Below are 72,089 nucleotides of genomic sequence, written 5' to 3' on the forward strand. Positions count from 1 at the left end.
TCTCATTTGACAACCAACAAACTACCATATCACCAAAGATGTGAGACAATCATTCTGGGAGTAGATTCTCCATTTTCAGGTGATGTTTGTTGAGCTGAGATGAACTGTTTCCATTGAGTTTTGTATGACTTACCAATTCAGAGGTGGGACAAGTTATTGTTGTTTTAGTTTTAAGACACAAGATCTTAAAGTGATTTATTACACAACAATAGGTCACTAGAAAAAAGAATAAATTGAAATTAAAAACAAAATCTTCGTGTCTGTTAAAGCTGCATTATTGATTGTGGCTCGGTTCTATGGTTATAAATTCCATAATCATACCATCCCTACAAGGTCTAGAGGTCAGAACAGCCCAAGAGAAAGTTTGGGCTAGCATAACAGATACACATATCTAGAATCACTAACTTCCAGGACTCCAGCCAAGTAGGAGAAAGCAGAGTAACTCTCTTTTTTTTTTTTTTTTTGAGATTTTATTTATTTATTTGACAGAGAAAGAGATCACAAGTAGGCAGAGAGGCAGGCAGAGAGAGAGGGAAGCAGGATCCCTGCTGAGCAGAGAGCCCAATGCAGGGCTCGATCCCAGGACCCTGAGATCATGACCTGAGCTGAAGGCAGAGGCTTAACCCACTGAGTCACCCAGGTGCCCTAGAGTAACTCTTGTTAGAGTCACTCCCAAGAAACTTGGTGACAGATGAAACATTCTCCCTCAGGAGCTCATGATTGGTAGAAGTTATGCTAATTAAACTAGAAAACAAAATGGCAAATAATAGAATCGCAGAGGAATATGTTTATTGTATCATAAGTAAACACTCAGCATTTTATTTCCATAGCCTTAGATACAGCCCACTAAAAAAGAGACGTAATCTTCCATCTACTTTACTTCTTTTTTATTACTTTGTTTAATCAAACATTACAAATACAGCCAATGGAGATTGGAAATAGAGAATCAGGATAGAGGGAAAAAAAAGAATGTGCGTTTGTGTGTATGTGTCTGTGTGTGTGTTTCATGTATGTATGGTAAAATATTTGAAGATTAGTCCTTTAAGAAGAACACAGGTTTGAAAGAAAACTTTAGTTATGGTTTTTTGTGGAGGTTTCTTCATTGGGCATTATCTATACTTCTTTAAGGACTTAAGCTAAAATTTATTTCTGCATAATGCTTCTTCAGTTAGCTCTATCTTCTAACATGTATAAATAAGTAGGCATATATATTTTTTCACTTGTATCTCCTATTTCCAGTGAGACTAATCTGTAGCTATGCCTACTCCCTTTGATTGCATAAAAGCAAGGTAGAAATGTTTTTATTTATTATTTGCATATTATTGTATAACAATATGCACTTTTGATATGCTTTACCTCCAAAAAGAGATTTATAAAAAATATTATTTCTTTCACCACAATTATGGTAAGATATATTCTTCAAGAGGCACATTAAAGTAGTCATATTTTAGCTGAGCCTGACACATCCTTCATAATTACCTTTGTTCTATTACAGCACCTTACAAATTGAATTAATTCACACTATTGTAAAACCAAAATATGGGATATAAAATCACTGAGCACCAGAGAATTTAAGCTGATATCAGTTTTGCTACCCAAATCAATCAAATAACACTCCTTTTTTTTCAAACAAGTGAACATCCTCTCTCATAGAAAACATAAAGTAAAATAGCACATGAGAAGACATTAGCTTACTCCAATGACCTCTTTTGACCCATTCACCTCTTTAAAACATAAATATGGCTTAGTAAATCATATCCAGCAAGAGCAACAATTTATCACTCATTAGAACTTGGATGATTTAAAGCAAAATAAATAAATTTAGGCCATGATTGGCAGTGTTGTATTTTTAGTGAAAAGCTATTAGGTTTACTTTTATTGTGGAATTCAGAAACAAATGCATTGAAAATTATTTCTTGTGTTTTTCATGGAAATTATCTGTGTCTGCCTATTTAAAGCTTATACACCATCTCAACTTGGGAGAAGTGGCTATGATGACTCCCTCTGAATACCTCTATTTATTTAACTATTGGACTATTAAATTTAATTTCTTTTTTATTTTGAAATTAACATATAAGCTTGTAGGCTTGATAATAGCTCTTTTATTGTTGGATTCATTTAATCCCACCTATACTTCTGTAACTAGCTTGAGTGTGACCTGACCACCACCGCCACTTTCTGACACCCTCACTGATACAGTGAATAGTACTAGAAGTTGCACTGAGAAACAAACACTTAAGTACATTTATGAGACACAGTTGCTCACATATTCAATGCCTTCCTTGCTGGGAGGAAAAAAAAAAAAAAAACAGACACAGATAAGAGTATCTAGAGGTAAAGTAGATACAGCCCTGAGTCAGTTGCACAGATCATAGTAAATGGGAGGATGGTAAGGTAAACTGGTTCCTTCTGTTGGCCTAAAAGTAATACAAAGGAAAAAATACCAAAATGATGACCTTGGAAGTCTAATTGAAATTATGAAGGCAGAGCCAGAAAATCTCTGTGAGGAAGATAACACTGAGGGTCAGGCCCAGAGGCTGACCTCATGGACTCTGGAAGTACAGTACCAATTAAATGCTTCTTCCCACCAGGTAAGGTAATGCCAGGTAGGGTAAGGGAAGTGATAGGGAACCCCAGAAACCCGGATATTGACTACGGGTCATTTGAAGCTGAAAAATGGAATTCTCAAATTATGTGGGATTTCTCTTTCTGGTCGAATCCTCTTATCTCCCTTCTGCCTGAAGGAGCTAGCTGTTTTTCTACTTGAAAAATCTTTAAATTACTCTATCTCTGGAAGCTGCCTTTTAAGGGGATTCTCTCCAGAACCCATCCAGACAACCCCTCATTTTCTTCCAACTTCACAAAAAGAATTATTTCCTAGCCCATTGTCAATATAAAAGGACAAAAACTGGCAGAAAAATAGTCTATATACTGACTATTAGTTATATTTTTAGTGAAAATATATTATAGTCTGTATAGAAAAAATAGTCTATATACATGACATTGTCCAATGTGGTCAACATGAACTTGACAATTCTAATGAGACTGTATGCTGAAGGTGTTAGAGAAGGTATGCATAACATGGTGCCCTATCAGCCTGGCCTTACTGACATAGATGAACTTACTCAAGCCTCTAGATTTGAAGTGTTAGCTTGAACCCTGGGTAAGGCACTTGTATTCTGGGAGAGGGACTAATTGCTTAACCTCATGTTAATGAAAAGGAAATATCACCAGTGCTCTATCATATTCTAAGGAAAGGGGGACACAGGCTAAAAGTGAGAATATTGAAATGGGTCTATTGTGTGCAAACTGCTCGCCTGGTCTTAAGCCTCACCTACTGGAATGGTTGAATCCAGCAAGGCATTATCTTCACAATAGAGCATACCTCAGTGACATGGGGAGAATACAGGGGTGGCTCCTCTCTAGGTTACATACGAAAATGGGGAATACCACAAACAGTTTGGGTTCTTGATCTAAATGAGAAGAGGGGGATCATAGTAGGTAGAGACCATCTTCTGGCTCTTAAAAACAGAGACAAAGTGGTCACTAGGATAAAGGGGTAGCAATTAGTAACAAGCATGGTTTTCAAAGTGTTCTCATTGGTGAGGTCTTTGTAGTAGCTAACAGATTCCAGAATTCCTAGGAATGAAATTATTAACCAGACTGCTAAGGTGTTTGACATATTTAACGGGACATCTGTTTCTGAATGTTGAAATGATATCTATCATGGTAGAGGAGAGAAAAAAGTGGGATACTGGAAATGTCTTCCACACTCACATCAATGTGCAATATAGGAAACCAAACAGCAAAATTTCCTCTTTGGGGAATGACAGAGATTAGAACACTGCCCCCCCCACCTACCCACCCAACCACCACCACACAGACACAAAGTGATGGAAAATATAGGGATGCTGATTTCTCTATGATCCTCACTAAATTGACTGGTTGATTGGCCCAAGACCAAAATAGATACTGAAAAGAAAGAAAAAAGACTAGTTTTAACTACCCTTCCAGACATCAATCAGCATAAAAATCACCTGGGATTGTTAAAATGCATATTCTAGAGGTGCCTGGGTGGCTCAGTCATTAAGCATCTGCCTTAGGCTCAGGTCATGATCCCAGGGTCCTGTGATCCAGGCCCACATCAGGCTCCAGGCTCAGCGGGGAAACCTACTTCTCCCTCTCCCATTCCCCCTGATTGTGTTCCCTCTCTTGCTGTGTCTCTCCCTGTCAAATAAATAAATAAAATCTTTATAAATAAATAAATATATACATTCTAATTGAAAAGGTCTAAGAAAAAGTGTAAGAGTCCACGTTTCTTTTCTTTCTTTCTCTCTCTTTTTTTTTAAGATTTTATTTATTTATTTGACAGAGAAGAGAGACAGAAGAGAGGGAACACAAGCAGAGCAAGGGGGAGAGGGAGAAGCAGGCTTGGGAGCCCAATGAGGGGCTTGATCCCAGGACCCTGGGATCATGACCTGAGCTGAAAGCAGATGCCTAATGACTGAGCCACCCAGGTGCCCCAAAGTCCACATTTCTAACTACAAATGCTGCTGGTTGATTATTACATCTTGAGGAGCAAGAGATTATGGCAAACAGTGTGGTATTGATGCCCGTGGTAGCTGTGGTTCTAAAAAGATTGTAGTTACTACAGAAAATCAGCATGACCAAAAATTATTGTTCCCGTTTATATTGCTAAATGAAAAGAGAATCAGTGGACCTCCCAAGCTTTGGTAATAAATTGATAACTGCTGTGGATTGCCTGTATGTGTTCCCCAAAAACTGATATATTAAAGCCCTAACCTCCAACTCAATGGTCCTTAGACTGTGGGTCTTTGTGAGGTAATTTAAAAGTTTAGATGAATGGGATGATGGAATTACTGCCCTTAAAGGAAGAGGAAGAGAGACCAGAGGTCACTCGTGGACACTCTCTCTCTCACCATGTGAAGATAGAGCAAAAGAGTGACCATTTGAAAACCAGAAATAGGTCTCTCACTAGATGCTGAATCTACCGGCATCTAGATCTTGAACTCCCAGCCTCAAAACATTGTGAACAAAAGGTGTTTGTTGTTTAAGTTACCTACTTTATGCTGTTCTATTTTAACAGCCCAAACTGAATTGTTATTTATACTTATTATTCTTAATAATCTTGTCCTAATTATGGTTGGTGAGCAAGAGATAGGCGACACCATAAATGACTTAACAAGACGTGTACATCCCAGAGCTGGGAGATAAGTCTTGTACATGGACCTAAAAGTTATTGTACTATTGCCAGAGTATAACAGGCAACATTGCTTCTGCACAGATCCATACTGTTCACACCAAAGGAAGGGAGGGGTGCCTTGAGCTCACCCTCTTATATTGCCTTTTCTCATGGTTTGTCACATAGAGATGACTATTTTTCTATAATGGTGAATTTGCTTCTTAAAGGATCAATTATAGGATCGTCTATAGGAGACGACCCTTTGCAAGGTTACCTCTTCCCCATAACCGAAGGGGGCAAAAGTGGGAATGGCATCTCTCACTATTACTCCCATAAATTACTGTAAACATGTTTCTATCCTTTCTATCCTTTTATCATTAAGACTTTCATTTATTTGAAGGTTCTAGTACCTAACGAGGGCAGAGTTTTGATAATAATGCAGTTCTGTTAAATGGGAAGTTGGGATCAGAACTTGGTAATGTTCATTTGACAGTCTTGGGGGGGAAAAAAGAAAAAAGGAAAGGAAAAAGAAAAAAAAGTCTCTCCACTGGTAGGAGTGTTCTATCTCAATCACTGAAGGGAAGCTGGGCTATGGTAAAACAGAAGGAAGAACTATATAGAACAAAGGATATTCACTAAGATAGGTCCTGGTCCTTTTCTGTCCAGTGGTCTTAATTATGGAAAAACACAGTAAGCCAGTCAAGACAGTACCAATAGATACTGAAGGAACGAAACTTGGGCTAGCCAATCAAGGAAAAAATCCAGTCCAGCCAAGTTAGTAGCAGAAGGTAAGGAAAAGATGGAAAAAAGAGAGGGACCAATAGCAGCTATGATTTCTTTTAGTTCTTTGTTCATTTTCCTTTCCTTTTCCCTCTTACCTTGTATGACGACTGTGGATAGTAACTGCGCTTAGTTGTCAGATCAGAGTGTGACCAAATGGACATTGTTCTGAAAATATGCAGTAGCTGATGAGAGTTAGTATGTTGACTGGTTGCGGAACATATTTTTTCTTCAGGGCAAATGACAAAAATGGCTTCTGATGGAGAAAAGTAATGATCCTTTTTGCTGCTCTGTTATACTCTGTGCTGTGCTGATCTGAACAGTGTCCCTGGGCTCACTCATACTTGGGATCAAGATGTGGAGGGCGTCCCCCCCACTAGGGGACACTAATCAGAAGAGGGAAGGAAAATGAGGTTGAGTATTTATTCCTCTGGTCTGTTCATTCCAGGACTGCTGTTGTCGCTGCTTTGCTTCACCAAATACCACGAGCACTGCTGAATGTCTCTCTCCTACAGATTCCGGTGAACACTTGTTCTACCTTCAGACAAGTTGCTAGTGGCTCTGCACCATGGCCTTCCTTTGCACATTTGACCAGATTTTTTTGGTTTCCTTTAACCTTGCCCTGCTATTGTAAACTGTCCCTTTACTGAAGTCACCTCCTATGTATTTTACTATTTTGGGTGCAACTGTAAATAGATTTGTTTTCTCAGTTTTTCCTCCTGCTGCTTCATTATTGGTGTAGAGAAATGCAACAGATTTCGGTACCTTGATTTTGTACACTGCGACGTTACTGAATTTGTTTGTTGGTTCTAGCGAGTTTTGTGGGGAGTCCTTTAGGTTTTCTATATGAAGCTTCACGTCATCTGCAAATAGTGAAAGTCTTAATTCCTCCTTACTGATTTGATGCCCTTTATTTCTTTTTGTTGTCTGACTGCGGAGACTAGGACTTCCAGTGCCATGTTGAATAAAAGTGGTGCGAGTAAACCTTCTTGTCTTGTTCCTGACCTTGATGGTAAAATCCCTTCATATATACCAATGGATTTTGTCCTGTGCTTCTTGCTGGGACTCTGACTGAAACAGTGTGAGAGCCAGCTTTGAACACGCAGACAACACAACACCTAAGGTGTCTACAAAGGAACAAGATAAAAGGAACCTGTGTCTGCTCTTGAATTTTCTACTAAGCAGAGCTGCCTGCCCTCCCAGGACCTTTGCTCACCAGACTGTTATGTGAAATAGAAATGTGTTGCCATCTGTTTGAGGCACAGCAGTTTTGTTTTTTTTGTTTTGTTTTGTTTTGTTTTTCCTATCTGTTCCAACAGCTCAGCTTGTGCCCTAATTCATAGACCTACTGTGTGTTCAACACCAATTAAATAATTTACACAGAATTTTTCATGTAATCCTCAAAAAAATCCCAAGAGTTTGCTATTCTTAATCACATTTTATAAATGAGAAAATTGAGCTTCACACACACTGAGTAATTTGTCCAAGTTCACATATGTAATAAGTGACCGAGTTGGGAATTGACCTAAAATCTATCTTTCTCCAAACTGTGTCATCTTTCTCCAACAGTGCACTCCCTCCTTAAGTGGGTTCGCATTGCTCCCTCCAGGTTCCCAACTCTGTAGCTTCTTCAGAACTTCGCTTAATTAACACTTTCTCCCGTCCTTTCCTAATCTGTGCAATGTTGTGTTCTGAGAGAATGTTCCACAAGCCTGAACACTAAGAAATGATAATTAAGCCTGCTCCCCACAATTAGTCAATCAATCTTTTGTGTAATACAGATTAAAAATAGAAAGAGATAAATACACTTTTTTTGCAGGATATCTAAGGTCTTTAGGAAATTTATTTGCTCCTCCATAAAGTAAAGTAGAGTCAATAATGATAAGAGGAGCTACAATTAGATAACGATGCTTATCAAGGATCTACATCTTTTGCAGGAGCCCATGGGAAAGAAAAAGATGAGATTCTGTTAACTTTGGCAGAAGCTTTTAAGCTGCCAACAGGACCCTAATCCTTGAAATGTTTGACAGGAAAAAAATGTATGCTGGCCAAAATTATTTGCTTTACATTTCAAGGACGACATTACAGCCTGCTTTTCAATTAGTACAAGCTTAGATCAAGGAAAATCTTCACAAATACAGCATTATAAAGCTTTGGTCCAACTTTTCAAGCTCTCTGTCCTAGTCTCAGTCCTCATCTTTGCCATATTCTGTTCTCAAGTGTAGTTCCAGAATATCTGCAAATACCGTACCTGTTACTAGGACGATGGAGAACACTGACACAGTGACACCTTCAGGACTGGGGGAGCCATCATGTCTAATCTGGGGAGCAGAGATGCAAACATGTATGCAGTTACTCTCTTAGGAATTATATGAAAAATACTAAAGCTAGAATTGAAATAATTAAGCCGATTCTATCCTTTATGCTTTGTACGGCCTCACACTGAACACTTTTAGAGATGTTTGGCCGCCAGACTATAGCTGGTAGAATGGGTGGCTCACGGCTCTCACAGATCCAGGCTATAAGTCTGCTGAACCTAAGACACTATTCTTACATCTAAACTTATATTTTATGTATTGGCATACTATGTTTTAGATACTCCAACTCTTTGTAGACTATGAGATTGAGAACTAGATTTTATTAGAAAGGCTGGATTCTGACCCAAACCTATTATACATAGATTTTGTGACCTCTATAAATATCATTTCCTTGGACTAGGATAGAGGTGGGAAACCTTCACAATATAAGTTCTTTTCCCAAATGGAAGGGTGTTTGACCCACTGCTTAAGGACATAGGTTTAGGGTCAGAACATGCAGGTTCCAATGCTGGATCTGACACTGACTCCAGGAAATTCTCATAGCCTTACTCTCTATCACTTTATCTTTACTTGAGCATGTCCCTCTGCTGTTACTGACAACATTGATACATAGAATCTTTCAAACAGAAAACAGGCCTCAGAAAGTGACTTTAGGATATTATCTTATTTTTATTCATTTAGATTTTCAACAAATACTCTGTGAGTTACTTTGTGACAGATCCTGAGATTGATACTGATCAAAACTCTATAAGCAATTAGAGTGAATGTCTAAAACCAAACCCTAGGAATTTCTTTCTATGCAAACATGGGCCATGTGGAAGTTCTTCCCAAGAGGATACAGTGTTTTGATGCACACTTCAGTAATGTAACACAAGATGCCTTGGCTGCTCTCATCACTTGGGAAATTCCAAGGGTATAGGAGTTTGTGCCAGAAATTAGATGAAGATCAAGTATGTATTTCCTGTTATAATTTATGATATCACACAACTGAGTTTCTTTAATAATTCTAGGATCATTTACTTTAAAAATTTTTTCTAGACATTGGTTTTGTAAGTTATTTTTTTTTTTAATTTTCTAATTTATTGGCCTACATTTTCTATTATTCTAATTAAATTTTAATGTGTTAGATATGCACATGTGCCTAATTTTTATTCCAAATATAAATTATTTATAGTTTATTTCCCCTTCTCTCTTAATCAATCCTATTAATTATTTGAAACTGCCTACACTTTTTATCATTTCAAAGGATCAACATTTGACTTCATTTTTGTAGTTTTTAATTCACATTTAGTTTTGCCTCTAATTTCTTAATTTTAGACATTTTGTTCATCATCAGCCTATTTTTCTCCTTTTAATATTTCGGGTTACATATTTTCTTCTAGGTGTTTTTTTTTTTTTTTAAACTGCTTTCCTCCCCTCTTAATGTGCAGTGTTTTCAAGATCATTTCATTTTCAAAAGCTAAGTTTCAAATTTTATCACTATTTCTTCTTTGACATGTATTATCTGGGATTATTTCTGTGATACCTAATTTTTATTTATGTTTAGTTACTGACATCAGATATAATTGATTTGTCTCAAAATATTGCATTTGCTCAAGCAATATTCCTTGTCTACTACTTGGCAGGGACTTATCTTCATGTGCACATATGCTAGTGAACAAACAAAAACTTTTCCTTCATGGAGCTTACATTCTGTTGATATTGATTATTTGCTGAAGCTTGATTTTATAGCCTAAAATATCTTTAGTTCTTATAAACGTTCCATATGTGCCTGAAAAGAGATCATATCACTAATTGTTGGCTTAGGGTTGTATAAGATTCTCATAACCCAAGCTTGCTATTGTGTTTTTCAAATCTTCTATTTGTGTAGCATTCTTTTTATGTTTGAAAGAGCTAAGTTGGAATCTTTAATATGTTAATAATGTATTTAAAATTTTTTTAAATTTTAAAATTTTAAAAATTTAAAAATTTTTCTCAATTTTAGTTTTATGTGTTTTTAGGCTATTTATTAGCTTTGTGTGTTTATTATTTTATGACTTTCTGGTTAATTGAAAATTGTATATAAATAATTCCAATTTCTAGCTATATTCCTTTGTATATCTTTTTCCTTTTCATTATTACAGTTTTATGTACATCTTTTGGGATTTATTTCTTATAAACAACCTATAAGTAATTTTTAAAAATTCATTCTGACAACTTATTTTCCTCAACTTAGATCAATTATATTTACTGTGTTTCATAATAAATTTGAAATTATGCTTTACTCTACATATTTTAAATTTTTCTTGTTGCCTTAAAATGGACTTTTTTTGCTTTTCTGTGGGTTATTTCATTGCTTTTTTCTTCTTCTTTACAGTTTGGAAGTTACACACACTTCTAATTTTTTAACAATATTTCTGCAATTCTTTTTCTCTTGAGCTAATGAGATTGTAAAGTTTGCATATTGTTAGGTCCGTTTTTTTTTTTTTTAATATTTTTTATTTATTTATTTGACAGAGAGAGATCACAAGTAGGCTGAGAGGCAGGCAGAGAGAGAGGGAGAAGCAGGCTCCCCGCTGAGCAGAGAGTCCGATATGGGGCTCAATCCGAAGACCCTGGGATCATGACCTGAGCCAAAGGCAGAGGCTTTAACCCACTGAGCCACCCAGGCGCCCCTGTTAGGTCCGTTATTAAAGGAAACAAGACTGAGACAAAGTGAAAGTTATTTAAAGCTTTATTTTATGACAAATATTAGAAGTTAGACTGATCGGCCAGGGGAATGAGACTGAGACAAAGTGAAAGTTATGCAAAGCTCTATTCTGTGCTAAGCATTAGAAGTCAGACTGACCAGCCAGGGCCTTCTCTGAAGAGAGCGACCCCGCCCAGCCTTACAGACTAACTTTTATAGAGCAAAAGCCTGACCACACATAGGTGGCCAATGAGACTGTAACATACACAGAAAGTTGCATAGTCATGATAGGCCCATGGCCAGTTGAATTATAATTTGTCCTATAGTAGCTGTTTGTATTAGCCTATCACTCTGGTCAGAATGGCGCCCAAGTTTGGCGCCCAAAAGGCAGAGTTTACATTCTTTGGTGGTTAAGGAGATAGTATGTGTGTTTTACTGATTGGATGTCTCCACCTAGCCTGACTCGTCCTTGTGTTCTGGGCTCTGTTATAAGGAACTGGCTGACCTGGCCTTGTATTCTGGGCTCTGTTATTAGGAACTGGCCTACCACATTCTGCTGGTTTCCCAGACTTGCTTTTAAGTAAGTTTCTCTTGGGGGTGGGGGGCCAGGGTCAGTTTAAGTTTACTGCACAAGCAACAAAATGGCTTTTTAACCAAGATGGAGTTGCTGTGGCTAAACAGGTCCTTATACATATTAATCAGATTCCTGAGCAATAAGTCCTTTACAATATGAGCTCAAGGCAGATTCTCACTGCTTTATATCCTATTGTCCTCCATCATTTTAAGTTTTACCTCCTTCTGAGGCCCTATTAATTACACATTATCTTTCTTATTTTGTAATAGTGATGTTTGTTTATATTTACATGTTTGCTTTTCGGTGTTTCTTTTTCTTAATTTTTCTTTTCCTTTCCTTTTCTTGGCCCTTTTGGAATTTCTTTTCCTTTCTGAAAGCCAAGTAATGCAATAAAAATATCATTTGATTCAGGATCTACTTGTATCAAGTCCTCCATACTATCATAAGTGGAAATTGAATGGTTTCTGTTATGGGATTTCAAAAGAAGTACAAGTTTGCCTGATTTATATACTGGCTACTAGGTGTTGTTAAAAGAAAAGGAAATAGTTATTGTTTAAAAATCACTGCAACAGGGGGTGCCTGGGTACCTCGTCATTTAAGCAACTGACTCTTGGTTGCATTTGGTTCAGGTCATGATCTCAGGGTTTTGTGATTGAGCCCTGTAGGGCTCTGCACTCAGTGGGGAATCCCTCTACCCCTGCCACTCCCCAACACTCACTTTCTTTCTTTCTAAAATAAATAAATCAATCTTTTTTTTTAAATTGGACTATTCTGCATATTGTCATGTGATTTGCAGTGGAAAGATGAAATAAAAGTGCATAGCTTCAAATGCAAGCTGTAAAGCTAAATTTTCTTATAAAAAGTAATTTGTGTTAAATTTCCATGTTACTTGTGGAGCATAAGGAATAACATGGAGAACATTAGGAGAAGGAAAGGAAAAGTGAATTGGGTGAAATTAGAGGGGGAGACAAACCATGAGAGACTGTGGACACTGAGAAACAAACTGAGGGTTTTTGAGGGGAGGGTGGTGAGGGGGTGGGTGAGCCTGGCAGTGGGTATTAAGGAGGGCAGTATTGCATGGAGCACTGGGTGTGGTGCATGAACAGTGAATCCAGGAGCACTGAACAAAAAAGTTTCCGTCTTTTGAGCTTCAGTTTTAGGTGTCCCTAATTAGCTTTGATTTTCTGAAATCAGGATGATCTCTTCTTTTTTTCAGTTTTGTTGAGGTATGATTGACAAACATTCTATTATTTACACTGTGCAACATGATTTTTTTAAATGTGTGCAATGTGATGATTTTATATATATATATATACACACATTGTGGAATGCTTACCACAGTTAATTAACACATCCCTCTTATAGCTACCATTTGTGTACATGTGTGATGAGAATCAACTTTAAAATACAAAACTGTTACCCTCACTTTGCTCCTGGTTTTCCTTTTCCTTTCCTCAGTTGCCAAGAACTGTGTGGACAGTGGGGTTTTGATAACTCTTTTTATTTATTTATTTTTATTTTTTTATTTTTTTAAAGATTTTATTTATTTATTTGACAGAGAGAGATCACAAGTAGACGGAGAGGCAGGCAGAGAGAGAGAGAGAGAGAGAGGGAAGCAGGCTCCCTGCTGAGCAGAGAGCCCGATGCGGGACTCGATCCCAGGACCCCGAGATCATGACCTGAGCCGAAGGCAGCAGCTTAACCCACTGAGCCACCCAGGCGCCCTCTTTTTATTTTTAATAGTTAATGATTTACTTCTACCACAATCAAGGAAGGGAGAAGATTATATTTTAAGTTTTTTTTTTTGTTTTTCAGGAAGTTTTATTCTTCCCTCAGGGTGTAGGGAGCAATCCTTTAAACTCCAGAAGTCTTGACTTCAGTGCAAGGATTAAAAGGAAGGATGGAATGTCAGAGGCTTCTCAAAATAAACAACGCTCTTCCAACTGTGAAGACAATCTTAATCCAGGATAAAAGGGCCATAGATGGAATAAATAACTTTATATTTATTAAAATTGTAGAGGTGTATTTGTTACTGACTGTGGCCGATAATACAACTTCTTTAAAGGTGAATCCGTATGCTTAGGTTTTGTTTTTTGTTTTTGCTTTTTTTTTTTTTTTTTTTAAGAGAGAAGAAGAGAGCTCAAGTGTGTGGGGGAAGCTGAGGGGGGAGGGAAGGAGAGAATCTTAAGCAAGCTCCATGCTCCCTGTGGAGCTCAATGGGGACCTTGATCTCATGACCCTGAGATCATGACCTGAGCCAAATCAAGAGTAGGATGCTTAAATTACGAGCCACCCAGGTCCTCCTTAAGTATTTTTTTATTTAGTGTTTTGGTAGCATTGCATGATATATACAAGGCCTATATTGAGACAAGAGCCTGTTCTTCCTGTTTTAAAATAAATCTGAAAAATTTTCAGCAATTTTAGCATATATGTTTTTATTCCCTAATTGAGTGCTTCAAAAAGATCAAACAGAAGAAAAAAAGGAAGAAGAAGAAGAAGAAGAAGAGCAATTAATAATCCAAGTTAGTTCTCTTAAGAGAGAAATTAAAAAAAATACAAAACCTGTATTCAAAAAGCGTTGTCCTGAGAATCAGCGGACTAGTTGTTGTTGTTTTATAAACTATCGTGAGAGAGTATTTATAGTAACTTAGAAAATAAACAAGTAACTTTTAAAAAAAATCTCCTACCACAGGCAATATTCTAGATCTTTATTAATTAGAAAATATAATCTAAAACCAGGTCTGGTTAAGAAAACCCATAGCAACTCATCTCACAATGCAAATATAAAATTCAATTGTTATGTTAGTATGAGGAAGAAAAACTTCCTCATAATGAATAAGTTTTTTCATTTTTAAAAAATTGAGAGACTTTATACATTTTGAATAAACATTTTTTTCATTTTTTCATTTTTAAAAAATTGAGAGACTTTATACATTTTGAATAAACAAAGACATGGATTAGGAATCATCTAACATTATATCAGTAAGTTAACAGCTACATATTATGTTTGAATATTAATATATCTCTAATATACTATTGCAGATTTTCTTCATATTTCTAAAATCCATCATGATCAATGTCTTAAAATGAAAAACTTTTAATAATTTTTGCCAAACTGGTTGAGATTCCTGTAGGTGTTGTTTTTGTTATCTGTATTTATATAACACATATTATCCCAAAACTTCATTGCTTAAAACAGCAGTAATTAGTACCACATAATTTCTGTGGGTGAGGAATCTATACACAGGTTAACAGGGTCCTTTGGGTCTCTTTCATGACTTAAGTCAAAACACTGGCTGGTGATGTAGTCAAGTCTTGACTGGGGAAAGATCTGCTTCCAAGTTCACTCATGGCGATGTTGACAGCATTCAGTTTCTTATATGCCATTGGGAACTCAGTTCCTTGCTGGTAATGGCTAGAGGTCATCCTCAGTCCATTATCATGTGGGCCTGCCTCTCCATGGGAACAGCTTGCTACATGGCAACTGGTTTCTTTTTCTTTTTTAAGTTTTTTTTTTTTAGAGAGAGGGAGAGAGAGACAGAGAAAGAGAGAGAACATGAGCAGGGAGGGAAAGGAGAAGCAGAGTTCCTGCTGAGTGGGGAGACTCATGCGGGGCTGGATCCCAGAGTCCTGGGATCATGACCTGAGCCAAAGGTAGAGACTTAATTGATTGAGCCACACAGGTGCCCTAAGCAGCTGGTTTCATTAAACCAAAAAAGGAGCAACAGAGAGCATGTGCAAGAGAGATGGAAGTCAAAATCTTTTGTAATGAAGCCTGGACGTGGCATCCCATCACTTTTGCCATATTCTGTTAGAACAAGTCACAAGGCCCAGGTCACATTGGAGGGGATTACACAAAGACGTGGGCACCAGGAAACTGGCGTCCCTGGCAGCCGACTCAGTAGCTGCTGATGATACAGAAATTATGATGCTTCCCCAGGCATTTCATAGGGCTGTAAATTTAAAATCACAACACGGTTTGGTCTAAATAACAACCACCATTTTGATAAAAATAAAAATAGTTCAATAATCCAGATGTTACTGAAATAGCTGACTCTTAGTCCTGTGAAAATTTTTAACAAATTGACTGTTTCTCCTTTTACTAGGGGGACAGCTGGCAATTACCTTCAAACATAGTGACGGGTTAACGTTCAGGTAGAGCAGGATCACCGAATTCCTGTTGGAAGTAAAAGCTGATCACAAATGCCTCCAGCTGGAGGGACTTGATTCAGAAAGACATTTACCCAGGATATGCCGGTACTCTGATAATGCTCACTTGATACATCTAGGGCAAGTCCATTTTTTTCCCCTTAGATTATAGATCAAAGGGATGATGATCATATTCGCTTCCTTTATGACAAAATAAAGGAAATTAAACTTCTCATTCAGTCCTAGGTAACAATTATTGCTATAATGGATTTAAACTGATCATTCAACTAAGATTTGCTTGTTCCTCTCTAATGGTTATGTACCACATAGGAAGGTATTCATTTTTATATATCATAAATACATATTATCTATCATACGTATGTAATAACCTATATATTTTGCTTGTCTCTTTTTGTTTTGTTTTGTTTCCTTTTTTAAATTAACATATAATGTATTATTTGTTCAGGGGTACAGGTCTGTGATTCATCAGTCTTATGCAATTCACAGAACTCACCATAGCACATACCCTCCTCAATGTCCATCACCCAACCACCCCATCCCTCCCACGCCTCTCCTCTCTAGCAACCCTCAGTTCATTTCCTGAGATTAAGAGTCTCTTATGGTTTGTCTTGTGGATGGAACTAGAGGGTAATATGCTAAGCAACATAAACCAATCAGAGAAAGATAATTATCATATGATCTCACTGATATGAGGAATTTGAGAAACAAGACAGAGGATCATAGGAGAAGGGAGTGAAAACTGAAACAAGATGAAACCAGAGAGGGAGACTAACCTATATATTTGTAGTCCATTTCCATCAATAATGTTTTTGTGGTAATTCATTTGTTTTCTTTTATGAAATTCACTTTTGGCCTATAAACAGAATTACTAACATATTAAATAGCAAATTCCGTTATTTATCCATCTTGATCCTCTATCTTTTGCTACTGGTTTCTTTTAAATGAATCCCAAATCCCTTTCATCCAAATGTGTTCATTGATTCATACATTAATGTTAAGTAAGTTTACTTTTCTTTCCTCCTAATCTCAGTTATTACTCTAATTAGTTTAAACAAATTCATTATAGAGAAGTCAGTAAGGCCAACATTAAATTTAGTTAATAAACTGTTAATAAACAAAAGGAAAAGCTTAGTTGGTGAATTGTGATTTAAGTTCTTGCTTCCTATTGTTCCCATCAGAATAGCCTGTGATAATCAGATGGCAACAAGCCCCTCATGAACCACGTGGTGACTCTAGTTCACAATACTGTATTGTGGACTTGAAATGCGCTAAGACAGTAGATCCTGTGTTCTCCCCACAAAAAATTAACAACTATTATTATGTGAGGTAAGGAATGTGTATTGTAAACCTTAAATATATACAACTTTTGTTTGTAGCTAGTGGGGGAAAAGAACACTCAACTGAACTTCTAAATAAATGGTTACATACATATGAATCAATAAACTTTTTATTATATTATTAGTTTATTTTGCTAATGCTCTGCCAAATAAAAGGAACTATATTTGCATCTTATTTTCCATTTTTCTTAGACCTTATACTTATTTTAAATGAAAGGATTTTTTACAAATATCTGTCATAAGGTTATAAATTCATTAAAATATTTCAGTCCAATAAAAAAGTAAAATCAAGATGTGACTATAATGAAACATTTCAGTAGAACTATAATTTCTTATTGAAAGAATATCCCTCCAACCATGACACATTTGTCAAGGATTCTTAGGTCCTGATTTTGTATTTACTGTTCAAGTATTATCTCTTCCCTTGTTGGCAAATAGCTAATGTACAGCAGCTTTGCTTTGGTTTTCAATAAACCAAGGATATTCCAATTGTAGTCAGAATGTATTAAGTTTCCCCTGGGGGAAAAAACACTTATATTGGGCAGTTTGTAATCTTATTCACAAAGTTAGAGGAAGTCTGGAATTCTGAGGTTGAATGATTGTATACTGAAAAGAAAATTAAGATACCATTCCATTGCATATATATACATAGTCACTTCTGTATATACATATGTATCTCAACTCTTTAAATATTCTTTAGATCCAAGTATAAGAACTTAGAACAAGAGCATAATGACTTATAGCAAAATGTGTAGTTAACAATTAATGGGAGCGAAATGAGAATGAAGTCTGAATAAACTCAGTAACAGTGACAGAAAGAAATGTTCACTTGAACTCTCTGCAGAAAACCATTATGAAAAATTGCTAAATATTACTTAAAGCATCAAGAGCAGAAATAAAAATGTAAAGTTTATTTAAGAAATACAACCATCGGAAAAGCTAAAGATCTGAACTTGGAGTTTTCTGACCTAAGTCCACCACTTACCATCCGGGCATTGGAGGTAAAACACCGGAGCAGAAACCTACAGCTTTGTGATTTGATTTGGAAAAGTAAAAACAAAACAAAACAAAACAAAAAATACCTGAGCTTAAGACTGATGGATCTGCTGAAATAGAAAGGGAAAAATCCTGGTAGCAAGAGGACTACAGAAGGAATAAGACTCAAAGAGTGTAAATATGAAATTCTTCCCATATCATTGGCTGAAGGGTAAGCTAAGTATGTGGGGGGAAGACAATGGGGGGTCTGGTGGAAAAGTAGGCAGAAACTGACATATAATCTGCTCTTGAAAAAGCAGCAAGATTTGTAAATTTTCTGCTTCACAGAGTGAAGCTTAGTAGACAGCTAAAGTCATATGTGCTCAAACTGTCTGAGGATTTAGTCCAAGGCTGGTAAAGCAGCGGGAGATTAATTGGACATTCCTAGAAGCAAAGAAACAGAGGGTGATCCCGTGTATCTGAGTGTAATCCCTGCTCCAAACCTTGGCTGACCACCAAGTTACACAAGGACCAGACTAAAAATACAATAGTAGGAAGACAGAAGAGAGAAAAGGTATTTAATCCTATGGGAGCGACAGTTTTCAGATAGCATGTAGGTGAGTTAATGGGTACTTGAATAAGAAAGCATCAATCATTAGAATAATTCAAGACAATTTAGACTCACAAAAAATTATTATCAACAATGTCCAGGGGCACCTGGGTGGCTCAGTCGGTTAGGGATCTGCCTTCAGCTCAGGTCATGATCCCAGGTGTCCTGGGATTGAGCCCTGCATCAGGCTTTCTGCTCAGTGGAGAGCCTCCTCTTCCTCTATCTCTCTTCTGTCAAATAAATAAATAAAAAGGAAGTCCTTAAAAAAATAATGTTCATTTTTTTTTCTCCAAAATTCCTTGACAGGAAGAGAGAAAAAAAGATGTAGAACCAGATTTGGGGTTGTTGAAATAAGTTGCCTAATTTATAAGGCCACCATCGTATGCTTTTATAGTCCCTGAGTGTGTACTAGAACTCTGAAAAGATGGATCCAGACTAGGTACTGGGTGATATTAATATAACATTCATGAACTGAAGAAACAAAAAGTACCACTAACAGATGATATCCAGCAAAAGTTGCTCTAGAGGATCCTCTTGCTCTGCAAAGGCAAGTCAGACTTGGTGGTTGTATTGAGAAGGCAGAAAAATTGGAAGTGAGAATGTGCTCCATGGCAGGTTAAAGGCTTAACTTGTCCATTGGGTTGAAACGAAACAAGAACAGTGATTGCAATGCTTAAAGATTCCAGCACATTAAGAATTTTATATAAATAGTATTTTATGTTGTCCTTGATATTATTTTGGAAAATTTTAGATTAATCAGTATGGTTAGGAACACAGGAGGATTTTAACTTTGTCCATACTACACGTGTTCCTTCTCCTGTAAAGTCATAAGATACATAAAGTTTCACGACTTTTGTCCTTGGGGCATGGAAGTAGTTAGTCCTTAGGTGCACACTGCTTATTCTTCAGTGATTTGATTAAGGAAAATAATGGTTGAGTGTCAAACATCTCTGCCTGAATTCTGATAAAGGATGGTAGACAGGTCAATATCCCCTCAGAAACAGTTACCAGATCCTGCCCACGGAACCCTTTGGCGGCTCTTCCCCAAACTGTGGGATTTCAGATGTGCAAACAATCAAAACAACAGAGCAAACTTCACCAACAGGAAAATCTGAAATCAATGCAGGCAACTCATTCTTAATTTTACCCTCTAAAATGTTTACCATGGAATAAATACCTGGAGGTGTTCAGCACTGATGTGTTGGCTACTCCTGCTGTCCTGCCATATAGACCGGATAAACATCCTGGCCATCGGACTTTAGTTGGCTTGTGTGTCATGCTTTGGTCCATGGGATGTGAGTTTTGGTGATATACACCACACCCCACAGAAGCTCAATGGGTTCCCCATGTTTGGAAACTCTGTAAGCCTTGTTCCCTCCCACCTGCTCCCCATCTCAGAATTCCCTCTGTCATGAGAATCACCACAGCCACCCGCAGCCCTTTGTAAAAGGAGCAGGACACAGATGTCTGTCGTGGCAATCCCTGATTTTGAGGACCGATCGTTGCCACAGCAGAAGTTCAGAGAAACGGCTTTACCTAAATCTCCATCACGTCGTACCTTATGTTTTCTTTTCACTGTTCCTGCACATTTCAACTATTTAGAGCACGAGAAAGACAAAAGAAAGGCCAGAAAATTACTGAAAACACACTCTCAGTTCTAGGAGTAAGAAGAAATAGACTTGGAAGCGTTACATCACTCACAGCAAAATTACACTTGGCTAAACATTTAAACGTCTGCTAGGGTGAGTTGGCAGGCATTTCACACTTACTCTGCTACATCAGGTAAGCTCACATGCAGACAACTGTCTCTCCTGGTCCCTCTGATCCTCCTGATAAAGATAGGTCCCAGAAATTCGTCTACCCTGGCATTAATCAAAACTGCCACAGAGAGCTCCTGTCTCACAGATGTGTGCCCATGATCTACCTCTCTCCTTTTCTCTGCTTTTGTCTGTCTCTGACTCTCTCTTCCTCAACATCAGGACCCCACAAAGTCTTCTTGCTGATGGGTCCTGCCCACCCCTTCCCCATATGTCCTGCCCACCCCTTCCCCATAAACATTTCAATTACCTGTGATCCCAAGACTCAGTGCAATGTGTTTTGACATTATTCTTTTAAAGGGGAGAGAGCAGCAGTTGCTGGTCTGACCTAACAAGATATTATTCTTCTCTTCCACTCTAACCTCCCAATCTACCGGAATCCATTCCTCTATTATGGCTGAAGCTATCCAGGGGACTGCCAAGAACACATAAGTGAAACAAACTGCTACAGGTAGAACTTTAGATGAGAGGAAGAGAGATGTTAAAAATACCCTTCTCAGAAAAGCAGTGTTACCTATTTTGAATGTGCGTGTGTCTCTGTGTATTTGTGCATGCATCATATGTTTTTCTGGGTGTGAGTGTGTGTGTGTGTGTGTGCAGGCAGTACTTATGTGCTTAAGAAGGAAGCCACTGGCAGCAAAGAGCCTAAATTCCATTCTGGGCTCCGTGAGTCCTCACTGTTAGAGTGTGAGTATGTTATCCATGGCTGTGTCTTAGGCTTCTCCTAATCTGAAAAAGGTGAAAATAATATTGCTTACTGCTTAGGTTTTTTGACGATTAAATAAATCCATGTAAAGCAGCTAAACAAAAACAAGGTCATGCTAAGCTCTATGTAGGTAGTAATAACTATTGCAGGACATGTTCTGTCTTTTGAAATATTTATCTAGGAGTCACAAAATTACCCATACAGCTGCTACTGGAAGAGCTAACGCACTCACGGAATAGAATCACCACCTCCCTTTAGCATTTTGGGAGGACACAGAGTCACCCATAGAAGGTCATGGAATGGGGACCATATTGTACTGCAGGGAAACGCTGATCAACTTGTTCAGACTGCATTTTGTCTGGCCAGATTTATATTTATAGCACGTCCTTCAACTCAATTTACCAAGACAAAAATCTACCTGGAGTTTTTCAGTCAGTCTCCTACTCATGGAAAGGAGATACATTTGGCCGGAGTACCCTCTGTTTGCAAAATATTTTTCAGGAAGCTGCAGGAGGTGACCCTGGATTCAAGCATTCAAGATCATAACTGTGTCCTATAAGAGACATGAAAAACATTTATGAATCTTTCTGTCTATGTTATCATCCAGCCCGCATTCCATATGGGGCTTATTAAAGACTTTGTCAAGTGCATTACTGGTTTAGAAATATATCATTCTAAATGCTAATGTGGGTGTAGTAAGAAAGATACTTTCATATATTACTGGTGTACGTGTGACTGGTGTACGTGTGTAAGTGAATATGGCTACAAACTTTGGAAAGTACTTAGGCAACATGAGTAAAGGGTCTTAAATTATTCATACTGCATAAATTCTACTTCTATAAATATATTCTAAAGAAATACCAGAGAAATTGACAACCCTGTTAATAACATTATTTGTAAAAGCAAAAATGGGGGAAAACTCAATGATAAATAATAGAGTGAATGGAGAGAATGCATTATGGTACAGTATAGATAAAATATTTTGGAGAAATATCAACTATAATTTAAAAAATTAATGACATGGAAAAATGTTTATGAAATAATGGTACTTGAAGAAAAGAACCAAGACCAAACACAGATAAAGAGTTAGTTTATATTTAAAATAATATACATAGTTTACATGATGCATTATCCAATAAAAGGAAAGATCTTGGACAAGTATTTAGAAGCAGATTATAACTATTTATGTCTGAATTCCTGGATTCTGAGGGTTTTTCTTCCTTATATTTCTTCCTGTTTTCCAAATTTGGTGGCATGTAATTTTTTTTTTTCAGAAAAAAGTAATATTTTTACAACTTCGCTGAAGTTTAGATAAACTCTATGATGGTGGGTTAGACTATCATTTGCAAGCAAATTATAATCTGAAATGTGGTTAATTCTTCAATAGGTAATTCTAATTAAATTCCTTTTGGTTTCTAGTAAACCTTTCTTTCAAGAGCTTAATAACCAGTCACTTGAAATTGTTTACCCATGGTTCTACACAAAGTGCACTGGTGTGCAACATCTGTCTCCATTAAAAACATATTTCCCTGTCTACTCACACCTCAAATTTTCTTTAAACGAGATTTTTTTTTTGGTTGGAATTTTTTTTTTTGTATTTCTCTTTTCTTTTTTCTTATTTACTTAGCATTTTTCTTAGTTATTATTTTTATTCTATTTTTTATAAAACATATGAATAAATATATTTACTTGGGATTGTTTGTCTAACTTTCTTTAATTTATGCATAATAATCTTAAAAGCAACAGAGTTTACTTCAAATGTACTCCCTTTTCTCCAGGTTATTTCTAGTCTGATTACCACGAAACTTGTGGGATATTTAAAAATTCTAAAAGGTAAAATGAAAATGTTCCAGTAGATTGTTTCTTTCAATTATTTTTAACAACCACACATTTCTAAAGAAATCTTAAGTTGAACTCCCACAGACCAGATAGGAGAACAGAGGGGATATTCTAACTGGAGAAAGAAGAATAATTTGGAGCTTAGTGCCCTCATCTCCTTAATTACCACAGCACCTACTGCTGGGATGCCCAGAGATACCACCAAGAAACTGCAAGTCTGTAAGAGCACAGTAGGAAATCAATATGCTAGAATATTCTGTGCATATGTAACACCAGATTTTTGCTATTTCACATTTGAAATTTTCTGCTTCTTCTGTACCATCCAATAAAGACATATTTCACTCTTTGCCTCCACCTCTGCTCATCCTTATTTCAACTTAAGTCCAAATGAATGATTTCAGCAGAAGCTGTGCAGTCAAAATGGAATACTATGCAGCCATCAAAAGAAATGAAATCTTGCCATTTGCGACGACGTGGATGGAACTAGAGGGTATCATGCTTAGCGAAATAAGTCAATCGGAGAAAGACAACTATCATATGATCTCCCTGATATGAGGGAGAGGAGATGCAACATGGAGGGTTAAGGGGGTAGGAGAAGAGTAAATGAAACAAGATGGAATTGGGAGGGAGACAAACCATAAGTGACTCTTAATCTCACAAAACAAACTGAGGGTTGATGGGGGTAGGAGGGTTGGGAGGGGGGTGGGATTATGGACATTGGGGAGGGTATGTGCTATGGTGAGTGTTGTGAAGTGTGTAAACCTGGCGATTCACAGACCTGTACCCCTGGGGATAAAAATATATTATATGTTTATAAAAAATAAAATTTAAAAAAAAAACCACAGTTACCAAAAATTCGGTGTCACTTTACAAAGAGTTGTTTGATACACTGTTTCTAGTAACATGTTGTCTTCATAAGTGGGCATTCTACCATGATCAGAACCATAGAAGTCTGCACAAGATTTCTAATAATATGCTTTTGAAATATAAATTTTTTTATCAGCTGAGTCACAGATAAAACATCGAGAAAGTTTTAAAAAAAGAGAGATGTATTTCAATGCTTATAATCAATTAACTTCTTATGTTTTGTCTAAAAGAACACAGATAATGGGAAACAACAGAGAACATATATATCTCTTTATTCTTATTTTTTTTTTAAGATGTCATTTACTTATTTTAGAGAGAGAAAGAGAGAGCACATGTGAACAGTGTTCTAATGGCGGGGGGAGGGAAAAGGGGTGTTTTTGGGTCTTGAGGCAGAGGGAAAGGGAAAGAAAGAATCCAAAGCAGACTCAGCCCTGAGTGGGAAGTCCTACACGGGGCTCAATCCCTTAACTGGGAGACCATGACCTGAGCCAAAACTAACTCAGAGGCTCAACCAACGGGGTCACCCAGGCACCTCAAGAATATCCGTATCACTATAAATGATTGTAGAGTGACACATATATGTCAGAGATGGTTATCCAACTGAAATTGCACAAACAGAAACTTAGTATTTAACCCTGCTTAAGAAATCTCCGGACTTTTACTAGAATGACAATTTCTTATATAACAAGTTTAATTCATTAATGTTCACAAGATGAGAGACCTTAAGCCATTCACAAATATTGTTTTAGTTTATTTGTAGATATTAATTTTTTTATTAAAATATTTGTAGATATTGAAATTAACTTGAAGAAAGCTTCCTATAGAATTTTTTTAGAGGCTCTACTACTATTAAAATATCATGTGAAAGCTTCCCAAATCGGTAGAATATATATTTGCATTTTACTAAAGAGTTTCTCAAGATTCCTGCAGCAATCATTTATTCTTATTCAAAATAGAGCCCCTCTGATATTACAAGACTTTAGAAGTCAAGCCTCAAGACTTTATGAGGAATAACATGTATTATAATTTCATGCTGTCAGGGTTCCCACACCACCACCACCAGAGTGAATTGGTCAAATCCAAGCAAGTCGGTCAGACACGTATATAAATATGATATACACATAAACACAGATAGATGAAGATATGGATACATGCAGTTGCTCTAGTATGTTTAAAACCAGTTAAAGAACAAAGTCAGATGACGCTCAAGTGTAGCCTTTACCAAAGGCAGCTGACGTTCATCAGTTTATCTGCCCAGCACATCCTCCACTCCTTTTAGGAAACTTCCCATCCCCTTTTCTACTTGAAGTTGCCAAATCCGTCCTCAGAGTTACTATGAGAGTCTCACAACCATATAGGGGCACTCACGCTTTTGGACATACTTGACTTGTTCAGGAGTGGGAAACTGGTGCAGCTCACCCAACAACCATCCTTCTCCGGAAACAGCTGAGAAACGGGACTAAAATGTCACGCCAGCAGGGTGCTCTGAGCACAGGGAGTAAAGAGCGATTTATGGAGGACATTTTTCTTCTTTCTGTGAACTTCAGGCCACAGCAAACAATCAAAGCAATGTAAGTAAATACATAAATGTGAAATAAGGAATAAAAAATATAAATTATAAAGATGGATAACAAGTAGTGTGGAGAGACCAAAAACAAAACAATAAACAAACAAACGAAATAAAAACAAATGCAAAAATCTCTTAAACGAGTTTGGTTCCTGACTCCTGGTCCCAGTGGAACTTTTGTCCATATCTTCCATGAGACATACCAATACCCTTATAACAGATTCCTAGATAATTTTTATTTTAGCTAAATAAATAGCTAGGTTTTAGTTTCTTGCACCTAAAAAGTTTTGTCTTAAAGATTATTTCTGAAAATTAGTAATAATGATGCTGAATATAGAATATATTTTTAAAATAAAATTCTCCATATTATTGTATAGAAGCAAAAGCAATGTTATCACTTTTCATTACTTATAATTTCAAATGTTAACATTAGTTTGAAGAAAAAAGATGTTAACATACAAGCAAGATAGAGCATTGAACAATACACGCTTGCCAATTTATTATGTATAAAGCAATGTTCACAGCATCGTTCTACATCACAGCAAAAACTGAAAACAATTCAAACATCCACAAATAGGAAAGGGCAATTAATGGTGTATGAACATAATGGAATATTAGGTAACAGTCAATATACAAGCCCAGCTATAAGCAATAATATGGATCAATCTTAGTGAAATAAAATTAACTCAAAAACTCTTAAAAGATTATGACATAATATACTTCTGAAAATGTGAAAAACAACTAAAACATGAACCTACATTTGGGCAATTCATAGAGATAAAATAAAGCCCTAAAAAATGGTAGGTATGAAAATGATAATCATGAGATTTAGGGGAATGCTTACCTTAGGTTTAAAGAGGCAGAGTGAAGGGTTGGGAAGTATTTGATTAGTTGTAGGCTAGTAAATATCCTGCTTTAGAAGTTTTTACAGAAAGTAACATATTGAATAAGTGAATTAAGGTCCCTATCTGAACCAAAGACCAGTGTTTCAAGAGTGGAGAGTGACTGCTAATCTACTCTAAATCCAATCTTCTTAATGTATGCAAACAATACATTATTACAAAGTACGTTAACAATTTTAAGTAAAGAAATGGGTTTCGCATGTTTTAAATAGTTTTCATCATATATTATGGAACTTAAAGCATGGAAATTTTTGTAAATGGGAAAGTCTCTTCTAACTTATATTTTCTATTTCAAATAATATTTTAGAGTTGATTAACTACAACATCCCACATGGTTTTGACACGGTCACGGTCACATGTGAGCTTTACTCCCAAATAAAGCTTCCTGATGAGATGAAGTAAGGATCAGGTGGTTTTAATGAAAGGCGGGCATGATCTATGAGAAGAGGGTGTGTCTACTTTTGCTGGTCTATCTGGCTCCATTATTCATGACTGTGCCTCTGAAAATGGTTTTTCAGTTTAGATGGCTATAAAAGCCAACATTTTATTCAGCATAGATTGGATGATATTGAACACGAACTGTGAATTGGTAATTTATGCACTGGAGACATGCTTGAGAATTATGAGCAAGGTGACCCGGTGGTATTTCAGAATAATTGGCTCCCTCACTTCCCAGGAAATTTCACCTTTATTACCTCAGCATGATACTTTCCATCTGAGAGCTCATCAGAACCAGCCCACCAAGAAGTTTGCTAGTAGTTTGACACACATACCCTAAAAAAATCATGTGTTATTCAAGAAAAAAAAAATGATAAATGTATTTTTCATGTACCAAAAGTCTGTTAACATAAAATGATCCTGACTAAACTACTTCTCTTTTGATTGTGATTAGAACTGTAAATAATATAACTTTATTCCTCCATTGGATTGGCTGTAGGCAGAAACTACTGTTTTCTTTCAAACCACCGTCCACTGACGGTAGGACTTGGTCAAAATTGCTGCATTACTAAGACATATTCTGTTCTACCAGAGCTTTAAAAATAGGAAAATGTTACATCTAACAATTACGCTTAAGGCCAAGACTGTTTTGCAACACAATTTTCTATTTTAGGAGCTTTCTAGTTTACTTTTAGCCCAGTAACTATATATTGTCTTTGTAATACATATTTGTGCGTAAATTTAAAATACTAACAATGTGAACATGACATAATCACCTTGAGAGCTGTACGTAGTTCCATTTTCCTTTTCAAGTCATCAGCAAAAATACCATTAATTACAAACATACCTGGAATGGATATTCTCTAATTGCTTTTTTTTTTTAAGATTTTATTTATTTGTTTGACAGACAGAGATCACAAGTAGGCAGAGAGGCAGGCAGAGAGAGAGTGGGAAGCAGGCTCCCTGCTGAGCGGAGAGCCTGATGCGGGGCTCGATCCCAGGACACTGAGATCATGACCTGAGCCAAAGACAGGATCTAATTGCTTTGAGATGTAGGTATTTTCAGAGGACAAGTGTTGGAAAACAACCCTGATCCTCGCCAATGTGATCCTTACCAATGTGACTGGGGTCCTGTTGAATCCCGTGAGAAAACTCCAGGAGATGGAAGGCAAGAGTTTTCCTGGGTCTACACCCAGAAGAAACATGGGAGGATCCCTTGAGTGTTTGCCTGTCCTCCTTTAGAAGGATCTGATAAGTGTGGAGAATCATTAACTTGCTCTTGTCATTGAAAGCTAGGAGATATTGTCATTTAAGGCTAACAGATAATCGTTGTTCACTTGTCTCACTTGATTGCCTGCCTCTAAATCACATCTCACATGTAGCCCACACCCTGCACATAAATCTATATCCTGTTTGTAATAGGATCTTGTGAAAGGTATAAAGAAGTGACTGTAAGAAATAAAGACGTCTACTGATCATCACTCTGTAGTCCCCCCCCCCCCATCATTTTGGCTCTGATCACCAGGATTCCCACCTCGCAAAGGTGACAGAGAAAATAACTAATGAAATTATTGGAAATTCCATCCATTGGGACGTTTAGACTAAAAATTCCTGTTACTCTTTGAAGAATTTCTGAAGCTTCTGGTTGCTTATTATTATTACATAATGTGATACTCAAATATTATAATTACTTGGAAAATGCCAAGGCTGAAACCTCTGAAATGAATCAATAAAAATGTGCCTTGGATAGATTCAGATGAATCTATCCTCTCTTCACTGAAAAGACTCTTTCAACAAGGTAGCACCTAGTTTGAATTAAGAGTATATACAATAATAAATGTATCTAGGGATACATAGTTAAGAAGCACTAAGTAGTGAAATTTTGTTCACTTCTGTGGTTCCATACAAAGTAATTTATATGATACTCTTCTACGTATAATGTCAATTTCTCAGGCTAGCTTGAACACTCAGTTTCTTCTTCCTTGTTCTTTCTCTGTTTTCATACCTCATTAGTGACCACTCTTGTTAATCCTATCCCCAGAATATCACTCATATGATTAACACCTTATTTTGCACATTTGTAATGATACTAATATAGAGCCTCAGGTACCTGGTGTACCCAAGTGTTCCTCATCCCAGGATTTCCCTGTCTCCCCCTGTAGGGCTTCCAAGATCCTGAGCCATAGGGCTTTCTCTGAGAATGTGGTCAGGCAACAGGGCCTGACTCAGCCACTCTCTGAGGTTTCCCTCACTCTGAGACTATCCCAACTCATGCACTCTCTGCCTCTCCTGCATTTATTCACACACACATGCTCACACACACACACACACACACACACTCAAAACCACCTAGCACACCCTATGGGCTCCAACTATACCCTGTCTGCAAAAACTAAAATAATCTTTTTAATTTAAAAATGTTCGAAGATAAAGTTGTATTCATCTCATGCCAACACTACTGAATATGGTTCCTAACTAGTTCCCTCGCTTCTAGATTTCCCCCTAATTTGTAGAATATGTACTTATTAGAAAAATCTTATAAACTTATTAACTATGTCATTCCTCAAAGAAATTATTTAATAACCTCTACACCCTTATATTGATGCCCAAATTCCTCATCCTACCATTCAAAGTCCCTGAAACACTGCCCAGAAAGCATTCCACAGCCATATTCCAAATAACTGTTCTCCAAGGAGCCTTCTCCTTCCTGTTAACTATCATCAAGTCTTTGTTATTCCAGCCACCCACCACTGCCTTTAAATTATTTCTTTTGTTCATGTGTCTCAATAGTATTCACTCCCTCCTTTATCTCACTTACCTGAATATTTTTATTCCTTAAGATTAAGTGATAGTCTCATGGTTTCAATGGAGAATTACTAGACAATCTTGTTCCAAACACACTTATTAGCCTGAAAATACTTAAAGAGAAGAGGCTGGTATGCTTTTTGATTTTTCATAACATTTTGTTTCCCATATAAGTATTAGTAATTTTCTCTTATGTGGTCTAGATAGTCTTGTAGAAATTACATTTATAGTGATGAACAAAACTGATGTGGCTGCTTACCTCATTGAGCTTCTGGTCATAACTTGTTATGCTAGATAACTTTCTAGACTATGAAACAGACTTATTTGATTCATGCATGAATCTCAGATTGTTGAAGTTCAGGGTAATTCTCAGATTTGAAGTATTTTTATATAATAACATTCTAGTTGAGAAATTCACATTTTGTTCTAGCAACCTCAAATTCCAAAATAATAATAACAAAATAATAGGTAAAGTAATGGGTCATTGTTTTATGCATGAAATGTTTTCATGTGACACAAACTATGCACCTTCCTAGGTTTCTAATTTGAATTCATTACTTTGACTAATTTTTAAATAATTAATGATAGAACACTAAGGCAATAAAAGCTGTCTAATTTATGACAAATTTCAGCTACTCATTTTAGTTGCAAAAACAATTTAGGTTTTAATATAATCTGAATTATGTATATAAAGGAACTTCTTGAAAAGTAAACTGAAGATAGTTTATGACCATTAGTACTGTTTCTTGAAAATAAAATAATAGCAACAACAAATACTTGCATGTAGTTAGGCCACATAAAACTCTAATCTAAGTTAGGAATCAGCTGGTACTTTTCCAGTGGAAATGGATTTGGTAATCTGGGACGTTTCTTCCTTGTTTGGTTTCAGTGATTGTGCAGCTAAACCCCCAAAGCTGTAATTTTAAGAATAACGTTTGAAAAGCTTTTCTGACCTGAATGTCAGAAACTGGTCAAGCAAATAAATGCAACAAAAGGAAGCTGAGTGAAGAAAAACAAAAAAAAAAGGATAGAAACTATTTTTATTTTTATTTTTTTTTAAAGATTTTTATTTATTTATTTGACAGAGAGATCACAAGCAGGCAGAGAGGCAGGCAGAGAGAGAGGAGGAAGCAGGCTCCCCGCTGAGCAGAGAGCCCGATGCGGGGCTCGATCCCAGGACTCTGAGACCATGACCCGAGCCGAAGGCAGCGGCTTAACCCACTGAGCCACCCAGGCGCCCCTAGAAACTATTTTTAAATAACATGAATATGTAAGAAAACATTTAAAGTATGTGTATCTTTTCACATGCTTCTTAGCAATGAAATATAGAAATTTATAGTTTCTGTAATTATTTATTTTTTCCCGTCTATCAATATGAGTTAGATGGAAATTTATAAATGATTCAAATAATGTTGGTAATTAGAAGAAAAGCAAGATGAAATCAAATGCTGCTTAAAATTGAGACACACTGTCCAACTTTTGATTGACATTTGAATACCAAGAGGTAGGAAGATTTGTCCTCGTCAGGTCATGTAAAAAATAAATAAATAAAATAATAATAATAGTAATAATATTACATGTCTTATCCTTTTATAATTTTACCATTTTTTAAAACTAAGTAAATTCTCAAAAGTAATGTAAAAAGTTATCATATAAGTATATACAATCAAAGATTTCTCTGTAGCTATAAAATTTCTGATTGCCAATAAAATGAGTGACACCCATCACTAATGACATGCCTTTGAATGAATATATGTAACATGTGTGAATAAAGTGTCTGCCTTTGGCTCAGGTCATAATCCCAGGGTCCTGGGATCGAGTCCCACATCAGATTCCTTACTCAGGAGAACGCCTGCTTCTCCCACCATCTGCTGCTCCCCTGCTTGCTCTTTCACTCTCTGACAAATAAATAAATAAAATCTTAAAAAAAAATTCTTAGGAAAGACACATTGTCCTATCATGTATACAAGATATATATAATACATACAGAAAGAAAAGTTTACCATTTACATTCTCACATCAGGAAGAGACAGTTGAAGTAATACTTCCATTAACTTAAATATTAGTAAACCACATTCAGTATAGCATTGCATCAAACTCTGTCATAAATCATCTGGCACCATTAGTGGTTGGTTGACATGTAAGTAAAACATAATATAATGGCAATAATGTGTTTCTATAATATGCACATAACGAGTAGTTTGGACAAGAATGAATTCCTTATTTTTTGGCCTTACCTTATAATAGTTTATAGTTGTGAAATGAGGAAAGAAAATGATTAATTCAATAGCATGTGAGGACATTAATTTCCCAAATGCAATGTGGTTAACAAATTATATTCAACATGACCCATGTGAGATCTGTGGCTATGTGATCTTTTATTTGCATCCTGTTTAATTTAGAAATATGCGTGGTAAGTTTTATGAATTTTACCTCTTTTGTGTACATGGTAAATAATAAAAATAAAAATAACAATATTGACAGAATTGGTATTTTTTAGCAATTTGGAAAATTATCTAATCTATGGGTCTGTTTCCTGATATGTAAAATGGAAATAATAATACCATGACTTTCTTAGAGTCTCTATTAATGAATAGCTCCCATAAAGTCCCTAGAGTGGGATCTAGCCTATAAGAAAAAAACCAATAAATGTAAGAAGTTGAATATTTGATGTAAGAAAATGAAATTAAATATATTCATGGTAGTCTTGAATGAAGCATCTAGTGCTTTAATCTAAGCTCAATGGCATATAGTGAGAGTCTTTCTTTGTCCAACCGATTAAAGGAAAGCAATTGAGTTACTCCATAGATATGTATTTTCTTTATATGTTCCCAAAATGCACTCTTTGGCTAAAAACATGTCCTACAGGCTGTGTGTTTTTGATACCTAGAATACTACTAGAAAACTAACATGAAAACCACAACAACATGCAAATATATCTTATATACTCTAGAATCAGTCTGATCATGTCTGAGAGTCTATATTTAGGTAATGTGAAGTATATGAATGCTAATTTATACTTTGAGAATAAACTACTATTTTAAGGATTGTCAAGGTTTAGCTATAAAAGCCTGTATTCACTTAGATTTTGTCTAAAATCAAAGTTTCAAATACGTCACATGAAATTTCATTCTTTAGGGAAATAAAATGTTTTACTCTACAAAAATTTTTTTCTTTCAAGTATTTTTGTTATTATTTTTCTTGTCTAAAGCCTCACTGTAGGCCATCTTATTTACTATTTCATGTAATGTAGGATGCCACCATTTAAGACTCTGTTTATGACTCCGTAATAAACTAGGGCAAGTATCAGAAATACCCTCTAGCTTGTGGCTCCAAAAATAGCCAGAAAATTTTTTCTTTCTCTTTTTATAAATGATTAAATTTGACAGCTGCATAAGTAGTTACAATATATTACATCATGTGCAATATCACCTTCTGTCAATAATATATAAGTAATAATTGTAACAGTGTATTACTGTTTCTTACATATATAGATATAATACTAATACTAATACTACCATTAATAGCATATATGGGGAGAAGAAGGATATAGCTATACAGGAGCTATAACTCATTAAAATTTAGTTTAAATCTGATATCAATTCTGATACATTAAGATGTACATGTTAAGCCCTAGATTAAACAAAATACAGTGAAGAATTTAATTAATAATTAAATAAACTAAAATGTAAAATTAGAAAGTATTCATTTAATGAAAAAGAGAGCAAGAGAGAAGGGATAGAGAAACCAAAATGTATGAATATATAGTAAAAAACAAAAAGTAAAATGGCAGTCATAAATTCAGTTATCCATTCACATTGAATGTTACAGATAAGCAACCCAATCAAAGGTGGCAATTATTGGACTAGATAAAAAACGAGATGCTGTGTGCAGGGATCTAAAGGAGATACCCTATAGACTCGAAGATACAACTAAGTTTAAAAGTAGAAGTATAAAGTAAAAGTAGAAGAATAGAAAAAGACATATTCAAGTAGAAATATAAGAAAATGGTTGTAACTATATTAATAGACAAAACTGTTTTTAAATCAAAGAAAAAATGTGTACATATATTATTGAAGATAGAGAGGGAGGTTCAATAATGATAAAAGGGTCAACCCATGAGGAAGACATAACAGTTATACATAAAACAGGCACCCAACAACATTACCCAAAAACACATTAAGCAAAACCCAGATGGACTAAAGGGAGAAACAGAAATTTTAGCAATTAATGTTTTGAGACTTCAAAATACTGAATTCAAATACTGAATTCAAAAACTTATTTTCAGTTACAACAGATCAAGAAGACAGATGACCAATAGGGAAATAGAAGACTTGGATGTTATAACCCAACTAGACCTAAAAGATATCTATAGAACACGTCACTGAACAACAGAAGAATACACACTGTTGGCACCCGTTGGGAGAAAGGAATAAATATGTCTGGAATAGAATGAAACTGACATGCAGAGGGAAACAGACCAGAAATATACTGGGGGGAAGGAAGAGGTTTTCCATAATGGCCATTGGTTTGAGGATTTTCAAGTCCAGGTACTCCTGTCTTTTCTGTACATTATTATGTTACTCTATATAGTGTCTATTCTACTTAGGCTAGTTCCAGTCAAGTTTCCATCCCTTACTAACAAATAGGTCCTGGTGCTTGTCTTGGTATTCAAAATCTACAGGTAGATTCTCAATAATGGTTTACTGATTAAATTCATAGATAATAACCAAGGAAATAAATGAACATTCTAAAGCTAGTTGACAAGTTAAATGCAAATAATTTGATAAAGTTAGATAGTAAATGACACCAAAATAATTTAAAATAACTTAAGAATTTATAGTAAGAATTGGAAGATTGGCCAAAGAAATTTTGAGTGCCATATACAATGGGCATGAGGGTCAGTGTATGAGCCCTGACTGATGAAAATCAGCATTACTGGAAGTAAAGGAGACTTTGTAGGCACCCTTGCAAGGGCTGAGGTAGGAAAGACCATAAGCATTTGGGAAAATTTTCACTTGTGTGAATGAGCAGCCTTTTAGGGCTGTGACTGTTGGGACGATCAGAGTTCACCCAGGGGCCCAAGGTAGTAAAAATACAGAAACGTTGAATGGTTTAAAAATAATACTGCAGAAGACAGCAACAGGGAGGAAGAGGAGCATGGCCATAAATAGTATCTTTCTTGGAGGCAGCCATAAGAGACTCAGAAAAAGATATATTCCAGGGGATCTTCCACTATCACCTAGAATCATATGACAATCAGATGCCTGGCAGAGTGTCAGTAGCTAACCACACAGCTTAGTGACAGCAAGATAACCGAGCAGTTGAAGATCAGAGAGGGAGATTCAAAGAGCAACGTTATAAACAGGAAGGAAAACCAAAGTGAAGATTGCAACCTAAGTGTGGTCAAGATCAAACCTAATGTCTTTGTCCAAGTATAAGAAGGGTGCAAAAAATGTAATGTGAACAAAGAATATAGTACTACAAATGCAGAAGAAATATATGGGGGAAATAGAAGGAAAATCTAAAAAACGTCTGATTTGTGCTTTCGTTAAAATTTCACTATAAATATGTTATAAAAGAAGAGAGATGAGACATAAGAAGGTGATAAATTCAAATCAAAAGGAAACAAAAAATGATGTAAATATATATGAATAATTTTAAAATATCTGTATGGCAGAAGAAATGTGTAGGAAAATAAGAGTGCAGCTATAAAGCTGAAATCTTCATTAGAAGAAATAAAGAGCAGAATCAAAATTACAGAAAACATGATCATTAATATATAAGACAAGATACTCGAACATGAAGAAAAGAGCATTATGAAAAAGTTGAATGAGGAATCATTGATTTAGAAGACGTTGATTTAGAACACATAACAAAGAGATGATTTTTAGATAAATAATCCTGCTATAAATAGCTAAACAAATGTAATGAAAACAAAATTGAACTCAACTGGAACTAGAAAAAGACCAGGAAGCTTGAAATTAAAATGCCTAACTGGATATTAATAATATTCAATGAAAAGATGACAGACCTTGGACATACTCTGTTGATAATCTTTTTTTAAATTCAAGAATAAAAAAGGAAAAAAATTAGCCTCTTTTTCTTGGGAATCACTTAAGATTATTTAGAAGCAAACAATGATCAGGAACTATTTTTCTTGATTTGTTTTCTGTTCTTTTGATGTCAATACAATTCATTATTTGTTTTGGTTGTTGCCACTTTATTGTTCAGTTTATGCATTCTTTACATTTGGTTTTGGGGTTTTGACGTTTAATTTAAATTCACTATTAGAGTTAAAACATCTTAATTACAGCTTTCCAGCTTTCAAATATATCAATAGTCACTTCTCTAACTTACTTTAATTTTTAGTGCCATATGTGAATATTGTATTTAAGATGGCTTCTCATTTGTCAGAAACTTCATGCTACTATGTCAGTTTTTCTGTTTCCTTTGGCTTGCTAGGACCCTACAGTTGGAACTCTTTATTATCAAAACAGTCTTTAAGCCATAAACAAAACAGAAACAGCATGTATTTTTTTTAATTCCCAAAAAGAAAAATTATATTAAAGACCTTGTTTTACATATTATTAACACTTCCCACTTTCTTGATAAGAGTTATTATTTTACACAATGGAATCAGTCTGCTCACCGATTTTGGTATAATTTTTTAGAGCAATTTACTATGTATATAACATATTATGCATAAATTACTAGATACATAAAGCAGGTTTGTAATTTATACAAATTTATGCTTTAATGTAAACAGGTTTTATAAAATGTAAAGATGTATTGTTTTTCTTGGCTTTTAAATAAATGCTGTATTTCTTTACCTCTCTTACTTCTTAAATAGTCATACTCTCTGAGATGATTTTTAGCATCTCTTTAATTGAATTCATTACATTTATTTTAACAAATGATTTTTTTAGTTCATTATTTTTCAGGTTTACTCTCCATCTCTGTATCAGTTGAAAGTGAAATAAACTTGGCCTAACTTTCTCCAGAGTGTCACTTCCATCAGATAACAGCATTATCAATTATTCTATGCTCCAGCTCCAGTTTCACAATTTAATTGAATATTGTGTCCCAATTATTCAAAACATTCTTCCCAAATATGCCTGAGTGGAGGGGGCAGTTCAAAACTCCCTGAACTCCCCCATGATTTAGGGTATCAACAAAGATACTATGACCTCACTGTTTAAACACATGGCCCTCTCTTTGACTACACATTTGGAATTATGTTGAGGCGTGCTTCAGTAAGTCCAACTGGTGTGGGACACTGAAGAAACAATTGCTTCCCTTGGTGCTCCAAACTGCTGGACTACAGTTGTGGGCATTCACTTGTTTATTTATTTTCAGTGGAGTAAGGACTCTGAGTTGAATGTATACAGAGGTGTCTGGGGCAAGGCGCAGACAGGGAATGGAGGATGGGAGGAAGCAGAGAGTGTCCTGCTGAGACCATGCAGTCTTAATCCTTAAATGCAGATGAAAGTGACAGAGTTCAGTTTTGAGAAGCTGGCGACACTCCAAGCATGAGCTCTAAAGCCGAGGGGCCAATATCACAAAGTCTGGCAAACATCAAAGACACATCGGAGAGGGGCTGCCTAGGGGTCTATGGGTGACAGTGGTCTGCTGACCCCTTCCAATGCCTTGTTCATTCCTAAGAAAAGATAGGAGCTGATGTGAATGCACTGTTTTGTCCCTGGACACACACCAGATGATTTCCGTATAAAGTGAGTAAAAAAAAAAACAGTGAGTCCATGATTCAGGAGCTAATAGTTGCAAGTTCCACATTATGGTGGAGGGAGATACCTGCCCAGAAGGTACATGTATTTTAAAGCTAATGATGAATCAGGGTATTGACATTTTAGGGCTAATATTGGATGTTAATATTAATACAAGGGTAGAAGAACACAATCACAGAGAATGATGAGTTGAAGACTGTGAGACTGTAGTTTATAAACCCAAAAAATCAGACAAACAACCATTTCTGGAACAGCCAAGCACTGTTATCCTGTATACTAAGGGCATTTTCAGAGGAAAGAAACAATTGTATGAGTCAAATGTTATCTACCTAGGATCTGGAAGGAGTTGAACAATTACTGTCTTGAATCCAAAGAAACATTTGGGAGAAATAATATTTTGCACCCTTGAGAATTTCCATTCCAGGCTTGCGCACATACTCATTTGGTAAGATTACTGATAATCTAATTCCCAACAGGTGTAACTTGTTACTTTCATATTCCTCCTAGTTATTAAAGATTTCCTTCATTTTATTTTTTTTTTTCCTTTCGGCTTTTCTAAGTAGAAGAATGGAAAGCACTCATGGCAGCAAAAAAATCTATGGGGATATTCAAAGTGTTTGAATAACATATGGTGTGTTTGAATGTATAAAATGAATCTAAATGTTTGCAAGGAGTATTGTGTTTCATGATTTCAAATGACACCAGAGTTTATCCAAATTCATGTCACATGAATAGATATTATATATTTCAAAAGTTTGCAGAATACACATTATCAGAAAATTAGAAAAGATATTCCAGTTTTAGAGGAGGAATGCAATTTACATGATAGTAGATAACAAATCAACCATAAAATACCAGGCTGTCCCGCCAGGTGGGAAAATTTCCAGTATCACACAGAATGCATCATGACATTTGTGAAGTTTTTGTAACAGAGAATAATTTTCTCTGTTCAGACCAACTATGAAACTGTTATTTAGTACCAGGATTTGCTATAGAGATTCACTAACGTAGAATGAAGTGCACCCAGGGAAAGGCTGTGCTGAGTAGAGAGGTAACATCCTACCAAGATATGCTCGTGCTGGGGAATAACTGGGCAGACCCCATGCAGACTTGAGTACATGAGGCAAATCTCACCTCGTCTCTCTCTAAGGGACTGGCTGTCTTACTAAGTCTTCCCAAGAGACTAAGATTCTCCTTAACTACTATGAAAAGGCACAAGATATAAGAATATTCAAAAAAAGACAGTAAAGAAAGTCCTAGAAGAGAACTATAAAAGAGTTTCCCTCATTTCAGTCTTTGGTAAGGAGGCCATGAATGCTCAAGTGTAGACAGAGTAGAAGAAAGGGGGAAAAATAGATGTATTATACAGTACACTTATAATTATATTTAATTATTCAATAAGCTCCATAATGAGGTTTTACCTATTTTGAATTGATCCTTTTATTGTTATTGTGGTTTAGATAAAAATCATGTCAAGGTAATTTTAAATTTGACATTTGGACCAGAACCAGAGGAGGGGGTTGGTATAAGAAGTATGGAAATGACTGTTGTAATCATGATGGCTCTGGAGCCAAAAGTATGAATTTCTAAGTGCAGTCTTTCATATGATACTATTTATTATGAGCAAACAATCAACTAATAATTTTATCTATTGTCCATGTTATTCTGTGAGATTAAAACAATATCCTCCTATCTCCTTGGAAAGATACTCTGTATCAGTAATACTTTTATATTATTGTAAACCAAGAACAATGTCATCATTTGAAAATGTTTTATATGTATGCATAAAATAAATTTCCCGTTTTCTAAAACCTATCTTTTCTTAGTCATGTTTTATGTCAGGTAATTACCCTTCTTCTTTTCTTGTATTCTTTAATATTTATACACTGTTGACAACGGCAGGTTAACATTTGCTTACTGTTGTATGTTTATTTCTACAATATTTTTCTTAAATCAGTATCTCCTGATATGGATACTGTTTTATTTCCTAAATTTCCTAGATTTTATCTATTTTTTTAAAAGATTTTATTCGAGAGAGAGAGAGGGAGCAGGGAGGAAGGGGCAAAAGGAGAGGGAGAAGCAAACTCTCTAGGGTTCGATCCCAGGACCCTGAGATCATGACCTGAGCTGAAGGCAGATGTTGAATCAACTGAGCCACCCAGGTGCCCCTTTATGTCTCTCATATAACAAGATTTCTTACTCTCCAATTGCATTCCTTGATTGTTGCCAAAAAGGTATAGCTCTGTAACCCTCATCAGCTTAATTTCTTAATAGTTTTCTTATTTCCCATATTCTAGACTACTTTGCGATATGCTCACATGGTTTGAATTTGCAAAAAAAAATAATTAAAGGGGAAAAAATAATGAAAGGAAAACAAATTTTGTTTTTAAGTATAATTTTACATCTGAATAATGAGAATAATTGGATCTTGGATAATAGTTTTAATATGTATTTCTTTTTTTCTGTAATTAGGTAAACAATTATATTTTCTAGGAACTCAATTTACATAAATTTTGCTAGTCGTATTTCATTTTTCGAAAGCTTAAAACATGGGTGCCTGGGTGGTTCAATCAGTTAAGTGTCTGCCTTTGGCTCAGGTCATGATCTCAGGGTCCTGCGGTCAAATCCCAAATCAGGCTCTCTGCCAGGAATCTGCTTCTCCCATTCCCTCTGCTACTCTCTCTCTCTGCAAGTAAGTAAATAAAAATCTTAAAAAAAGAAAAGAAAAGCTTAAAACATTTTTATTTTATCAAATATTGATTAATTTTCCAAAGAAACAAAAAAAGTCCTTTGAAAATATTTTAATAATTATCAAGATAATTTTGTTTTGTCTGTACTGGAAATATTTGGTATTTTTTTCTCCTGGTGCACAGTTAAGTAATTTGCTATATTTCAATATTGTTTTTCCACTCTGACAATTTCTAAATTTTCTAAGTAATTTCATCATTTAATACATTTATTGTTACAAAGTTTGTTTTACACTTAATTTTTTTATCAATCAAGAGCCCTACAATTAAACTTTTTTTCTATGTTTATGTATTATGCTAAGTAGCAAAAGATATTACCGATTTGTTGGGTATGATGTCTTAGGTTATATTTCTCATACTTTGTTTTACTTTAAAATGATTTACATTAAACTGTTTTAACTGTTTTTCCTTTACATATTGTTTGTGTTTGATAATATCCAGAACAGCATTTTAATGCTACCTATTATCTAACATACTTTTTTCTATTTCATTTTCATTATAACAAAGTCATTTTGGATTTAACTTCTGTTTAAATAGTTTAAATTTCCAAAGTGTCTACCAGGTGTGAATGTGTTGATGCTCACTTTTCCATTGTTCTGTCCCAAATGAGCTGTGCATTATCAAATCCCAGTATCATTTATATCAAGGCTTATTTTTTTCTGTTTTATTCCCAAATTCTGTCCCGTGATCTGCTAAAGTCAGGAAGCATTAAGAAATGAAAAACTGTTATTTCCAGTTATTGTTAAGTTTAGTTACGTATAAGTGAATCTATTTTTCATATTAAGCTAACAAAATTTTCTTTCATATAAAGTTCCTGAGAAATCATAGTCAAAAAACCATATTATCTTCCAACCTTTGGTTGATACAATGACAAAACAAAGCTGAATCCCAATTACGGAAAATGCAAATTCATACCGAGTTGATTTTGATTTTTTTTAATAAGAAGGGCTGTTCTGTGGAACATTTAAACTTTGTGTTTTCCCATTATCATCCAGCTTCATTTGCATATGTTTCTCAGTTTGTCCTTTATGTTTGTAAATGTTGCTCTTGTAGATTGCCGGATTTTAGCTATATATAATACCTATTTTTTATTTATGTATAAATGACATGCAACTGTGAATTACAAGACTGCAGGAATGGAATAATAATGAACTCATTTGCAGTGAAGTGGACTCATTATCATGCCAGCTGCTGGTATCTTCCCACCCAGTATTCCTGGCAAACAAGGTCCCAGGGGAAAATCTTCCGTCTGGCTAAAGAAAATCATCCTGTACTTTAAAAGTCTCTTCAAAAATCTGGTATTCATCGCTTTAATAATAATAATAATATTTCCTAATCCTGTCCTTGTTTTTCAGGGGGCAGCTGGTTCTCCAATGGATTCAATATGTACATACATACCTCAATATACCTATTATAATATTGCTTAATCTTAGGTTAAATATTGCACATGAATTACACATGAAACATAATTTCCCAAGAGAAGCTGATAAGTTTGTACATTAGCCACATAAAATATAAACTATCCATTTAATATCAAAATATAATAAACTGTATAGTGCATTGGTAAATTTAGATTTATATGGATATATTGTATATGTACACTTTGGATGCATGTGTGTTCTTGGGTATATGCTGATATTGCAAAAATCATTGCAACCTACATTGAGTGTAGCAAGGAAAAGGAATCTTTTATTCTTTTTGCAGAATTCTGACCCCATAAGTCTTATAGAATGGTAATTTTAAATCCTCTTAATAAGAAATCCTTGCTAAGTAATGATATAGGTATGCTGACACCACCATGTAAATAATCTAAATTCTTTTATTTTATATTTAATTTCAACATGTATGTTCGTAAACACACTTGGCATTAAATTAAGTAAGCTCCCCTTTTAATTTTCAATAATCTACAGGAAAAATAATTTGGGGGGTTTTCATATTTCTTTATGCTTTGCATTACCCAATTATTATCACCAACACAAGCTGCTATTATGTGGCATGTTAAACCCTTTCATTCCTCAAAATTCTCCCCAAAATAAACTTGCCACCTACACGATGAAATATTTTTGAGTACACGAAAAAGATGTGTTTATAGAAAAGTGTCTCAGCTCTTCTATTTTGTATGAACCTTACCAAAGTGTTGTTCTGCTTCTTTCTAATCCTTTTTCGCACTTGGCAGCGTGCTCCATAACATCTAAGGAAGTAAGACCTGTTTAAAATAAAAATAAGAGTTTTGAAAGTTTTTCTATCTTTGGATAAACATATAAGCCAATATTTTGAAAAATTGCGGACGTGCGGACGAACTTAGAAAAATAATAGTGTAGCCACTGTATGGAAGCAAAGGTAACTTTGTTTAAATTTGTGCTAATACACTAAGAATTTTTACTTAAATCCACTGGCTTTGGTGGGAAAGACTATCATGCATTTAACACACCTCAAAATGCTATTTGGATAAAGGCAAAATATACTAGAAAGAGTATCAATAACTTTTAATTGTTATTAATATATCACAGCATTCTCAATTACATACAAATCAAATAGTTCGTGCTACAAGTACTTGCCTCCGGATATGTCCATAAGATACTAGAACAGATTACAAATCACAAGCAGGTGCTTCTGTTTCTTTAGCCGTCCATTACATAGCATATCAATATTTTAAACCCATGATTAAATTTTAATATTTCACCCACTTTGTTGGAATCCCATAAGACAATTTTCAAAAAGGGGTTGAGCGAAGAGAACGTGTAAGTCGTGGTAGCAAAAACTGGCACCAATGAATTATATGTCACTTTTATGTAATCCCCGATAGTTAAGGTCTATCTCCAAACGTATCATTTCCTTCTCGTGCCTTACCAAAATAAAGCAAAACAAAAGAAAACAACCCAAAAATCCCCACTGATTTCCTTGGAGAATAAAATCAATGTATACAGAATATTCACATTTGCCCCATAAGAAGCAAACTATTTTTAAATAATTAGCTCAAACCATATGGCGGTGTGGTGTGAGTGATACCTGTGGCTGTGCCAGTTGTAAGACGTCCGTGCCAATCTGCAGGAGATAATTTAGCAGTAGGAGCATCTGGCTCCTTGGCAAGCTCTTTAAGCATTTTTCTTGGCACTGCTTAGTTACCTCCAGCTTGATCGCTTGATAATACATTTTAAAAGGTCTATGGATTATTTGGCTAACATTTAACCTGTGTTTGCCCCTTTTTCCTCTTTCATAAATGTTGCCTTTCTCAGGTCAAGAGCAGTGTGTCTGTGTGTGTGTGTGTGTGTGTGTGTGTGTGTGTGTACGTGCATGTAAGTGATGCAAAGTTTTCCTTAAGTCTGAAATGTGAAAAAGTTTTGGGGAGCATGTTATTATAGAAAACTCTTCCCCAAATCTGTAACTTTATGAAGCACCATCCCAAGTGATGATATATCACAGATAACTTTAAAAAATTGATCAAATAGTATAACACTGAATATATGCAGAAAACAGATACAATGTTGAAATCTCTCACTATCAAACTTGGGTCCAAAAGAGCTCAGTGAAATAGAAGACCGCCGTCTAGATTCCTGACCAGTACATGGTTTCTACCTATTATAATTGGACAGACGCAAGTAAAACAAGTGGAGTAAAGTAACTGTCGGAACAGATATAAAATGTTACTTTCAAGCACAGAGGTTCTAATTTCAGTCTTTGCTGGAGTTTGCTCTTTGGAGACGATCTCTAAAAAATATGATTAAGCATTTGGCATTCAACAAATTCTACCATAGTTTATATTATATTCCTAGGTGTTTATGCTCATAAATATATGTATATATGAATGCAGGTGCATTTAGATATGTTCGTATGGATCAGATTGAATTACGGGCTATTTCTTTAGCCAACACTGACCCGTGCACACTGTCTTGAAGCCTCCCTCCCCCACAGGTAAAACTTTCTTCCTCACCCCTGAACTTGGTTATCAGTCTCTGACTTACTTTAGCCAAAGGGATATTTGCAAACCTAATGCTTGTGCAGAGAAATTGCCCCTTTTCACTGTGGTTGCTGCCATAAAAAAAAAAAAAAAGCTTCACCTGAACCATGAGTAAAATGTAGTGGGTCAGTCCATAAGCACAGAGCCAAGCCCAGGCTAAAGGAACATAGACTTTTCAGACAATGAAGATTCATAAGAAGAAAATGCTTATTGCCAAATGTTACTGAGAGTTTTGTTTTTTGTTTATTTGTGGTTTTTTTCCCCTAGAGAGCAATTGCTGACCGATGCAAAATACTTTATATTTGAGGGAGCGGAGCGGGAAGGAGGAGCAGAAGGAAAGGGAGAGAGAGTCTTCAGCAGGCTCCACACTGGGGCCGCATCTCACAATCTGAGATCACGACCTGAGCCCAAACCAAGAGTTGAGCGTTTAACTGATCGAGCCACCCAGGCGCCCTTGTACTTTACTTTTAATACATTTTCTATGTGCTTAGAAGCATTGTGGTATATTCTTAAACATAAATCAATATAGTCGATACTCCTTAATAAGCCTTATTAATATAATTTCTACCTAACAACTTTCTATCCTATTTGTATACACTTGGGGTTGAGAAGACCTTCTTTAGCAAGCAAAGGAAAATGTACATCATAGCAGGGAAGAAACTTTTAAGCCCTGAGAGAAAAAAAATTGCATCCACGTCTGCAGTTTTCTTATGATAGAAGAAAATTTTCTTACGATAGAAAAATCACAGAAAAACAACTGGATTAAAATATGCATTATAGGGCGCCTGGGTGGCTCAGTGGGTTAAAGCCTCTGCCTTCAGCTCAGGTCATGATCCCAGGATCCTGGGATCGAGGCTCACATCGGGCTCTCTGCTCAGCAGAGAGCCAGCTTCCTCCTCTCTCTCTCTCTGCCTGCCTCTCTGCCTTCCTGTGATCTCTGTCAAAAATAAAAATATATATATGCATTATTATATTTATATAAAGCACACATAAAGAGAAAATGTGTGAAATGATACAAAGTTAATGTAACATGAAGTTTTATAAATAATTAAGAGCCAATCAATGAAAATTAGTAAAGACTGAATAAGCAATTCATGGAAAGGAAAATATAAATAATTAAAAAACAAAATTATAAATGGACGTCACTAATACAAAGAGCTCTATAGCTTGTTTCACAGCTGTATTGGCATTAATAAAAGCAAATATAATTGACCACAGTTTTTGATAGAAGACACATAGGGCAGTGGACTATTCAGAGTGTGAAGGTCACGGAATCTCTGAAAGTGGTATGTTATTAAATTAAGAAAAGGAAAACAGGTGCAAGTATTTCCCACAATAGCATTCCATCTTTCTGGTAACACACACACACACACACACACACATAACTTGTTTTCTACATATATGTTGTAAAGATATATAGATAGGTATATAGAGAGAAAATATGAAGATACATAAATACATATATGGTGAAAATAAATGTCCATCTCATGTAGCGTTGGATGGCCTAAAGAATTATTGCAACATTATTCATTGTGCTTGCCTTAATGAGTTTCATTATTCAAGTCCCATTCATCTTGCAAACCCTAGTTCCATGACATTTCTTCAATCCTACTTCCTTTCTACATCCCTTGTTTACTCCAGCTTCTCTTTTTTTTCCAAAAGGTTTTACACGTACTGTCAGAAACATGGAAATGAATGCTAAATAATTCTCTCATCAATATTATCACTATATCATCTTCTAAATTGCTAACAACTCAAGGGCCGGGGTTGACTTTTGCATCATTTCTCTGATCAATCACAGAATAAAGCACGTTGATAGGTAGAGAAAAGGCATTTGGAAATATTTTATAATGATTGTGTGATTTATTTGTATTGCTGCTCAAATCAGTCAAGAAGCTTTTTAAAAAAACTTCTCTTTTTTTTTTTAATTATTTATTTGACAGACAGAGATCACAAGTAGGCAGAGAGGCAGGCAGAGAGAGAGGAAGGGAAGCAGGCTCCCTGCTGAGCAGAGAGCCCCATGCAGGACTCCATCCCAGGACCCCAGGACCATGACCTGAGCTGAAAGCAGAGGCTTTAACCCACTGAGCCACCCAGGTGCCCCTAAAAAAACTTCTCTTAAAGACACTCTCAATTTTTCCTTCAACATGATTTAAAACATTTTGGAAGCATTGATGGAACAAATAATAAAATAGAAATATAAAATTAGAAAATCTAGTATTTCCAGTGGCTTATCAAATTAAGTTCTAGGCCTATGGACACGGAATATAAATACTCTAAAGACAAATGTTATCTTTGTTACAGTAGTTCTTTTTTTTTTCTATTTGCCACATCAAAATGCTTTTGCCCATCAATTGCTTAGCATGAAATGATAGTACATGAAAATTTCCTCTAAGCTCTATTTATTCCAAAAATCATTCTACTTTAAAAGAGATTCTAGGGAAGGAAATACATACTACCTTCCTCCCAACACTAAAAAAGAGCATCCTATTACCTACATTAAAAGTAGACCACAACAATGCTTAGTACAACTATAAACGCCTGGTTCTTAATTTCTCGTTTATCTCGTGTGCATGTTCGCATCAGTTCTCTTTTATTGAATTATAAGAAGATGAGTCAAGGTCCACTTTCTGCACTGCCTTTCCCACATTTCTCAAAATGTACTCCCCATTATTCCTTCCCTAATAATGTCACAAAGCCTATAATGAGACTATACATATATTAACTCATTTGATTATCATAACAAACTTATAAGGTCCTATTTTTATGAATTTTTTATGAGTGACAAAGTTGGGATATGGTAAGATTAAATAATCATCCAAGTTGTATTTGATAATTTGAAAAACCAGGAGCATTACCAAATTCAGCTAATTCCAAAATTCAACTGTTGTAAAACTTCCCTCTCAGAATACCTTCTCCTCACTCTTGACCTAATAATCTTAAGGGAAAGAAAACATGCATATGCACAGAAAAACTCACATACATACACAAACAAGAACACAAAACCTGACCCAAAATATGACTGGAATTTCTTATATTTAAATTCATAACAATATTTATAACCTTGGATACACATTAAATTCACCTCAAGAACACTGCTGAAATACCTACATCTGGTACCCACCACAGATCAAATCACATATACACTCAAAATCCTTGAGCAATACAGCCAACTTTGAGAATTACTATTAGACAGTGATTCCATTTATGCCACAGTATTTTTTCTAGTAATAACTTGCTGAACAGTTTTATTTTTTAACTGGAAAATATCTGATCTATAAGACGGTTTTATCTCCTTTTCTCATGAGATTCATTATCCTGTCCTTTAACTAGCCCATCTTCCCATCCAAAAGGGAGCCATCTTGATTCAGAAGTGTTCTCTTTGCTCTGATTATCAGAACCTTCATATCAAGGGCCTCTAAGCTTCACAACACCTTATGTTAATCCACTTCGTCTAAACGTTCTTTCTCACCTGGCTTAGAATCCAGCGTGGGAGAGCCCTAACCCCCCTGTCATGCAGAAGTTCACAGATCTGTGTGTTAATTATCATTCCTTTACACAGCTAAGACTAGTGTTAATGTATTACCAGAACTATAGTGAGTCTTAAAGGTCTCTTTATTCAGGACCACACTATTTACAAGTACTATCAGTTCCCTCCGTGAAAGTACCCAGGGTGCCCTCCTCATTGCCACAGCCTTTCTTATCTCCTTCATCTAGTGCATAACGGAACTGAACAAGTGTTTGTTGAATGAATAATAAAAACGTACACATTTTTCAATGTATTTGTTCCTGTTCATCCTCAACTATCATATGTAGACATTATCTGTTTCAATCTTATTTATATGTACTAGTTCAAGTTGAGACTGGAAGCAAAATGTGCCCTAGGAGTTCATTCTAAATGCAGTACGAATCCTTCAGAGTATACCTGCTAAGATGCAGAGAGTTAGTGCACTACGTGGATTAGGTCAAGCTGCTACTCTTTAGATTTTTGATAAAAAAAGTTTATATTTGATCATCACTACTGATTTTCCTAGCTTAAATATTGTTCCCTTTCACCCCTCCTTAAATATTTTATTTTCTTTATCGTTAAATATTTGTATAGGATCCTCCTCAATTTTTCTGTGTTCTTTAAGAAAACACACAGCTATTCAAAATGACATACCAGTTGGAGCCTGCTCCATATCACTGTCCTATATTTTTCAAATTGCTTACCAAGTTTTGATTCAAATTGTTTAAAAATGTGTATCCAATTCTTTCCCATCTTGCCCACCTCCTTCCTTTTTCCTGTCTTTCCCTTTCCTTCCTTTCTTTTTACTTCTTTTTTTTAAATCATTTTCTTTTATTTATTTTCAGCATAATAGTGTTCATTGTTTTTGTACCACACCCAGTGCTCCATGCAGTCCATGCCCTCTCTAATACCCACCATCTGGTTCCCCCAACCTCCCACCCCCCACCTCTTCAAACCCTTCAGATTGTTTTTCAGAGTCCATAGTCTCTCATTGTTCACCTCCCCTTCCAATTTCCCCCAACTCCTTTCTCCTAACTCCCCATGTCCTCCATGCTATTTGTTATGCTCCACAAATAAGTGAAACCATATGATAATTGACTCTCTCTGCTTGACTTATTTCACTCAGCATCATCTCTTCCAGTCCCGTCCATGTTCTTTTTACTTCTTTCTGTGCCTTGTGTGTCCATGTCCCCGATCAATTATTGTGTCCAATCTCTTAAACACTTATTAAGTAATTAATCCGTTGATTTACGGAAGGGTTCACCATCCACAAGGCATGATACTAGGTGACCGAGCTATGCCACTATAATATAAAGCACGAAGCTTGTAGAGAGTCAAAAGCATGAAGTAGGGCAAAATCAGTCATTTTTGTTTCCACATCTGTTCTTCGAAAAGCGGTCATCCTTTTAATTTAATTTAAAACATCCCCTGTTGCAAATGTACATTTTAATATATATTATTATTATGGCCTTGACTGCCATTTTTGCCGCAAACTTAGATGCAATATAACCATCTATGGATGACCCCACAATCATCTATCCTAGCATCAAAATAACTGAAAAAAAAAAATCGGTAAGTCACAATCCCAGGCTATATGCACCCCCCAGAAGATGCCCTTATATATTTTCAAATGAGTGGATTTTATTCATCTCTAATACATTTAAAATTTTATTTCATGTCCTGCTATAGTTAGACAGAAGTGCATTTCACATTCTAATTTTCTTTCCGGCAGTTATACTAGCTCATGCAGCCTAAATCTTTCTCTTACTCTTTGTTTTCCCTCCACCTGCTCGGCTAGCTCACCAGCATGGGACTCCACGGTTGTTTGTATTATGTGTTCAGATATAATCAAATGGCTGCCAATAGACCTTGCCAATCTCTTCGCGATTGATGGATACAAGAACAAATAGCTTTTTTCCTACTTAACACTCTAGAACTAATCACTACACTATCTGTGGTGGTTTCCCCAAGATGTTTCTTTTTCTACTTTATTTTCTTTTTAGACAATTATTGATGAACCCAAGGTCTCTACATGCTCTCAGTTAGTAGAGAATGCAGGGGTTTCCTTTTAATCACTCTGCTGACTCTGATCTATCAACTGAGTAATACTTAGGAACACCCAAAGGACATAATTTCCCCCCAGAGTTGAATGGCCACTTACCTCTTTCTCAACTCCATTTCTGTAGGGTTCGTGTTTTTCTTCTTTCAAAATCTTTGACTTCCCCTTATTAAGTGTCCATCTAAGCCTGCCTGCCTCCCAGTCTTCAGTACTCTTATCACTTTCACATTCCCTTCATCTTTTTAGATCTCTTCTTTCCCATTCATGTTTTTCTCCCTTTTAGCATTATTCCCCTCTTATTTCTAAGACTCCTTTGTGTTCTCCCCATCTCTTCATCTGTTCTCTTTCATCTTCTTCCCCTACCCCTTCCTCTTCCTCCTCCTCCTCTCTTTCTCCTTCTTTTCCTTTCCCTCTTCCTCTCCCTTCCCCCTTCTCCTTCTTCTCCTCCTCCTCCTTCTTCTCCTTCTTCTCCTCCTTCTTTTCCTCCTCCTTCTTCTTCTTCCCTTTCCCCTTTTCCTCCTCCTCTTCCTTGTTCTTCTTCCTTAAGCCTTTCACACTATTTCCTTCAGCTGGTCATGGATATTTGCATCATCATCTTTCTCTGTTCCTCAAAGTGCTATTTCCTGTTTCTTACTTGGATTTGCCTTCTTTCTTTTCTCCTCATTCTCTTATCCTCAGAGTCTCTCACTTCCTTGAACTCCCCTCCTACCTCATACTCCCCTCTCCCAAAATAGGCATCCTCCAGGTTTTTTTGTTTTTGTTTTGTTTTGTTTTTTCCTTTGTCACTGAGTGGAATATATAAGTGCTCTTCTGAGGCAGAGAATTGTTAATACTTTAAAATATGTAATTAGATACACAGCTCCCTACCTCTAGGGCTTTGAACAATATTAACTAGTAGGAGAAGACAATGTCATGAGATTTAGATTGAAACCAAGAGCAAGTAAGCCATTTGTGTGGAAAAAAATTTTACAGGGTCATAAATAATCCTTCTCCAAATGCTCAAATCACATAAATTTTGGGACGGCCCCATATATGGCAGCCCTGAGATGATCATTTTAAATGTAACTACACAATAAGATGACCTTATTAAAAAGTTATAGAGCCAACATATGGATACCCTGCTTACTGAAAGAAAAAAATGATATTCATTTCCTTAATTAATTTAATTAATAACAATCAGCTTCTTAGAGGAGCTCTGTATCACTCTAAGACAAGGGCATGCAGAAGTACAGCCCAGAAGTTGTTAAACATGGAATAATTCAGGGTTGGTTGACAAGTTGTCACAACTCGCTGAGTAACCTTCCACCACCCCAGCCAGGTGGACTATGGCATACCATCACATCAGCCATCAATTAAAGAACTGATACTTGGACCAGAGAAAGCCTCCATATACCTGCTACAGTGCCCACTCCCAGCATCTATCCATATCTACAGCTATTTTGAATTTTACCTTAGTAAATTGGAAATAAGAGAATCATCCTTTTTGTTAAACTCAAAAACCAGAGCATGCAGCTAGTGAATATCACATCAGAGATATGCACAAGTTATGTGAAAGCATGGAGGAATTGTTTAAAAAAAATTGTTAAAAAAAAAAATATATATATATATATATTTATTTATATATATAAATATAAAATCTCCAACCTGTGCCTTGTTCTTTTGCTGTACATCATCTCATTTCATTCTGGAAGGATTCTTCCATCTGGGCTTGGTTTTGGAGCTACACAGATCCAACTTGGATGCTGCGGGGGAGGGGTGCTCCTCCTCGCTCCTGCTCTGCTCATTCGCATGACCACATCAATGAACAATGGATTATGCAGTGGTGTCCTGAACTCTTAAAATATGTCAAGTCTCTTCATAACTTCATATTTCCTTCTGATATTCTGTTTTACATGTGGGTGGTTGTCACCAGCTGATGACCTCAGCTCAGATTCCTAAAAGCAATAAGGCACATAGACATCAAAAACAAAAATGGGGAGCTGGAATCTCAGCTGTGCATGTACTCTACACTTGGGCACAATAAATCTTTTTCTTCAAACACTAAAATAAAATCATAAGATTTTAAATGTGAAAATGCCTTAAAATCAGCCTAAATGAACAACTTCCAAATAAAATTTTAAAAATGTACCAAATTAGATGCCACAACACTTATGATTAATTTAATAAACTAGTTTGAAATATTTCCCACAGAAAATAAGTTGTCTATTGTGACACACGCTGTCCTTCATAAAGAGAAGTTCACAGAACACTCATATGCTGACATTTGTTGTACACAGTCTCCAAATAAGTATCTACCCTCATGTTGGCGTTCAGTCTTACACAGTATGTCCCCAAACCCTATGAGTTCCATACAAATACTCTACCTAAAGCTCACATTTGGCTTATTCTAAACATTTGACATACTTTGATTCTTTATTAATGAGTTCCACCAGACCCAGAATGTAATTTTCTTATATCTATTCAAAGTTTACCCTTTCATCAGCACTGAGTTTGAATGTCACTTCTCCCCAGAGCCTCCATTCCTCCCTGTGGGTCAGATAGACCTGTCTCTTCGAAACTCACTCTGCATTTACTGCCTACCTCCCTTTAGGTACTTATCACATTCAGCCGGGCATTGTTGTTAATTGATACTATTTCAAATCTTCCCTTCTAAACCATGAGCACTTTGAGACCAAGGATTAAGTCATTACTCATTTGTATAAGGCAACAGTGCATAGCATAATGCCATGTTAGACGTGGTACTTAATAAATAATTAATGAACATAGCATCAACAATATTACTTGGCCAGAGTCAAGAGCGCCAGTCTTTTTTTTTTTTTTCATAAAAAAAGCTTAAAATATTTTTTCTATTGGATTGTAGCTTAGACCTTTGCATACTTAATTGCTCTGCTTGCTACTAGTGGCCTTGACTAGGATTATATTAAACACTGACTGTGAGAGATAGCAAGAGATTAATAATAAACCAAAGGGGCAATTAGACACACAAAATTATGGCAATATTAAGGCATTCAGATAACTAAGTTGTGAGATATTAGTTTATTTTTTTCTCTCATTTGTGAACTCATTATATTAAAGAAGAATATTGGCTGATTTTGCCATACAGAATGAAATATTTCACAGATTTAATTATGCATCACCAGCTTCGGGGTTCTTTAGGTTCTTTATCAGAAGAGATAATTCATTTATGAAAAATGAATTATTTTGGTCAAAATTTTATGAAGTTACTTCAAGTCCCCCTCCTCTCAAATCTAATTCTTATACTGCATCATCTATATATTTTATGCTATCCCAAACATTAAGACTGCATTTTAAATAAGACAAAGCAGGGAGGTGAAAGATAGGAAAACAAAGATCTGTTTTAAAAATATTGGGGGCGCCCAGGTGGCATAGTCAGTTAAGTGACCAACTCTTGGTTTCAGCTCAGGATGTGATCTTGGGGTCCTGAGATTGAGCCCTGCATCAGGTTCTGCTCTCAACATGGAGTCCGTTTGGGTTTCTCTCACTTCCTCTACACCTCTCCCCCACACTTGCTCGCTCTCACTCTTTCAAAAATAAATAAACAAATCTTAAAAAAAATATATTGACTTTATATTTAAGTATGACAGTAACTTCAGTATCAGTCTTGGTCAGGTCACAGGAAATTTGGGACATCATAGTATGTCATCACCACACTGTTTCACAAAGGACAGGAGCTATTTCACATAGGAAATGGCATAGTAATTGGTGTTTCTTGTTTTAATTCTTGTTTCTGCTTGACTCTTCACTTCCTTTCCAGATTGATAAGATTTTATTCCTTGATTCCACAACCAGGAGTCAGTCTTTCTCTCTCTCTCTCTTCCATATTAATATATTACATATAGAATGGGATACATAATTCATAATGTATGTGGAATTATATATAAAATCAGTGAATATATATATTGGATATATATGTGTATATATGTGTATATGCATGTAAGTATATATACACAAGTATTTTTATACAGTACACAAAACCATAGAAATCCTCAAGTAGCCTATAATGGAGTTTCTTCAAAGGTATGAGGTGTTAACTGAGGACATTCCGTCAACATTTATTCTTTCTTTTTCAAAGATTTTTTTTAAGATTTCTTTATTTGAAAGAGAAAGAGAGTTCACCCACACATTTGGAGAAGAACAGAAGAAAAGACTCTCCAGCAGATTCCCCACTGAGCTGGGAGCTGGACACAAGGCTTGATCTTGGGACCCTGAGACCATGACCAGAGCTGAAACCAAGAGTCAGACACTCAACTGACTGAGCCACCCAGGTCCCCCATCAATCAGCATTTATTCTGTATATACATTACATATAAGTCTACTACATATGTGTATTTTATATATTATATGTGAATAACATGTATGCATATATATCTATATACACGTGCAAGAAATGATGATTAAATGTATATGGAATACATATGTGTATTTATAACTTTATATGGAATGTATGTGGAATGTATATTCCATAGATGTATATGGGATATGTATATATAGAGATAATAAATGCTGATTGAATGTCTTCAGTTAACATCTTATATCTTTGAAGAAAACCTACTTAACATTGCCCAAAGATTTGTGGGGTTTTGTCAATTATACTGTATAAAAATTTGTATATATATATATATATATATATATATATATACACACACACACACATATGTTTGTTTGTGTATATATATATGCACATACTCAATCATGGACATAAATGTGTATATATGTACCTAAATGTTCAAATGTTATGTTTTAATATTTATTTTTTAAAAATGGAATGGTCTCTGTGCCTATGTTTTTTTCTCAATTTATTTGCACTTACTAACCAGGAAAAAAATGAACCATTTTTCTATAATTAGGCAATGGGTCAATGAGTTCATATTTAACAATGGTTAAACACCATCCTTATTGGGTAGAGAATGTCTACAGTAAGCAGCCCTTCAGTTTAAGATATAAGAATAGGATTTTAGGGGCGCCTGGGTGGCTCAGTGGGTTAAGCCTCTGCCTTCAGCTCAGGTCATGATCCCAGGGTCCTGGGATCGAGCCCCACATCGAGCCCCACATCGTGCTCTCTGCTCAGCGGGGAGCCTGATTCCCCCCTCTCTCTCTGCCTGCTGCTCTGCCTCCTTGTGATCTCTCTCTCTCTCTCTGTCAAATAAATGAAATTAAAAAAAAAAAAAAGAAAGAAAGAAGAGGATTTTAACTGGAAACTTAGTGAATCAAGAAATATCTACAGACCAATATTATTAAAAATTCCATATCTAGAACAATTCTCAAAGGAGAACAAAAATACATACATACATATGTACCTTGACCTGAGCCCATGAAAATTCTGTGAAAAGAAAGAAAGAAAAGCAAATGCAGAAAGAAATGGTGATGTTGATGGTAGTACATCAACGAAGTAAGTGTTAGAAAACATCTGTTTTGCATTCAATTAAAATTGCTGAAATGCGCTCTAGGAAACAAAAGATGAAAATGAGAGAATTCATGTTTATTTTGTATCCGACACTGAAAAGTAAGCTTGCTGAGTTTAAATATGATGAAATTACAGGGAAAATAAAGCCATAACTGTAGAATTAAAAATCTGTGTTTGAAGCAGTGAAATGTAAAATTGATACCAAAGAGAAAATTAAATTAGTGATGTAAGGAACAAACTTGAGAAAGTGCTTGCCAGAACTCACCAGGCCAAATGATGAAAGGAGCAGGGTACATACGGGGCACGAACGTATAAGGAAGAGACATCAGGATGAAAATCCATGAAGATTAGTCCAGTAAAAAAAGAAAAAGAAAATTAAAATAATGTTAATGTAATTAGAAATTATGGCAATAAGAACCAAACTTTTTAAAAAAGATTTTATTTATTCATTTAAGAGAGAAAGAGACAGAGAGAGCACAAGCAGGAGGAGAAGCAGAGGGAGAAGTGGACTCCCTGCTGCCTCCCAGACTCCCTGAGCTGGGAGCCTAGTGCAGGGGCTCGTTTTCAGGACCTGGAGATCATGACCTAAGCCAAAGGCAGATGCTTAACCATCTGAACCATGCAGGTGCCTCAAGAACCAAACTTTTGTTTGAGAAAGTAGAAAAGAAAAAAGTAATATAAATTTCTCCATTTTCTTCTGCTTGCATTTTGGATCTTATTAAAAAATAGCATCATATATATGTATATGTATATATATATATACATATATATGTATATATATATTTTTTAAGATTTTATTTATTCATTTGACAGAGAAAGAGAGATCACAAGTAGGCAGAGAGGCAGAGAGAGAGGGGGAAGCAGGCTCCCTGCTGAACAGAGAGCCCGATGTGGCGCTTGATCCCAGGACCGTGGGATCATGACCCGAGCTGAAGGCAGAGGCTTTAACCCACTAAGCCACCCAGGTGCCCCTCAAATATATTTTTTAAAAACTAACTTGAATTATAAGTAAAAACAGTATACATATACTAATTCCCTGTAGCATAAACTAAAGAAAATATAGCTCATATAAGGATGATAGGAAACAGAATAAGTCCAAGTCAGAGGCCATTAAAAGAGTTACTAAAAAAATTATGTGTATCCATTATAAGGGAAATATGCATACGTATAAATTGTGTGTGTGTGTATTTAATGAGAGAAATAATACTTTTATGACGAACAAAAGGGGCAAAATCCATGAGACATAATTTGTTCCAATTCAATAGATCCACTGGTAGGCAAGATGCTAATGTTATGCTACATGTTATTGCATCCACTCATTCAATAAATATTTTAAAAATGCCAGAGTTTACCTGACACTGTTCTCTAGTCCTGAACATAAGAAGGTGAGATACACAGGTCACGACCCTAGCAAACCACAAAACTCACATGAAAGATAAGTGAGCAAATCAATAATTGTCATAGGAAACAGTCATTGCTATGAAGAGCTCTTAAAACAGTGGGGGATGGGATGCCTGGGTGGCCCAGGTGGTTGAGGCTTCAACTCTTGAGTTCAGCTCAAGTGATGATCTCAGGGTCTTGAGATCAAGCCCCATGTCCGGCTCTGTGCTCAGCAGGGAATCTGCTTGAGATTCCCCTTCCCCCCCGCCCTTCCCCCACGTCTCCGCCCCTGGGCACTCTTTCTTTTTCTTTCTCTCTTTCTCAAATAAATAAATCTTTTTAAAATCTAATGGATATTAGAATGCTTGCTGTCCATTACACAGCTAGTCAAAAATGCGATTTTTAGGGTTTAGATTCTCTCTGTTTTATATTCAGAAGATTCTTAGAAGAGATTAAATCATCATTACTAACATGTAATACAGACAATATCTTCGAAATAGGACTTTAAACTTCAATTATCACAGAAATTAAAGAATATCAACTTTGGAAATAAACCCAGTTTGAAATGATTATTCCATAACTAAAGCGTAATGCATATTAAACCAATCCCCTTTTGAAAATTCTGGAATAGAAAATGTCCTTAAAACATTCTTTTAAAGATGCTTTAAAATTAAAATGGCCCTCCTTAAAAACTCTGTTTTTAAAAATCGTTCTTCTCCTTCTGGAACCTGATAAGCTAAGTTGTTCTTTTTTTTTTTTTTTTTCTTTTTTCCTCCCCTTAGAGGGAAAGGACATTTTATGACTAAGTTGTAAACCATTAACAGGAGAGTGTTGTAATTGCAGGGCTGACACAGTCTTAACTATTATGGTACAATCTGCCTCACTTTCGTCTCTTAGCTGCTACAGGATATACAATCGAGAACTGAAGACATTATGATATTTTGGCAGGTAAGGAGGGGCAGTAATCTTGTTAAAACCCGTACAAGTTGCGGTACCTCTAACTACACATAAACATTCTGTGTTTCTACATACACATATTCTATCCATTTAAAAGAAAACAGAAATGTTCCATTCTCTCTTTAGACTTCAGAATTGGCTTCACAGATAACTCAGATGTGCTTCCCCCTCATACAGTCAGAAGTAACCAACTCAATCTTTAAAAAGAACTGTGAATATCAAGATATAAAACAAGCAACCAAACATTATAGAAGAATCCTAACATTTTCGTTTCCAACTGCAGTCATACTACATACAGTATACTATGCTCGTACTAGATGTAGGTGGCATTTTGTTTCTTCATCTAACTTGTATTTTAGCTATTTCTATCCCCGCCCCCCACCACTACAGTGTTCCTTCTTTGGAGGATAGAGGCGATGAGTTAATCATCTATGCACTCCGTACAGGGAGAATTGGTCTTTATAAGCTTCCATAAAGAATGTTACAAAAATATTATTTTTAAAAATTTTATTTATTTATTTTGAGAGGTAGCAGGAGCAGAGGGAAAGGGAGAAGACTCCCTGCTGAGCAGGGAACCCCATGCGGGACTCGATCTCAGTACCCTGGGATCATGACCTGTGCGGAGGGCAGAGGCTCAACGGACTGAGCCACACAGGTACCCTAAATTTTATTATTAATTTAACTAATCTATAATATAGCCATGATAATATGTTAAATTGTATTTTCTTGCAATTTTTTTACTGAGGGAAATTCTTGGCATCGTCTGACACTTCGTTCCAGCTGTGTAACCTGAGATACCATTCCTTGTTACATTTGAGACTCATACCTTTTTTGATCGCCAGATACCTAATGATAGCAGGAGAAAATGTCCAAATACGAGGCCTTCTAAGTGCCTCAATATCAACAGAGAGGAAAGTGTAATGTGGCCGAAATTATTCTTTAAACCCTGTCCTCTATTCTACAGAGAACATAAATTTCAAAAATGTGACTGCCCAAGCATCTGCTCGGTTTCCAGCTAAGGCTGGCCGGCGTTCTTACGAGCCCTGTAGCTGCCAACAGTGCCCGGCGTGGGGGTGTGAAGGGCTGGCTCCTGGAGCTGGAACGGATCCGAAAGGAGGCCAGAGTACTCAGGTTCGGGAAAGGCAGCGGCGCGGGAGAGGAAAGGATGCCAAGTTCGCTCAGAAATCACCTACATATGTCCATTTGCTTTGTAAGTGCAGTATGGTTTATTCCGTTTCAGAGGGCAAATTAAACCGTAAGAGAGGGTTAGGGATGGTACTTCATCTCCACGGAATATAAAATTAGGTACAGATGGTGAAGATCCGCTCCTCTTCCATTACCTGGAGTTGTAAAGGTGGTAGTTTGTCACTGAATCACATGACTTGGCTGAAGTCATACAAATCACAGTGGGTGGTTTTAATGCTGTAGGCAATTACTCTTCCCATCCCCTAATCCCCCAAATGATTTCCAGAGTAAAAAATGTCATTCTTACAGCAAGAAAATATAATTGTGCTGACTCAGGTTTGGGAGATAAAGTAGAAATTATTCATTCAAAATACCATCCAAGATTGAAAAAAAAAGTATAGGAAGAGGAGGAGAGAACTTAACACTTTCACTGAATCTATAAAACTTCAGTAGATCTTTTCATTATAGGGGTAGAGGACTAGTCCTTTACTACATGGTGAGGACTGATGAATAAAAATTATTATGTATATAATATAAAAATTATGATGTATATGTTGTACATCATAGACACTTGCCTACAGAAGAAACACTGAGGAAGGCTGGGAGATTTTATCTCCTCTGACTTCATTCTTATTTCACTTATCCTTACATATAAAATAAAATATTTAATTAAGAAATTTTTCAAAAATACAGGACAACAAATAATACAGTAAATTACCATTTACTCAATGAATGTGAGGCCATATTTATATAGATGAAAATCTTGTGTGTTTCCTATTAATATATTAATATATTGCTATATCCATTGGGCTCCTGGGTGGCTTAGGCAGGAGATATCCTGCATGGGGCTTCCTGCTTGGTGGGGAGTCTGCTTCTCCCTCTCTCTCTCTGTGCCCCGTACTCCAGCTCTTTTCTCTCTCTCACTCACTCTCTCAATTAAATAAAATCTTAAAAAAATATATATATATATAGGGGCGCCTGGGTGGCTCAGTGGGTTGAGCCGCTGCCTTCGGCTCAGGTCATGATCTCAGGGTCCTGGGATCGAGTCCCGCATCGGGCTCTCTGCTTGGCGGGAGGCCTGCTTCCCTCTCTCTCTCTGCCTGCCTCTCTGTCTGCTTGTGATCTCTCTCTGTCAAATCAATAAATAAAATCTTTAAAAATTTAAAAAAAATATATATATATGTATATCCACTAAGTAGAAATAATACTGTTTGCATTTTTTACACAAAATATATATATATATTTTTTTAATTTTTATTTTATTTATTTTATTTTTTATTTGACAGAGAGAGAGAGAGCACAAGCAGGTGGAGTAGCAGGCAGAGGGAGAGGGAAAGGCAGGCTCCCTGCTGAGTAAGGAGCCCGATGCGGTGCTCGATCCCAGGACTCTGGGATTATGACCTGAGCCAAAGGCAGTTGCTTAACCAACTGAGCCACCCAGGTGCCCCTACACAAAATATATTATAACATCTCATCAAACAGTATTTTTACATATGGTTAACTAGCCCATGAACTTTTGTTGCCATCTTTACCGTATTCTAAGCACCAATACATACATGGCCCTTTTTCTTTATTTGCAAATTTTCTTTTATCTGTCTCTCTGTGCTTGTGCCATTATCACACTGTTTGAATTAATGGCTTTATAATAAACCTTGTCTAATGCAGCAAGCTTTTACTTATTTACTTTATGGAAATTGTCTCCTGATCATTTCACCTTCTATATGAACTTTGGATCAGCTTGCCTGATTGCATTGCAATTATGAAATACTTTTGGGGAAAAAATGATTATCTTTGTGATTTGGGAGTTATGAATATTTTTATTTTTACTTAAATCTTTATGTGCTATGATAAATATGATAATTTTTATAAGACTCAAACAATTTTGTGAAATTTAGCCTGATGACCGTTTTGTTGCTATTAGAAATTAATTAATTAATTAATTAATTGTATACTTTTAAGTTGCCTTCATGCCCAATATGGGGCTTAAACTCACGACTCGGAGATCAAGAGCTGTGTGCTCTACCAACTGACCCAGTGGCGGTGCTCCTAGAAATTTTTTTCTAGGAGCTCCAGGGGCTCCCAGAAATTTTTTAAAATAATATTTTATAATTTTTCTGGTATATAAGTTTTTAATTGTTTTCATATATGGATTTTTTAATTTCCAACAAACTTACTGGTCACTTTTATAATTTTTAGAGTTTCTCTGATGCTATATGCTACAAAAGATCACATCATTAAAGTTTCATGACAATTTCATTCCTTTTATTGTACATTTTTATCTTTTTCCTATCTTATTTAGCTGATTTGGTTTTCTGGTATAACACAGAAAAGTGATAGCAACACTGACTTTGAATGAAATATTTCATATTTTCACCAAGTTCTAACAATGTGCACTGTAAAATTTGCTAAGTTTTATCTGGCAATACTTTGGATGGATCAAGTTTCTTGTATTCCCCTCCCCCCCCCCCATTTTGACCCTTTACATTTGGAAGCTATACATTTTATTTACCATTAAAACTTATAACAACCACTCTTGGCCTAATAATGTTTAATGTTTTCAAGAGCTCTAAAGTTTTTCCTTTACAAGGTGCTTTAAATTTGACTCTCATTTGCTGATTCATCTAAGATTTTAGTACCTCTTTTATAAGTAAATTACCATTATCTTTATATTGACTTTTATAGTTAGTGTTTATTTAATTTTTTAAAAAAAGTTTGGTTTTCTTCTTACTTAACTACATCCCTTATGACTCATTAAAGTGGAATAGCCATTATGGAAAATAGTATGGAGTTACCTTAAAAAAACTAAAACTGAAACTACCACATGATCCAGTAATTCCACTTCTGGGTGTCCAGTGAAAATGAAAACACCAACTCAAAAGATGCATGCACTCCCATGTTCACTGAAGCATTGTTCACAGTAGCCAAGATATGAAAACAACCTAAATGTCTATCTGTGGTTTAATGGATAAAAAAATTACAGTGATGGATAGATGATAGATGATAGATAGATAGATAGATAGATAAACTATAGGTAGATAGAGATAATGAAATATTCTTCAGCCATAAGAAAGAATTAAATCTTGCTATTTATGACAATATGCATGGACCTTGAGGGCATTATGCTAAGAGAAATAAGACAGAGAAACACAAATATCATATGATATTTCTTATATGTGGAATATATATATTTTTTCTTTTTTAAATACAAATATTCTAAATTGCAATAGTCTATGTATATAAAACCAAGCTCATAGATACAACAGATAAGTGGTTGTCAGCATGGGGGGATGTGGGGTGGGAGAAACAGGTGAACTGTTTGTTTTAGTTTAAATAAATTGAATAGAAATTAGTAAAATTAAATAATAAAAAATTTCTTAAAGGGAGTTGGACATTAGAATATAACTAAGAAACTAATATTTGGAGAAGATGGTATGATATTAATATGTGTGTACTTGAATGTTCCTTGAATACTATTAAAAATCAGTGTAAACAGTATTGTCATTAATTTTACAGGAAAAATAAGTCTCTAAAATTAGATTAATCCACTAAACTCACTCCAACCACATCTGATATACTTTTACTTCTATATAGTTTCATTTCCCGGTAAAATATGACTGTGTTCTTAAGAGAGGTTAAATAATAATCTTCCAGAAGATGTAATGCAAAATGGGCCCAGAAATCAGAAGAAATAATCCTATACCCTCATCCCCTGCCCCTTTAACTACCTAAATTATTGGTGACAAATTGCTTACATCTGCAGTGGACTGCAACTGTGCCAAGAACAGCAATTTTCCCTCTCCGGCATCTTCTTGAGTAGGCCACAGACTCACACAACCACTTACATTGCCAAGTACATTTAGGAATATTCTGGAGTCAACTAAAATCCTGAAAAGGGGCCCAGCTACCTGAAAGTTCTTGGCATAAAACAGAAACTATATTTTTAATTTAAATTATGCAAACACTAAAGATATAGCAACAGAACGCATTCTGAAGATTCATAGGAAGGGTTGTTGGATTTTGAGAATTTAGGTCCTTTCCACAGCTTTGTAAAGCTTGGATTAGGGGCGCCTGTGTGGCTCAGTGGGTTAAAGCCTCTGCCTTCGGCTCAGGTCGTGATCCCAGGGTCCTGAAAAAGAGCCCCGAGTAGGGCTCTCTGCTCAGCAGGGAGCCCCCTTCCTCCTCTCTCTCTGCCTGTTTCTCTGCCTACTTATGATCTCAGTGTAAGGGCCTGCCCCTCCCAGAGGAACCGGCTTGTGGACCCCGGATGTAGGGGCGGGGCAGGCCCGGTGGAGACGTCCAATCGGTGGGGCGTGCGTATATCCACTGGCGGGGCTCAACCACCCCCATAAAGGTTGGTCTGTGAGGCTGTCCAGGGGAGAAGGAGGAGAGCTGTCAGAGGAAGAAGAAAGAAGAAGAAGAAGCAGCGGGAGAAGAGTCAGTGGGAGCAAAAGAAGAGCTGTAACAGCTCTTGTAAGAGCTATAGGGGCTGTAAGAGCTATAAGCGCCGCTGGCAGTCTGGACGCCAGCAGTTCGGCCGCCAGGCAGCCCCGAGCCACCAGCGGCCCCGCCACCGGCAGCCCTGAGCCACTGGCAGCCCCGCTGCTGGCAGCCCCGCGCCGCCAGCAGTCCTGCTGCCTACGGCCCCAAGCAGCCGAGCCATGAGCGGTCCGGAGCCGCCAGCGGCCCCGAGCAGCCGAGCTGCCTGCGGCCCCAAGCCACAAGCAGTCCAGATGCTAGCGGTCCCGCCGCCAGCGGCCCCGAGCCGCCAACGGTCCCGCTGCCTGCGGCCCCAAGCCACCAGCAGCCTCAAGCTGCCAGCAGTCCAGACGCTAGCGGTTGAGATGCCAGCGGCCCCGCGCCACCAGCGGTCCTGCCGCCAGCGGCCCCGAGCCGCCAGCAGTCCCAGAGGCCCCAAGCAGCCGAGCTGCTGGCGGTCCTGCACCACCAGCGGCCCCGAGGCGCCAGCGGTCCCGCCACCGGTGGCCCCGAGCCGCCAGCGGTCCAGATGCCAGCGGTCCCACCACCAGCAGTCCCGCGCCGCCAGTGGTCCAGATGCCAGTGGTCACACGCTGCCAGAGGTCCCGCACTGCCAGCATTCCTGATGCCTGTGACCCTGAGCCGCTGGCAGCCCAGCCGCCAGCGGTCGAGACGCCAGGGGTCCCGCGCTGCTAGCGGTCCTGCCGCCAGCGGTCCCGCGCCATCAGTGCCCCGACGCCTGTGGCCCCGAGATGCCTGCAGCACCGAGACAGCAGTGGCCCCAACGCCAGCGGCCCCACCCACACACCGCAACCCTCAGCAGCGGTGCCGCGGGGAACGACCTAGACAGCAGCAACCTCGCCGGGAACCCTGAGCCGCTGCCTTGCCAGAGCTGTGTCATTCCAGGGAGCGGCTTCGTCTGGGAAGAGGCCTCCTCGGTGAGCGGCCCTGCGGAAGCAGCATCGTCAGGGAACAGGCTTCCTCCAGAGTGGCCTCGCTGGAGCAGTCTTGTCTGGGGAACAGCCTCGCCAGCGCAGCCTTGTCAGAGTGGTGTCATGGGGAGCAGAATCTGTGTCATCGGTGTTGTCCTCCCTGTCATCGTTGCTGTCGTCATCGCCTCTTCTTGGGAGTGGCCCTGTCCGGGGAGCGACCACACCAGCAGCAGCCTTCTTGGGAGTGGCCTCTTCTTGGGAGTGGCTCCAACCAGAGAGCGGCCTTATCTGCAGAGCAGCCTCGTCCGGAGCGGCCTTCTTGGGAGTGACCTTGTCGGAATCATCATCGTCGTCTTTTCGTAAGAGATAGCCCTGACCGGTCAGTTTGATTTTTGATGCTTGGCATGAAATAAAGCTTTGTTTGATTTTCACTTTATATCAGTCTCGTTCCTTTGATCATGGACCCTAACATTGGGGGCTTGTCCGGGATCAAATGACGAGAACTGAGCCAGAATCGGAATTTTTAGGAAAAGCCTCCGGAGGTATTGGGATCTTGGGTATTGGGATCCTATGTCTGTCTGGTTGGAGCTCCAGGGTATAGCCCACTGGGGAGAAGCTGGACGCAGCCATGCTCCCCAGGGCTGGAGTGGATGCGGCGATGCCCCATCCCTCTGCTGTTAGATCGACAGGGGGTTCGAGTCCCCCTGGGCAGTTGGGGGATTCGAGTCCCCCTGGGCGGTCGGTCGGTTTGGGCCCCCCTAGACGGTTGGGGGGTACAAGTCCCCCACCGCGGTCGGGGGGTTCAAGTCCCCCTGGGTGGTCGGGGGGTTTGAGTACCCCTGGGCTGTTGGGGGGGTTCGAGTCCCCCTAGGCGGTCGGGGGGTATGAGTCCCCTGCCTCCCCCTAGACAGTTGAGGGGTTCGAGTTCCCCTAGGCGGTTGGGGGATAAAGAAAGCCCCCACCAGTGGCAGGTTCTGGGTAAGAATTGCTGGGCCTGCGGTTGTCTTTGTGTTGTCTCTTCATTGTCTGCTGTGCTGTTTGTTGTTTTTGAAGGAATGGGGCAAACAGAATAAGGGGGCTCTGACTTTTGTCTCTCCGTTCCTCCTAATAGATGTGGGGTTTCACCCTCACTCATTTCGTGCGTTAAGGGCTATAACTGGAGCCAACTGGGGTTGGTCTAATGCCGGGTTAAGGTGCCCAATGTTGATGCTCATTTGAGCCAGGTGTGGAATATGAGTGCCTAGTGGGCCACTTTTGGTAAGCAGAACTGGCACTGCGGGATGAACCGACCTGAAGACAGAGACTTTAAGGAATATTCCCAAGCAGCTGCCAAAACTCCCTTTGTTTCAGGGAATTCCTTGCCTTCTCTGGCCCAATGTGGACTGCCTAGCCCCTTCCCCTTGCTGGCAGGGAAAGCATGGCATCTGAAGTGGAATGGGCCCAGGTGGAACATGAGGTCTGTTGGTGGAGGGATGGCTGGGCTGATGGTTAACTGTCTGTCTCAGGGTTTTAATGGGTAATTGTTAAAGTAGCTTTTGCAGTTTTTGGTAACCTGAAGCTTTGAAGTTTTGCTTGGATGACAAATGGGATAAAGTGTTAGGGTGCTGGTTGCTGGAACTAGGTTTGTGCTTTTGACATCTGTTGGTAAACATGTTTTGTGCATAACTGCTGTTGCAATAGTTCACAATTGGTTAATATTTAGTCTTCACTACAGATTGAGATATTTCTAAGAAAATGTAAATGGTTTTCTTTGTCCACCCAGAACTGTAAATGAGATCTATTTGACTTATAAGGCTTTCCCTGATATGCAAAGTTACTTAGGAAGTACTGCTAAATCAATGATAAACCTTGGGTTACATTTGGGTGAATGCTGTAACTACTCCAGAGGTTCTATACATTTCCTAAAGTTTTAACGTTTTGATAAGGGTCATCATTTGATATTTAACCATTTCTATTCTGAGTTTTTTTTTTTTTTTTTGTCATTTGTAATTGTTTTAATTCTCTTGTAAGATGAATTCTGCCTTAAAGGAAATTCATATGGGAAACTTTCAGAACAAATACAGGTCTTTGATATGTTGAAATCCTGGAACTGAATTTCCAGGAGTAAAAGTTGCTCTCGGACTAAACCAGAATTCGTACAGTGACTCAAGGTAAGAATGAGTCTCCAGGAGCTTTCCTAGAAAAGCTAATTGAAGCCTATAAAATGTATAGCCTGATTGATCCTGAGGCACCTGAAAATCAGAGGGCAATGAATCCTGCTTTTCCAGTCAGTCAGCTCCAGATATAGGAAACATCAGAAAATTGAAGGATTTGAAGGGAAAAATCTGACTGAGTTAGTGGGAATAGCAGAAAAGGTGTTTAACAACAGGGATGTGCAAGAGGATGAAAAACAACAACAACAACAAAAAAACTGGTTAAGGTTTTGGCATCACATGAGGTGGAGAGGACACAGGTAGGGCATAGTAAATGGAAGGAAAAGCCTAAGCACAGAGAGACATAAATGGACAACAGAAAGGACTTTAAATTTGGCCTTGGGAGTAGTTAAACATCGATTTTTGGTCCTCCCTAATGCCCCATATAACTTGATGGGAAGAGATCTCCTCCACAAGTTAAGAGCTGGCATTCGGTTCTCGGAAGGAGACATGACTGTAACCTTGAGACAACCCACTGTACAAGTGCTTATGGCAGTGGTAGATGAATACCTCCTTTACAAACCAGTCTCAAAACCAGAGGAGACAAAGGCGGGGAGCCTCCTCCAAATCCTACAGGACGAGTTTCCCGAGGTCTGGGCAGAAGGAAGCCTGCTGGCTTGGCCAAGGAACAACCTCCAGTGGTAGTACAATTAAAGGCGACAGCTATGGCTATTTGCGTTTGGCAGTACCCCCTTCCCTGGGAAGCAATGGATGGGATCAGAAAACACATTAACCGCCTCTTAGGAGACGGGATCCTAGTTCCTTGCAAATCTCCATGGAACACACCTTTGCTGCCCATCAAAAAGGCCGAGACTGGGGAGTACCAACCCGTTCAAGACTTGCGGGAAGTTAACAAATGGGTTGAAGATATCCACCCGACGGTGCCTAACCCCTATACCCTACTCTCCTCTCCCTCCTGGGCCCCCAAAGAACTGTATATACTGTCTTAGATCTCAAGGATTCAAGAATTCACCCACCATTTTTGACGAGGCCCTACACAAGGATTTGCATGAGTACAGAACCTCCAACCCGGGAGTCACTCTGTTACAGTACGTTGATGACTTGCTAGTAGCTGCTGAGGACTATGAGTCATATTTGCGGGGGATGAGAGCTCTCTTACAGACTCTGCAGGAAAAAGGGTATTGGGTGTCAGCAAAGAAAGCACAGCTCTATCAGAGCCATGCCACATATCTAGGCTTTGATCTCCCCAAGGGAGTGCATTCACTGTCTGAGTCCAGGAAACAGGTGATCACCCAATACCCCCACCCCACCACGTCCCGACAAGTAAGGGAGTTTCTTGGGACGGTGGGCTACTGTAGGCTGTGGATACCACGGTTTGCGGAGATTGCCCGACCTCTCTACAAACTGGCAAAAGGAGGGTTCACTATGATAGAGTGGACAGCTGAGGCAGAAGGAGCATTTCGGGAATTACAAACAGCCTTGCTGAGTGCCCCAGCGTTGGCCAGCCCAGATGTTACCAAGCCCTTCCAATTGTATGTGGATGAAAAAGCAGGGGTAGCCAAAGGAGTTTTAACTCAGACTCTGGGGCCTTGGTGAAGGCCAGTGGCCTATCTTAGCAAGAAACTAGATCCAGTAGCAGCTGGGTTCCCCCCTTGCCTCCACATAATTGCTGCAACGGCCCTCCTGGTCAAGGATGTGAGTAAATTGACTTTGGGTCAAAATCTTATCGTAACACCACCACACGCTATTGAGGGTCTTCTCCAGACTCCACCAGACCGATGGATGATGAACGCCAGAGTAACGGGGTATGAGGCCCTTCTCCTCAATGAACCAAAAGTGACCTTCTGACCCCCAGCAGTGCTAAATGCAGCCACACAGCTGCCAGAGGAGCTAGCTGACCATCCACACGACTGTGGAGAGGTCCTAACCCAAGTCACAGGAATAAGGCCGGATCTCAGAGACATTCCCCTCCCCACTGCCGAGATGACTCTGTTCATAGATGGGAGTAGCTACATGGCCAATGGAAAAAGGTATGCAGGGGCTGCGGTGGTTTCTCCTGAGCAGGAACTCTGGACAGTAGTCCTGCCACATGGAACTTTGGCAAAAAGAGCGGAACTGATTGCACTCACTAAGGCACTGCAGATGGCCAAAGGTAAAACCACCAACATCTATATGGACAGCAGGTATCCATATACATGGGGCTGTTTATAAAGAAAGGGGCCTATTAACAGCATAAGGAAAAGGAATTAAAAACAGAGGAGAAATATTGGCTCTCCTCCAGGCTATTTGGGACCCAAAAGAGGTGGCTGTTATGCATTGCCCAGGACACCAAAAGGGGACTGATCTGATTTCAAAAGGAAACCACTTAGCAGATCAAGCTGCAAAGCAAGCAGCTCTAGAAACAGTGCAAGAACTGGTTACACTCCCGGCTCCAGCCCTACCAGAAAAACCGAACTATTCAGAAGAAGATTTAAAGTTTTGCAGAAGTGGGTTAAATTGGACTATGAAGGGGACTGGGCTAAGACTAAAACAGGGAAAATAATTCTTCCTTGAAGACTAGGTAAGAAGTTAGTAGACCAGATACATCAGGGTACTCATTTGGTGATACGCAAACTCAAAGACCTTATAGGCAAGCAATTCCAGGTTTCTAAATTAGGGTGTATGGTTCAGGATGTAGTTGATAGATGTGCTCAATGCCAGGCAGTTAATGTGGGAAGAACTAAGATGGGAAGAGGGAAAAGAGAAAGAGGTAAGGAACCAGGAATTTATTGGGAAATAGATTTTACGGAAATGAAACCCGGAAAATATGGGCACAAGTATATGTTAGTTTTCGTGGATACCTTTTCAGGCTGGGTGGAGGCTTTTTCTGCCAAACATGAGACAGCAGGAGTGGTAGCCAAAAAGCTACTAGAAGAAATAATTCCTAGGTTTGGGCTGTCTCTTGTGATCGGGTCAGACAATGGCCCTGCATTTGTGAGTTCAGTCTCACAGGCATTGGCCAAGGCCGTGGGCACAAATTGGAAACTACATTGTGCCTATCAGCCCCAGAGTTCTGGGCAAGTAGAGAGAATGAACTGGACTCTTAAAGAGACTTTGACAAAACTAATTCTGGAGACTGGAGGTGGATGGGTAGATCTCCTTCCTTTCACCCTCCTCAGGGCCCGATGTACACCCTATTTAAACAAGGTGACCCCATTTGAAATAATGTTTGGGAGATCCTCCCCCCACTCTGTCCTCGGCTACAGGAGGTTGTCCTAGCAGAAATGACTGATCAGTCTGTACTCCAGTCACTGCAGGCATTACAGTCTGTCTTAAAAAAGCCCACGCAGGGATCCAAACTGCCCACACTGGGACAGAGACAGTGGTGGAACCACATCCTTACCAACCAGGGAAATTGGTTTGGATACATCGCTATCAAGTGGGGAACTTGGAGCCTCACTGGAAGGGACCATTTACTGTTATCCTAACGACTCCCATGGCAGTAAAAGTAGAAGGCATTAGGGCCTGGGTTCATGAGGGCCACGTTAAAGGAGCCGAGAGTAGGGAAGCCCCCCAGAGATAGAAGCTGCAGCCGACAGACCCCGCTGACCATGGACTAAAACTAAGACTAAAAAAACTGTAAGTTTATTGTTGCTGTACTAAAGAAAATTGGAGCGATAAAATGTTAGTCTTACATGCTCAATATAACATAGAACTAGCTGAAAAGTCAAGGATTTGACTAATCTCCAAAGAAAAGGGGGGAATGTAAGGGCCTGCCCCTCTCAGAGGAACCAGCTTGTGGACCCCGGATGTAGGGGCGAGGCAGGCCCGGTGGAGACGTCCAATCGGTGGGGCGTGTGTATATCCACTGGGGTGAATTGGGATTCAATTGGCCGCCTGTGTAGGGGCGGGGCTCAACCACCCCCATAAAGGTTGGTCTGTGAGGCTGTCCAGGGGAGAAGAAAGAGAGCTGTCAGAGGAAGAAGAAGGAAGAAGAATAAGCAGAAGGAGAAGAGTCGGTGGGAGCAGCAGCAGCAGAAGAGTCGGCGGGAGCAGCAGAAGAAGAAGAGTCAGCAGAAGAAGCATAGAAGAGTCGGTGGGAGCAAAAGAAGAGCTGTAACAGCTCTTGTAAGAGCTATAAGCGCCGCCGGTGGTCCCGCCACCAGCCACCCCGAGCTGCCGGCGGCCACGAGCCACCAGCAGTCCAGACGCCAGCGGTCCTGCCGCCAGCGGCCCCAAGCTGCCAAACGGTCCCGTGCCGCCAATGGTCCAGATGCCAGCAGTCCCGCGCCATCAGCGCGCCAATAGCTGCAGCCCCAAGATGCCTGCAGCACCGAGACACCAGTGGCCCTGATGCCAGCGGCCCCGCCCACACATTGCGACCCTTGGCAGCGGAGCTGCAGGGAATGGCCTAGATGGCAGCAACCTCACCAGGAACCCTGAGCTGTTGCCTCGCCAGAGCTGTGTCATTCCGGGGAGTGGCTTCATCTGGGAAGAGGCCTCCTCGGTGAGTGGCCCTGCGGAAGCAGCATCGTCAGGGAATAGGCTTCCTCCAGAGCGGCCTCGCCGGAGCAGCCTTGTCAGAGTGGCATCATGGGGAGCAGAATCTGTGTCATTGGTGTCGTCCTCCCTGTGATCGTCACTGTCGTCATCTCCTCTTCTTGGGAGCGGCCCTGTTCAGGGAGCGACCTCACCAGCAGCGACCTTCTTGGGAGCAGCCTCTTCTTGGGAGCGGCTCCAACCGGGGATCAGTCTCATCTGCGGAGCAGCCTCGTCCGGAGCGGCCTTCTTGGGAGTGACCTTGTCGGAATCATCGTCGTCATCTTTTCGTAAGAGATAGCCCTGACCGGTCAGTTTGATTTTTGATGCTTGGCGTGAAATAAAGCTTTGTTTGATTTTCGCTTTATATCAGTCTTGTTCCTTTGATCACGGACCCTAACACTCAGTCTGTCAAATAAATAAATAAAATCTTTAAAAAATAAATAAATAAATAAATAAATAAATAAAGCTTGGATCATGCCATAGTAGTGTGGTTTTAGAAGCTGGAATATCTCATAAAGAAATAATTTTCTTCTACTTTATTTGACTAATGACTTATGAATCCCACAATTGAAAGAGAGATTGAGAAAGAGACAAGGAGGGGTTGAGGGAAGTATATAAACTAGAAGGCAGAAAAAAATAATTATCTAGTGGTTTGTCATTGTTCAGATATTAACCACTAACTTGTGATTTGATTCATTGATAAGTGTGTAATTGAAGATTCTGAAAATTGTACTGACCAAAACCCTAATAAATGACTTTTATCATTTAGGGGATATATTTAGAGGTAACTTATCCCAAGACATTCACTATCTTGGGGACAATGAAACCCAAATAGTTTGATTTCTTCAGAATCACAGTTGGCTGCTAACAAAACTGGGATAGAACCCACATCTCCTACTATATTCTACATCTACATATTCTAAAAGATAGTCTAAAATAAAAACAATAAGTATAAAAAGTGATCAGTGCAGAAATTTGGCAGAAAATTTTGGAAAAAAATCCATACTCTCAAGTGCCAATTACTTAGGAAGCAAAAACTTTTTTTCAAGTTTAGCACAGAATGCTTAAAAATGTGATTTTCTTAGAAAATCATGGTAGTTTCCCATTACAGTGACTTACTATGACATTGTGAAATGAAATCTATTTCTAATGCATCTGAATTTGCATATGCAGTGGCTGTACCACCATGGCCCATGTTATTAAGCTTTTGCATACAGCAGTAAAATTCTGAATTCTCATGTACTTGAGGCTAAAAATTAATGACTTTGGCTTAATTGCAAAGTCGGCTAGGAAGGTCAGGAATTGAAATCTTTATCTATGATCCTGATTTTTTTTTTCCTCCTCCAAGTTTCAAAAGCAATAAGGTACCTTTATCTATATTCTCTCTGCAGGTTAGTGATGACAATTCAATAGAAATACTACAGAGCCATGTATGAAGTTGAGGTCTCTTTCCTAAAGTTTTTCTCC

Source organism: Lutra lutra, chromosome 12 (assembly GCF_902655055.1).
Source record: "Lutra lutra chromosome 12, mLutLut1.2, whole genome shotgun sequence".
Taxonomy (NCBI): Eukaryota; Metazoa; Chordata; class Mammalia; order Carnivora; family Mustelidae; genus Lutra; species Lutra lutra.